Here is a 72,089-nt window from a genome sequence, read left to right on the forward strand (position 1 = left end):
AAAAAAGTACCTAAGTGTTACAGCCAAATAATTCACTAGAATATTAGTGATATGACGTCAAAACGATTATAGAGCAAACATATCAGTGGGTTTCTACCTAATAAATTACTTATGTAGGCTCTGTCATTTGAATGATGACGTGTTTATTTTGTAAACTCCTCCGAGTGCCCAGTATCGTTCATCACACTGAAGGTTTCAGACCATCATTGTGTGTGATTATCATCTCGATGACGTTATCTATTCCGAGGAACACATTAAGAAAAAATATAAATCTTTAAAGAATTTTATTTATTTTCCTACGCACATCCTCTCTTTCCTTTAATAATATTATTGGAATTCATTTCCTTTTCCTTCTACCTATTTGTGATTTTTTCCACGGACTTCTGCTTTTTGGATTATTTTGGACCATCTTCCAATTACGCGATACCCTTGCATTTTACTTGTGCGAATGGAAATTTAACCATTTTTCATGTATGCTGCAGTTTTGGATTTTACCGCCATTGGGCACTTTATCTTTTACCAGAATATCCATTCACTTTTTTCTTCACACTGTCCTCTCTACTTACCTTTTTGTTATCAAGTAAGATCGATGAATTACTGTTAGTTTCATTGAATACATTTGCAAGCAAAATCCAATCCCGCATTTGGCTAACTCCTACCCTCTGATGAGAAGGAACGTATTTCTTCGAAACTCGGCAGATTAAGGACTATCCACTTATTTAGTGTTTCCTTTTTCAAATTAAATATGTGTTTAACTCATTTTCAAATTTTTTTAACCGGTTAAATTAACTACTTGTTCACAACTATATATATATATATATATATATATATATATATATATATATATATATATATATATATAGGATTATACGCAAACACACATTATATATATATATATATATATATATATATATATATATATATATATATATATATATAAAATCATCTACATGCAGTAATGTTTCGCTGTTTTGAATCTCATCAGTTCGGATAGAATAGTACTTATCTGAAGCTAGGATTGAACCTCTACTGCCAAGTCGACAATCAACAGTTCTCCCCATTTCGCTACTTGGCTGCTGTTTAGAAGCTTATTCGACATTACAATATTTAAAATTCGTCCAAACATCGAAGTTCTATTTGTTTAAACAAAGAGCATTGCTCTATAGGCAAGAGACAGTGTGTTGTTTTGCTGCCCAATATCACCAACACAATGGAGCATGTAGTATCATCCACATACAGTACCGTTTCTCTGTACTCAGCTTATCAGTACGTCTAGAATCGCTGTTACACTATTTGATTGCTGATAAGATGGATATGCAAAATTACGTGTGCGGGCGGGTGCGTGCCTGTGTGAGTTTGTGTGCCTGGTTAAATAGATAGCAAGTGCCCAGCTGAGTTTCAATTTATTCTCCCTCCCCATTCCACAAACTTTCCCAAAAACCAATCGGCAAATCAAAACCGCTATCAATCATTTGCCAGATTATTTATCCTTGTCTTATCCTAAATGTAGATTTCATGATTTCTTCATTTCTTGGAACTGCACGTCTGTGGAACTCTCTTCCCATTGCTTGCTTTCCAGCTGACCACAATATTGTCTTCAAGTCCAACGTAAACATGTTCTTGACGAAGCGTCCCCCTAAGTAATCCAATTTACAAATTTCCCACAAACTATCTTTACTACGCTATATTCACCTTGACTAATGTATACCCATAACCCTTATCTTCGAGTGGCCCGCGAACCATGATAAGTAAAAAGAGATAGTGAGACATGTATATATACACATATATATATATATATATATTCATATATATGGTAAGCTGTTTGATAATTTATAATTAAAAACTAAAATCAAAAATTAAAAATCCGTTTCATAAGAAGGAGCACAATAAAGACAATAAATTGTACGGTCGTTTCGGAAACGATGTTTTTTATTGTTACAGACATTGACTCAAGGACAATAATTTTAATATATAGTCTTTTATGTAAATTAAGTATGCTCATCATCAAAATCCTGGATGTTTTTTTTAATAAAAGACACCATAAATAAACCTAGCACTTTGGTAGTGCCGATGAAGCTTAAAATGGTTAATCCTTAGAAAACCCTTAAAAACCCGTAATAATCCTTAGATCAATTCATTTAGATGTTGTATATAGCTTATACATCTCTATATTCTAAAATTATTGCCCTTGACCTAATGTCTGTCACAGCAAAAACATCGTTTCCGAAACGACCGTACAATTTATTGTATTTGTTGTGCTCCTTCTTATGAAACGGATTTTTAATTTTAAATTTTAATTTTGAATTATAAATTATCAATCACCTTACCAAATATAAAAGTAGCTCTTGGATATTTGCCTAGTGAACTTTGATACATCAGCTTTAAAACGAGCATTATTCTTTATGTATTTTATTTTTACTATAACATTAACATACAAGCTGCTCTATAGAAAATATCTCTTCCCCCTTTAAATTATATATATATATATATATATATATATATATATATATATATATATATATATATATATATATATATATATATATATATAGTTGCAGACTTTTCCATTTGTTTAGGTAGACTAGGCTTAGATAGCTACAAAGATATGGGAAAGAAGCTTGATCTGAGCCACCTAATCGCCAGTAGCTGTCTACGTCTTTTTTTTTTTTTTTTTGGTCTCTAAAGATCCAATCTACACTCTTCATAACCCTATTGTTCTGTCATTGTTGCTTTGTTTTTCTCCTAAGGGTTTTCGATCGGTCTCTAGATTTATTTATATATGATGTATGCTTTTTTTTTATCATTCTTATCCCCCCTTCCCACATCGGCAAATATTTCATCGGGCGCGTTAGATTTTGGCAATAAAGGTTGGAATTGCTGAGCTCATGTCTTTCTAACCTCTGTTTCCTTGTCTCTTCTTAACTGCACTGTGTTCAATTAGTCCCAACGCCGGTCAGCTGTCATTTGGCGTGACAGTTCTGAACGAATATCGCATGTTAGTCCCCGTCTCTGACAAGGGCCGGATCTTCGCCACAAATATTGAGTGAAAAGTTGTCTGTATGATGCCTTTACAAATAATAACAATGCACGAAGAAAGAAGTGAATACAACAATAAAAAATAATAAAATACTCCAAAATGATGCTGAAAATGACCCACAAATAAGTATCCCTGAGGTGGGATGCCATCTCCTTAAATAAGACGCATGGAAGAAGGAACAGTAACCCACTGATGTTTGTCGATGCTACTGAAAAGAAATTTAGAAACGATGTTTTTATCCGTCTATTTTTTACTAACTTTTGGGTAAGAAATGGATAGTTCATGTATGTGATATGTTTTGTTAAGCTTTTTATTTTGCTAATCCTCTTGTGTATATCTATTCAGAGAATAGCATTCCATGTACAGGATAGACATGCTTCTAAAATTATTCAGTGAACTCTATATATTCACCCACACGTATTTTTGACAACAATGTTTGAGAGTCTCCCGTATGAAAACAGTTTCGTATAACGAGTTTTCATTATAATTAAAACTTCAAGTCATCCATTATGTATGATTCAAAGCAGCTACGTGTATATTTTGCAAATGATTGTTAAAAATAGATAGATAAATAGATATTAAGATGGATATTAAGATAGATAGATATAAATAATAATATTGATAATAAGACAAACTTATAAGGATATGCCAACTCTCCCTGTATACGGCCTCATTTTTTTTTCATTTCTAAATGTGTGTAAGTCAGCCTCGTCTTTTAATGTTATGTTTGTATAATGACATTTTCCCCGTTTCTGGGGTGAATCATTTACCTTATGAATGATTGTAGCTTAAAAGATGTTTTTCTTTAATGTTTATCGACGATAATATAAACTTATCATGTAATTTCAATTCTTATATTTGTATTTCAATCCATCTCTCTCTTTCAATCTCTCTATATGCGCACCCCCATCTCTCTCTCTGTTGTATATATATATATATATATATATATATATATATATATATATATATATATATATATATATATATATATATATACACATATATAAAATATATTTAGTCATCGACAGACAGTCCTGTTTCGTTGTATCACACCTTATCAGTGCCGCTAGACTAGCACCTATCCCAAGCCGAGGATCGAACCTAGAACCGTCGTGATGACAGTCGGCAGTTCTACCCCTTGACCACGGAAGCGGTGCCCGTAACTAATCTGTCCGAATGTCTATTTAAATAAACATCCGTCCGCCACTCGCAAAGTGTTCAAACGTTTGTTTGTAAACAAACCGCGAGCTTCGCAATTTTCAGCCAAATTAAGTAGCGAGAGAGATTATTTACGATAGTGCTCAACCCACGGAGGGGGGGCTTTAAATATATATATAAAGATACACTCCTATGTATTCGTTTTAGTTTTGCGTGTATTGATATTAATATTAAAAGCACTCTTTTCTATTTATTAGTATTTATTTGATTTATGTGAGACGAGGTCGTTTTTAAAGTAAGGTTTAACCAGCCCCCTGAAAAAAGGGAAAAGGGGCACTCTGGTTGGGTCTAAAATTAGTAATTGCCCCAGTATTGGCTGGGACGAAGGCCAAGAACAACAGTTTATTAAGTGTTTGGCACCGGCCCTGGCATTATCTACTGCCAGAGCCTCATTTGGGGTCCAAAGCACTTAGGCATGGAGCCGGTAGGGGGAAATGGGGTTCGAGGATCATTCCAACTAAGAGCTAGGTCTTTGAAAAGACTCTATTGAGTTCCCTAAACTAAGACATTGTCACCATAATACCTCATTCTTACCATGGATGTTATCTACTTAAAATCTCCCCAGTGCATGGGTCGGCTTCATATGCAATCTGAAAAAAAATTAATATTTACATGTTAACAAAACAAAAATTATATATACAAACAGAAAGGAACTGCTGAATTAGTGTTGTCAGCTGTTCCCGAAAGTCGTTCACCTCCAGTAAGCAGGCGTTCGACTTCCAGTAGCAAGCCAACCTAGGCCTATACCTACTCTCAAATGGATCATTATTAATTTTGGTCCGAATGACCTAGCCAGTAGAACGTGGGACAAGATAAGAAATCTATGTCGTCTCTTCTAACTAACATCCTCTCCAAGTAGGTACTTGAAGAGGAAGAGACACTTTTTGCCACGTCCACATTTCCCTCCCCGGGTGATCCAGACGGAATCAGTCAATAAGACCGCACGAGTCCATCAGATTAGGCAAGCTGCTTTCACATCTCTTCGACCGTCAATGCCCGCTCCGAGCTTATCCATCTTGGGGTCCTCGATGGCATTCTAGTCCCCCATTAACACTTCCCGCTCCGGACGTGCCGCTGAAAAAAAGAAAAATATCTCTCCTGCGATATTGGGCGCGTAAACAACCTAAATCTGGAACTTACATCTTTAAACGGCAACATCAACAACGACCAGCCTTCCATGATCGTCCGCGTGGACTATAGTAACCGTTGCAGTTAGGGTGCGACACACTAGCACAAAAAACCCTCGACTACGGGAATTGCCATATGCTGAGTAAAATTCAAAGTCGTTGAACAGCACATCGCAATCCTTGGGCCCAACAAAGTGAGTCTTTTGTATCGCAGCTATATCTATCTCAAGGGCCACGATATCCCTCAGCACACGAGCATCCTCGCTTCCAGATCTCATGCCCCTCGTATTTAAACTAGCTAGGTTTAAATTTGCCATTATTCTCTAACTAGTAATATGCGTTTAGTACGGTTGCAAAGTATTCAGATATGAGTATGCCAAAGGCTTGCCCGATACTTACGGTCAACAATTATGTTGTGTACTGAAAGTTCCGGACAAGACCCCCAACGTCCAGGGGAAAGTTAATTTCATTGCTCTATATAGGAAGGGTTGTACGTAAAGAGTCATCCTCTCTTCACATTTGGTTGTGATTTGCTGCAATGAAGTATGATCCTCTTCTACTAGCTTAATCTCAGGAATTGCTTCTTTCGTTTCTCGGATCATCCTCCACAATGCTTTCACCCGCGCTCCTTTTTCCTTCCGCGCAAATGTAATGACTATAGGCTCATCGGGAAGTTGGTCAGATCTAGCACTTCTTTTTTGTCTAATTGTTTCAGACTAGACAATTGCTTCAAGTACCGCTTCTGCCTGGCGTTCAAATCTGCTTTCATCTCGCTACAGTCCGCCTCACAGATCCGCATCCCCGACAAAAATGGGGTTTCCCTCGCCGTTTCCGTTCTTTCTTTGTGTGGAGCAGGTGTGGCTTCAGCCTCTACTTCTTTCTCGGCTTCTTCCTCCTCTTTTCTCTCTTAACAATGCGGTACCCCCTCTACTAGAATCGACATGGTCCACTCTTCACACTTCAGCTGTGCTGGAATGGACCGGATGCCTGGTTTGTCCACTCTCATTTTTAATAGTAGTCTCCGGTGAGGATGTTCCCGGGACCACGAGCTGGAATCACTTTTTCAATGTCGCCATACGGCGAGAGTATTTCGGTGATGTTGTCTGCGCTCACACAATATGGGACGCTGGGCACCGTCACCCTTGTTCGTCTTTTAGCCATATACTCGGGCTTGAGCCTCTACCAAAGTATGTCTTATTTAGAGAGTTTGATTGCCTCCTCGGCGGTCAGGATATGAATGTCCCACATGGCGAAAATCCTTACTATATACCTGGCTGGTATATTCGAATCTACTATCATGGCTAGTATCTTTTCTGTGTGGACCCCGAATAAACCTTTTTTCTTTTCTTCGAAGGTTATTTGTGAGATGGTCCTCCTTTGCAGCCTCTCTTAGATGTAGGTTACTTGGACATGTTTCAAATATTTAATTCAATGGGAGCTCAAAACAATAAATGTAAAGGGGTCAAATTAAAAAAAAATTGACGTCGGCGGTCTCTACCAATGGTAGTTTAGGAAGACTAATTGATAGAAAAACATTACCGTACATATTTACACTTTTTTATATAGACATATGCAGATAAAGCTATGAACTATATATGGGATCGAGCAAAGACGGGCGGAACTGCTTGTCATAAATAATTTTCGCGGGTGCATAGGCCCTTAATCTATGATAGTGTAATAAAAAGGATCTAAATAATATATTGAAAGACACAGTTAGTTCTTTCAACTTTTGTGTATTCAGGTTCTTTGTCCTTGGGCGTTGCATATGGTTTCGTCTTCGGACGTACATGACGTACATATTAAGCTTTGTTATATTTAAGTGATGGTCAGTCCGATAAGCATGTGCTCCTGGCATGAAGCGTATCAGTAGAATATCTTTGCGGTCTCTCTGGCGGAAGATTCAGTAGTACAATTTGTGCCAGAGCTTATAGCGGGGGCGCTTCCAGGTGGTATTTTGTATCGTAGGCAGTTGGAAGATGGTAATTGTAATGAGAAGTCAATGCTCTGCACATAGAAGCTGGAGTAGAAAAATATATGAAGCAGTGAAATCTTCGAAAACAACAGAAGATAAAAGAAAGAAACAAAAATATCCCGAGGAAAAGCTGGAAGCCACCAACCCGTGAAACTTCCTACTATCCTCTGTGGTGGCTGCACAAAAATGACAGAAAAATGACTTGTTTCACATCATAGGAAATGTCCATAAGCAAAATGTATACGCGTACCAAGTTCTCGCAAAGAATAATATATATATATATATATTTATATATATATATATATATATATATATATTTGTCTTTGAATCAGCAGTAGTTTGTTGCTACACACTCATGAGCTAGGTTAGGTCTACTAGTATTTACTAACAAAATATTAGTAGAACGAAACATGTTCATGATTGTGTAGCAACAAACTACTGTTCATGTAAAGACAAATGTAACCTGCTCTACTTCTGTATTGAGCACACTTGTATGAACCTCGTTATAGTCCACTGGTTACGCTACCTTTAGAAAATAGCAGCCTCAATATATATATATATATATATATATATATATATATATATATATATATATATATATATATATATATATATATATGGGGAAATTTTGGGAAAATGAGTTTAAACTAAAAAACTATACAAAATACTGTTAGGAACTCACTCAATATTGGTTACCATGACGTAGGCTGGCATATAATCGGTGGTTTTAAACTTTTGCTGGATACAGGTGACGACTTTTAAAATCCCCTTTTAGTGATTACCTGGTTTGAGGATATTTGTACAACTAAATGGCAAATCTGCTCCAAAAAATCCGGTAATAATACTTTAAGGCCCGTTTCACGTTCATATATAACGAAATATTTTATTGTAGAGTTCGGTGTGCTAAGAACGAATCTGCAAACGGTTTCCGTAGCAAAAAAAAAAAAAAAAAAAGTTGTCATGATATTCATGAAATTACTTTTTCGAAAAGTATGTGATCACTTTTCAATGTAAATTTAACTTAGAATGAGCACCCACATTCTGGTCACATGAGAGAGGGACATTTTTCTGTGTTTCTTGGCTAAAAAGTGTTTTGTTTGATTTATTTTGCATGGTAATAACCCCTGAACTCTGGGTCTATTTTTCATTTCATAACCGTAGCCTTCGTTTACGCTATGCGTGAGCATAAACGAAAGCTGTTTAGCCAATAAACATGGGAAAATATCCCCCCTCTCTCAGGTGGCTAGAAAGTGGGTGCTCATTTTAAGTTGAATATACATGGAAAAGTGATCTCCATTTTTTCGAAAAAGTAATTTCTTCATATCATAAAATCTATTTTTTTGCGACGGAAACGGTTTGCAGATTCGTTTTTAGCACACCAAAATCTACAAAAATTTGTTTTGTTATTTACGAACGTGAGACGCACGGCCTTTGATGGAAAATTATATAAAAAATCCGGGGGAAAATAGTTTTCAATCAAAACAGCAAATGAATTCGATAGGACAAAATGGATGCTATTTTTTTTTTTTGTTATTTCTGTGTGTTACTTGGCTAAAAAGTTTTTTGTTTGATTTCTTTTGCATGGTATTAACCCCTGAACTCTGGGACTATTTTCCATTTCACAGACGTACCCTTTGTTTATGCTATGCGTGAGCATAAGCGAAAACTGTCAAATATGCATTCGCGTACCAAACTGCCTTGTCAAAAAACCTTTAAGCCAATAAACACGAAAATAAATGCCCCTCCTCAGGTGGCCAAAAAGTGAGTGTTCATTTTAAGTAAAATTTACATAGAAAAGTGATCACCCACTTTTCGAAAAAAAAATCTCTTCAGATCATGAAAACTATTTTGGTACTCTTTGGGCATTGAGTTCCATGGCAACCCACAGAATTAGTTAATAGTCGTTCCCTTAGTGCCCCCTAGTCAAGGCTAACGCATGCGCACGTAACATTTTTTCATTTATTTACTTACGTGGTGGAGTTTCTATACTGATAGGTTTTTTGAAATTTTTTCACTGGATTATTATTGATTGAACACTAACGAGATTATGAAAAAAAAATTGAAGAAAGAAATCATATCAACATTTGAAAGGGGTACTCACTTTTTAGTTATCACGTTCTGGTAAATCGGTCACTCATTTTGTCTTCGGGAGATATAAAATGGTCGCATGTTGACGAAGCAATGTATCGCGAGGCGTACGGGATTAAAAATTATTGGTAATTTTTTAGATTAGGTCCACCTCTTCAATTTTCTTTTAAATGACAACTTGAAATGGTTTTCGACTATGCTGAATACGAAAATCGCATTGAAATTTTGCAGGAATAAGTAATTATCAATATATAAAAAGTTGTATTATACATTGTAATCTTTGGCGGCCATCTTTTTTACGTGCGTGCAGTTGTTTATGGTTAGTGTGCACGTAAAAAGATGGCCGCCGAAGAATACAATGCACAATACAACTATTTATTTCCGCAAAATTTCAATGCAATTTGCGTGTTCAGCATACTCTGAAAAATAAATGTCGTCATTGAAAAGAATATTGTGGAGGTGGCCCAATCTAAAAAAATACCAAATTATTAAACATTTCTCCAGCATGTTAGTGAAATTTATAATACTTAAAAAAAAAATTAAAAAACAAACAAAAGTTTTGAAAAAAAAAAAAAATACTCACCTTTCATAAAAATAATTTAGATAAAAAAGCACCCCCAAACTGACTTTTAATTAAATGAGTTAAAAAAAAAATGAAACTCGAAACTTTCATAAAAACAATAAAAAAGTCATGTTCAATCTATTTATTTTCTTTGAGAAACAAATATATTTCTTACTTACAAATGCGGTAGAGGATCATATTATTTTTACTTTATATGGTTTTGATATTATACCGCGTTTTTATTGCTTACAAAATGGGTGACTGATTTATCAGAACGTTGTAACTAAAAAGTAAGCATCACTTTCAAATGTCGAAATAATGATTATAGAAATTAAGCATGGGAGCGATGGCTATACAACGTCGCCTTTCGCAATTTTACAAACATTATTTACGTTAACTCTTTTCATAAATAATTAAAACCAAAAGTAACTAAACCATTTATTGATAATTTGTCACGTGTACAAACATTTATTTATTTACGTAGGTTTAACTCTTTTCATGAATAAGTAAAGTTTTACTATTTAAGGATAATAAAAGGAAAAGTTACTGGACATTTATAAAAGGACTTACTTCTTTTCATGGAGGCCAGAGGAATGGTTGGCCGAAAAGTCGTGAAACAACTAATAAAGATGAGAATGATAGTCCACAATAAATAAAAATGGTGCTAATGCAGAGAGCGATCCACGCTGTTTTTTAAATCATATTTCCACGTTTAATTAACGTTTTACGATATGTTTTTTTTTATTCAATTGTAAGGTTAAAGTACAGAATAGGTAAAAAAAACATGCTCCCCTCCCCATGTTAAGAATGACTTTTTAAATAATAACATTATTTTAGCACGGATCACTCTCTGCATGAGTATCATAAAAATTAATATAAATAATACTTATCTCAATAAGTGAAAGGCTAATTTCTACCGGAAATAAAATGGCGATAACCTCGCAGTTACGAGAAATATTTTTTATTTAATTTAATATTTTTATAATTCGCAATATTAAATTAGTTTAATAACATAAACACATTCATTGACTTTAAAAATAACATTTCTGATAATTACAATTGAATTGGTAACGTAGGAATATGATTTTATTCGCTTTCCACGAAACAAAATTACACACACACACATATATATATATATATATATATATATATATATATACACACATATATATAAAGGAGATTAGAACAATAGTCTAAAGAGCTGAGTGTATTTTAATGTAACAGTGAAATTACTAGTTTAATTAAAATACAGGAAATAGAAAGTTCTCGTTGTAATTTAGATATATAATAAGCTCGATAGTTAAATGTCCTAGAGCTAATTCAATATTAAGTAATGTGATTTATAATTTAAATATATATTTATATATATGTGTATATATATATATATATATATACTATATATTTATATGTATGTATATAAATGCTATAATTCTGCATGTCTGCCTTTCTTCATATATTTAAACTCTTATCTCCTCCGCAATTAAAACACTGTGTTAGGGGAATCAAATGGTTGGATTTTTTTATGTACCACTTTTATGTGTCTTTAATTGGTTAAAACAGTTTTTATGTTGTCCAAGATGTTTAAAACTTGACAAAATCGTTATACACTTTGTGCATTCATTAATATGTATTTTTAATATTACTCGGTTCGTATGTGTGTTACGTTCGTACAATGGTGGCGTCATCAGTTTTGAATGCTACAGTTTTGCTTTCGATTTCAATGGTCGATAAAGCCACTAAAATACTTCTTTTTTTTTACAGTTTCAATCATATCTTTACAATATTATGCACGAAATCTGCGTAAAGTTTAAATATATTAAGCTTAATTAACGAACTAGCAAAGCAAGGAACCTCCGTTAACACACACACACACACACACACACACACACATATATATATATTTATATATATATATATACATATATATATATATAATACAAAGCTGAATGTGTGTTTGTGTGTGTGCGTGCACGCGCGTGTGTGTGTGTGTGTGTGTGTGTGATCACGAATAGGCTCCTATATGGTTGACTATTTAAAAAAAAACCCGATTACATATAATGATAGAAGATATATCGAGACACGGGAATGGGTATGTTTGATCCGGCAGAACGGTGGCCCATTAAAATTGCGGTGTCTACGTTCGAGCCTGGTACGGATATTTATTTTTTAAAATTTATTTTTATAAAGATATTTATTAGAAAATAAAAGTTCACAAGTGTTTTTGATATAAATGTACAAAAGAATACTTTGATAAGTATGATTTAACTTAGATAGGGAAATATAATAAAATTGTGGGATATGCGTTCGCGTCTGGCCTCAATAGAATGGGAATAGGCACAAACATTAATAAAGACTTTTCATATCTATCTGCGTAAGTATACTTAGATAATTATGTTTCAGTTTAAAGAAATATGGTACAATAAAATTATGGGGTATTCGTTCGCGCCTTACCTTCATAGAATGGAAATATGTTACACTGTTTTACAAGTTTTTTTTAATATAGATCCAGAAAATATTTTGATAAGTGTTTCAAAGTAAACAGGTATGGCATAATAATTTATGGGGTTTGTCTATTTTATTTTTACTTTCATCATATTTTGCTTTGGTTTTGATACCCCGAAATTCGAAGCTGTCTCTTTACAACCCTTCCTTTTCATAACCTATCATACTTTCATAAATCAGAGTCCATTTTCCCTAGGCTGTTGTGGAACCCAGTCAACGACGGGTACTTTTGCTAATATATATATATATATATATATATATATATATATATATATATATATATATATATATATATATATATATATATATATATGGGTGTGTGTGGGGGGCGTGCGTGTGTGTGTATGTGTATGTGTCTGTGTGTGTGAGTTTATATACATATATATATATGTGTATATATATACACTTCCGTTAATACGAGAGCTATATAGATACACTTATACACATACATATCAAGATACATATAGACATAGATATATTTATAGGTATATATGTATACATATATACATATACATATACATATAATCGTACTTATATATATATATATATATATATATATACTTGTATATAGGAATATATATATACAGATAGAAAGGAAAAGAAAGAAAGAGATAGTCATAATTTTCTTTAGTGTATTTACCAGCTACTCAGTTTACATTTTTTTTAAATAACGCATAAGGGCTACAATACAATACAACGTAGAACAAATACAAGTCCTTATGAAACGGAGTGAAAGACACATAAAGGAAATAAATTTAAATGTAGGACAATTAAAGACGTAAAAAACTACTCTACAACAATATAAGGAAAAAATAAGTGTGTTTTGGCAGGAAATGGAATTTGGTTTTATGCCGTAGCTCTTAGCACTAGGGTTGAAATATGACGCTTAATTAATTAAAACAATCTCAAAATAACTTGTTAGTCTATTTTGCACAAGATGGGCAATAAGTTATTTCGTGTCTCATAATTCTCTTTTCTATATCTAGTTTAAAGAATTTGAATGTCGTTTCGTGTGTAACATACATATAGATAAAAACATGTTCACTTATTCTTGTGCGTTTACTTATGCTTTGAATGAATTCAAACTTCTCCTCATATTCGCATGTATATCTCATATATAACAGAGAAATTACAATAAATACTTTACCCATATGTATACAATTTTAGATATATAGGAGTTTTATATATATGCCAATACATATGCGAATAGATTCATATAAAATATGTATATACATATTACTTTTTCCTCTGTATATTTTTATTCACTATCATCAGATTTTGTATCGATCTGATTTACAACAACAACTGCAGAAAAGCATATGTGTTTTTTTTTTTCTGTTGGAGTAATGGCGGCTATGATGAGCAGAAACCTATATTAAAATAACCCCTAAACATATTTGTTTAATTGTTGTTTAATTCATGAAGTTTGGATACGATGTTCTTCCTTTTGTTCTAATGAGTCACACTCACAGATAAAATAGCATATAGAAGTGTCAATGTGCATCATATAACTGTTAACATAACGGCCTATATATATTAATCTATTAAAATGAGAAACTACATCATGACTGAAATGTAATTTTTAATAAGAACAATATATTTTATACGAACACACACACACCCCACACACACACACACATATATATACATACACACATACATACATATATATATATATATATATATATATATATATATATATATATATATATATATATATATATGACGGTGAATATCACTAAAATTCCTCAAACTATACTCATATTGCATACATCTTTTTTTCAGCTCATATATTGAGGGGAGATATGTGTATATAAATCTGGATAAATTTCGGATCCGTTCATTGAATATATTTAGTTAAAATATGTGTTTATGAAATAATTTTAGATCTTTTATTTAGAAATCCACTGATATAAACTAAACCAAGAGGTATATATAAAACTAGGTATTACATTATGCAAACATCGGAAAGTGTATATTATTATTTATTTTATTATTACAATTACATAAAACCGATGAACTAACGGTTAATGTCAGGAAATTACTCAAGAGTTATCCTTAAATATTTTACATCATATCATGTCATGCGACCTGCTTGATTAATTTTTTGACAAATATATAACAGCGAAATATAAAATACTGTATAATGAATTGATTTACTTGTATTGCTGTGTCTCTCAGATTTATTAATGTATCTAAACTAATCAGTGGATTTTGGCAAGACGAAATCAATGACAAACTCTGTCTTATAAGATTTTGGTTTATTTTCTTTACTGTATCAAATCCCACTTCAAAAGTGTGTAAAACATCAGTTTAAAACGGCGCATCTATTCGTAATTAATACGCTTTCTATTTTTCATTTGTTAGTGTATTACTGTTTTCAAGAATTCAATAGCATTTCTTTCCGTTGTTTAGTTCTATATTCATTAATAGAATTAAGTTGCATTCAAATAATGCTTAAGCATAAATTGCGAATTTACGCAAATATGCATAGCCATATATTATTTACATGCTTATTGATCAGTCAAAGGAGTAATAAATGTGTATTAGTTTAGTATATTACTTTAACAATGATGGTTACGATCATGATAAATAGCATTCTTCTGCGCAGAGAGATTCCGACTCTGACAAAACACTTGTCTGACATAGTTTTGTTACATGGTGTTACTTGATTAGCGCATATATTACCAGAATTAATATATCCTTGGAGGTGGATGCTTATTTCTTTTGTTATGTAGAATCATGTTTTAAATTCAATTTTCGTCACTTATTTGAATATTATGTATATATATATATATATATATATATATATATATATATATATATATATATATATGTGTATATATATATATATACATATATACATATATATGCATATGTATATATATATATATATATATATATATATATGTATATATACTTGTGTGCATGTATATCCTTATTTAATGCCAGACAAGGTCAGATCTATATATCTATTCATCTATATCTATATGTATGTATGTATATATATATATATACTAGCAAACGTACCCGTCGTTGACTGGGTTCAAAAACGGCCTACAGAAAATGGACTCTGATTTATGAAAATATTAAAGGTTATGAAGCACTTATCACAATATTCTGACTAACGCAGACTTCACAATTTTATTATACCACCCTATTTAAGTTAAAACATACTTATCTAATTATCATTATGCACATGTATATAAAAAACACTTGTAAACGTTTATTTTTAATTTTTTTTATTTCCATACTTTGTGGACCAGGCGCGTACACACACACCATAAGTTTAATGAATAATCTTTATTCCAGATCAAACATACCCATTCGTGTGTCTCGATACATCTTTTATCATTATATGTAATCCGTTTTCTATAATAGTCAATCATATAGGAGCCTATTCGTGACCAGTCACACGCACGACAGACGTTCAGCTTTATATATATATATATATATATATATATATATATATATATATATATATATATATATATATTAGCAAACAGGTTTTACATTTCCCAACATTATGTGACGATGAACAAATATTCCACCTTCCCGTGTTTTCATTGTTATTAAAATCCGTGAAAGTGCTCACTTTTTAATCAAACCATTTATTGCTTCCGTGCTTGTTAAGAGCATATTTCAAAGTTTATTTATCCAAGCCAGAAGAATTTCCACTGTCACGGAAGCTGTTATTCTGTCTAGTCCGGATTATATGCGGGATTTTCTTTAAATAAAATTTGTTTAGCCAGATATATTGTGTATTACTTTTACGCTTCTGTGTATTGGTACAGTCGGTGAACTAGGCAGCAAGTTGATATTTCTAATAAATTATGAGATGAAACTGTTTTTACTTTAGCCGGTTACATATCCAGTGTAAGAGTAATTCTGTCTCCGCTAGTCCAATTTTTCGTGATTATTACTTTTCAGGTGTACAAGTGCATAATGTATTTCTAACTAACGCGGGAATACTTATGAATGAAGTGCATGGATTATATATCCATCGGGTTATATATGAACGGCTTAATTTTGAAATAGTTGTAACAATAATTTTTATAGCATCTTTGGTAAAGTTATGCATGTCTATAAAAGGTTATGTCTGCCTGTCGGATCATTAATTTTTATACCACGCTTTAGTTTGAAATAAGAACTGCAGTACTAAAAGCGTAGACTGGGTGACTATATCTGAAAATGTTTTTTTCTGGTATTTATCTTTTTCATCAGCCAGAAAACATCTCCCAGTTTTCTCCTGATAACACACGCTGTACGTGTTATTTATTCAAAACCAAGTTTTTTCACTTGATTTTTCTTTCCGCTTTTTCTATATTTATTTATTTTGACTATAACTATCCCCTTTGTTAACGCATATTTTGTTTAATCCCTTTGCTTTTTTTCTAATTTACTTCTCGTGTTGAATTCGCTATTGTTTATTTTCTTTTTTCTTTTTGATTTTTTTCTCTCTGTCGTAATTTTGTTATTTTCAAACCTCTCCATTTCTCAAGTTGTTTGTGCGAATGTTTTCATCTGTACAACGCGTACATTTGAGACCAAGGTGAATTGAATACAAAATGATACACAAGAAAGGAAAGAAAATTGGACGTAATTAAAATGGTTGAAGTTTACTATAAACAAATATACGTTCTTGCAGGAACATACTTTTAATCAAAGAAAATACACACAACCCGGTCCAAAAGTTTAGTGTACGAGTATATGCATCAGAATAAATGCTAACAAAATTTTCCCACACATTTTTGGATTTTTATGTTAAAAATAAAAAGAGAAACTTAGATGTCCTTGAGAAATGGGAAGATGTAAACAGTAGAAAGCGTTAAACCACATTCCGTGGGTTGTTTTTTTATTTTGTACATCATTAATAACAATTTCCCCCTTATTGGAATAAACATTCTACACCTATTGTAAATGCTAAACGGGATAATATTATTCGTTTCTCCTTCAATTCTAGCATAGTTATTCAGCGAATTAACACCTTTCTCATACGTTTGGCATTTGAATGAACAACACTTATTTGGATGGCAGAGCACTAATATTTCTTCATATTTCATTCCACCCAGTTCACATTCATTACACGAGTTTGTAGTGCAATTCAAATCTTGTCGGTAGCTGAATACTTGATATTTCGCCAGGGCTATCAAGAGTATTTTTATTGTAACGCCATCACTGTATGGGGTCCCTACCACGGCTTAACAGATTCCAATCTAATCTCGCGAGAAGGATAGACTGCGATAGGATTAAAACTCAGCATTGTAAGGATCATACATTATCAATTGAATCTAAATGTATATGATAAAATAAAGATGAGTGGTTTATGTAGTCTTTCATTGCCTTATACCACGCCATAAACAGGTTATTAGTCCGGCCCTCGTTAGACCAACGAAGTTAAGAAACATTGATTTTGGTTAGTGCTCTATAAAGTTTAGAGATACCAGGTGCTGTATTTGGTCTCTTATTAGTTTAACATTGTTTGTAGTCGAAATATTTATGAGAAGAATTCCATCTTACAAAGTAGAGAGTAGAATATAGGCACCCTAACAAAACAATGAAATAGAAACCAAATTAAATAGCTAATCTAATAGGCCCTGAAATGGCATCTAAGCTTCAGCGTCTGTGACATCGACGAAACATTGCATCCCTCTGCCTGTTCTACAAATATTTTAATGGTGAATTCTCTGAGGGACTTCAGACTTTTGTGCCCCCACGACTTAGACACCCTCGACAAACCCGACAGGCAGCTAAATCCGACCCCCACACAGTAGATATCCCTAGATGTAAAAGATCTTTATACTCCAGTAGTTTCTTCCCCAGAACCGCTAGACTCTGGGATTCAATTCCAGGTTCCTGCTTCTCTAACTGTACTGACATGCAGAAGTTCAAGTGCAACGTTAACCGACATCTTACTGACCAAATCCCAACATAGTACCGCAGTAGTTGCTGCCACTGATAGTAGCCCCCTACACCAAAGTGGCAATGGGCCTTGTTTGGGGTGAAAATGTAATTTTAAAAAAATGGAAGAAAAAGCAAATAGAATTGTCTAATATAAAACCATAATGGGTATATTTCCATATAGTGTAACAGTATATTTCGTAGAGTAAATACATTAAATAATATGATATGAAGTGTAATTAGACAGCGCAAACCGACGACTGTCTAATGTTGAATATTAACCAAATGTTATGAGGTCCGCTGTGTTATACATATAAGAATGATTGTCGAGAAACGACCGTAGTGGGGGTGTTTAAATGCGATGAGAAACAAATCAATCCGCTGTATATATGCAATTGCATCTCTGTTTATGTATGTAATGAAGACATTCTAAAGTGTTACAATATGGCAGAGATTCAGGGTAACATTCGGGAATGACGGAGTTCAATATGTGCTGAAAAAACGACGGTAATGTTGTGAAAATTCCACTTCCTTGCGACTGGAAATGAGGCTGATGTCCAGAGGGTAAACAACAACAGCCATACTTATATAAAGCCGGCTTATGTAGGAACAGAGCCTCTGAGTGTCTCAAGTTGAGACAAACATCCTTAATTTTCGAACACGTCCTATATTTCTATTAACGATTGTAAAAAGGCAGATGTTGATAAAAAAATATCTATTTAACCCGCAGTCATAGGATTGCAGGATAATACATTATAGTATTCCAAATTGGTAAGTGGACACAGTATTTTAAAAAAAATATTTAAAGTTAAAAGTTTAAGTGAGATTATTATAGATTATCCAAATAATGTGTGCAACGGGTCTTACACCATACAGTATTAAATATGCATAAAAATATGCAATGGTTTTTCAATCCATAAGATTTAATGTAAGGTTTTCGTCCGCAACCCTCATATAGATACACTTAGTTTATGCTAGATTAAACGTAGTAATATTTTTCGGTATTATTTGATTTCTAATGTTAAAGATTATAACGTATGGCTTTTCAGGAATAATGTAGTTATACAAAATATACTACATATGTTGTTGATTTGTCAGTAATTATCATCTTATACTTGATTTTGAACCATATACACGAGTCAGTAATTTACCAAACAATTACCTGACATAGGTACAATATTAATATTTCGGCATGTTAAGTTCTGGAACCACAAACTTTCCGTCGGGTATAGGTCGGCGAATCTGATGCAGCAAGTTGCATATCAGGATGATAATTTGAATGTTGAAAAATGTCTCTTTTGTTCCCCTTTTCTCCTCATACTACTATACCCTTAAGTAATTAAATTCTGTTTTAAAATTGAAGAATTTTGCGAAATCAGCTTCTGCAAGTGCTAAGTCTATTTCTATTTAACAATTTTAGTTAAAGCCTTTTTTTCTTTTTTTTTCCATCCTCATATAAATGAATTCTCTTTTGTCATTATAAAATTTTTAGAAGTCGGATTATGTAGGTGCTAAGTCTGTGATAGGTTCAAGTTAATATTTTTTTCCATCGGGGAATTCAAATTGTATTCTTTATTTTTATATTTGCAATTTTTTTTATTCAAAGCTTCTTTAGATTATATATTGGGTTTAATGATATGTATGGCAAGTTTTCTTTCCTCTTATCTATTTGCCTTTCTGGTATCTAAGGTATTTTTTATTCTCATAGCATTTAACATGTCGCAGAATGGATCTTGTTATCCTAAACTTATTAATAGTTTAACTTTTGGTTTTATTCATCTATTTGTTTCATATATTAGTAAACATAGTAACCGTATTATTTTACATTTTTTATTGGGGAAGTGGTATTATCCACTGGAGAGCCATGTAATTAATATGTGATTCTCCTGTTTTTTAAATCTCCGAAACAGCTACAGGGTAAGCAGCTGATGATCTCCTGTGTTCTATTTAGAACATTTTAGTTAAGGTTTTCTCTTTTCATCCTTAAGTAGTTAAATTCTGTTTTAAAATTGAAGACTTTTGCGAAATCGGCTTATGTAAGTGCTAAGTCTATTTATATTTAACAATTTTAGTAAAGGCTTTTTTCTATTGTTTCCATCCTCATATAAATGAATTCTGTTTTGTCATTATAAATTTTTTAGAAGTAAGTTTATGTAAGTCTGCGATAGGTTAAAGTAAATATTTTTTTTATTTCTTCGGCGAATTTAATCTGCATTCTTTATTTTTATTTTTGCATTTTTGTATTCAAATCTTCTTTAGACTATATATATATATATATATATATATATATATATATATATATATATATATTAACAGAATGTATGCTTGATTATTTTAATGAATGCACATTGTCATTTATATTAATAATAAATAATCTATGTTAAAAAAGAATATGCCATCTTATTAAATGATCTACAACTACTTCACTTATTTGTTTAATTCAAACTGTTTTGTCTTGAACGTAACATATTTAGTAATTATCATTTTCTTTATTTCTTTTATGCTTTCTAATTTGTGCAATGTGTTTTTCGGTTTACGTTTATTTTATTACCAATTTTAATTTGGTGTCAGTAATGCTTTAGAATAATTACTTTAAAATATTACATACTATTATATGTTCTGTCGGTATGTAATATAACCATGATCTTTTTTTAAATAAATAGAAAATAATTAATAACACGATTCATAAATTCCTTTAATAGTGTGACAATGTTTTTTATCATTCTAATGTTTAAAACACGATTTTTGCCTATTACTTTATTAGGCGTACTTTTTATACATGTTAGGGTGGGAGTTTGCGTCCAGGTTGTGGGAATTACATGGCTAATAAATTATGATGTCGTTAGGTTCGTCTTCTAAAAGTAAGAAGAAAATATTATACGCCGGTTCTCCAAAAATATTGCACAGTGTACTAAATGATTTTGTACCTTAAACTCTACTACATTATTGCAAAGAATTTAAACATTCAAGCCCGGTCATCCAAAAATTACGAAATTGTAATCAAAATATAAAAAATATCTGATCTAGTATATGTTAAATTTACGCTGCAAACACACTAATCTTACATCACAAGGTTTAAATCAATATCGATGGTAATACTAGATCAGATGTTCTCGACTTTTTTGGTCCATGCACCCATTATACTCTTGATAAGCATGCAACCCCGTCGATCTCCTGTCTTTTCCACGATTGCATGTCTAAAAAGTGCACTGTAAATAATATGCAAATATTACAAAAAATGTTTGATTTTTTTCCGATATAGATTTCATATTTACAGTTTTACAGGGATTATTTTCATTGTGGAATTTAATAAATTATATACAAATTCAAAATATTGATTGATATATAAACATTGAATAAAAGTAAGTAAGTGTGATCTTATTTATCGAACAACTGTTTCACAAACGAAAAAAAAATAATGCTAAAAACTTCAATAGGACACCAAAATATTATAAATCTGTAATTATATTATTCAGACGATAATAGTTCATCGATTGATAAAACGTGATTATTTTTACTTAAACTGCGTAGATGCATGGCTGGCTCGTTTTAGGTTGCAAGAGAGCTGAAAAACCTGGCTATCAAAGATATGGCGAAACAAATTGAATGATGCGATGATAACCATTCATAGCACTTTTGGGAAGAAATCGCATCTTTGATACCTAAGTCATTATATTGTTTTCTCAATCAATAAATCTCTTATTATTGAATCAATTTTAGATCAAAAAGGAAGTTAGTCCACTAAAAATTTGAATGGATTAACAATCCAGCTCATCATTACAGTGTTCAGAGAAATATAGATATACTCCATGTTTTATCTACAGTCAAATGGTAAAAATTAATAAAACGCAATTTCTTCAGAACAAACAACAAGAACTGATGACAGTTTCTCAAACATTGCGAATTTTTCTGAATTTCCTCTACTCTTTCTATTTTTAAACTTGCTCATCAAAGCTCTCAAGGCATCTATGTTTGTGTTTGAAGATTCAGTTTATTCAGTTGCTCGAATATATCAATCGAATGAGCAAGACGCAGGACCCATTCCTCATCACTCAGCCACAAAGAAAATATTGTCTTTACTTTTTCTTCCAAAAAGAATTTGAGCTCACTTCTTGATCAAATACTCGCTGTTATATTCTCTCTTGACAGCCGGCGAACATTAGTGACAAATAAAAGCGAATGATGGGTTTCATCAATATCCGTACATAACTGACAAAAAAGTCGTGAAGTGAGTGCTTCTCGTTTGATAAAAATGACAATCTGTTCTGTCTGACCTATAAAACATTATCTAGCGGAGCTGGAACTTTTTCTAAAGATAATATCAAACGATGGATCATGCAATGAATATTTTTCTCTTTTAAAGATCACTTTTTTACAAATATTTTAAATCCTGATTTTGCCCTTACTGTAACTGCTTTATCTCTATATATTATCAACTAACATTATCCCACAATTGCAGGTCTTTTTTTTTCTGATTTGCTATTTCAAGTGTTACGGCATACGAAGAATCAGTAACATCTTTGCTTATTTTTCTGAAATCATCAGGTAGAAAACGGTCCATTTTTTAGAGCTTCCCAATGCTGACAAGAAAATGTTCTTGTCTTTTTGATAAGGATGAATATTTTGCAAATGTTGCTTCGTTTTGATGGTTTTATAGAATTATTTGTCCAACTCTACAACCAATTACACGCTGGCGCCTTTCTTATCAATTCATTAAAAAAAATATGAATCCATATTCAATATATGTACGGCAGAATGACGTCGACATACCGGCTCTCGCAATATCACAGACGCTAAGCAACGCTGAGCCTGGCCAGTACGAGATGGGTGCCCATTTGGCAAGTCTAGGCGCTGTATGCACTTTCTGGGAAGGTTGGGCGTGGGGCCAGCACGCTTACCCTGTAAAAAGAACTCATCGCTATAAAAACATCTACAAAAGTTGTAGATGGCATATGCCTCTCCAGGGGCTCAAGAGCTATGGATGGATATTCAATATATAACATGCTTCTTTTGATATTCAAGATGGGGGCAGAATTATGTAAATTAAAACAAGAAAAAAAAGCTAAAAATATACATGGGTAAAAATTTCACCAGGTAAGACCCCACAAATAAACACTGAGACTCTATATACTAGATGAGTAGAGCATGCTAAATAATAAAGAAAACATACGCAATACGTGTGAGGCGTCCGATATTTGTACCTTTTAATATTTCTATTAATGAATCATTATAATATTAATAATAAAATATTCGAACGAATTTTCAATAGAAAAATAAATTATTGCATAGAATTTTAACGATGTCATAGATGAGTAAATATTTGCAAGACATACATATATCCACTCGATTTATATTTAAACAATTAATTATAACCTGGTTTCATTATAACCTGCTTTATTTCATAAGTTTATATTATAAAACATTAAAATACAAAAATACATTACAATGAATTTCTCACTACATTTATTTTATAAATATTTTTAAAAAATGAAGGAATTCCATCATCCATCGCCCGCATTTAATAATGCCATAGAAAACATCGTAGTTTGAATAATTATTCTCAAGCAAGAATCTATTCAGATTAATAACATTGATCAACAAGCGGGAATTAAAAATTTTATTTTAAAATGTATAATATTACAATTTGCCAATGCTATTATAATAGATTGAAACTCAGTATATAAATATTTCTGATTTAATTTTAAATAGGTAAAATGACCTCAATCGCCAATATATTGTTTACCCAGCACGTACTTGATATATACGTAAAATAGTTGTAGTAAATGAGAATAGTTAAGAAATGAATAAAGAACTTGCAGGTCTCTGACAATTTCATGCAATTTCTAGAATTAAAGGAGAAGAACGACGACATTTTTGTTAACTAGCAGAACCTGTGCATCAGCATTTTCCGGTGGAAGCATCCCCCTCGTATAAAATTAAAGTACCGTTTTTAGTTTTAAACAACCCCAACCTCCTCATGTACAGAACGGAAAGGACACCTCAAACCTCATTATATTTAGAACGGCTTTCGGAATAGACATCTCCAAAATCCACATTTTAATATCGACTATCCGAATACACACTCTAGAGGGAATGGACAGTCAAACATTTGCTCCAAATTTAATCTAAGTAATCCTTGTCAGGATACCAACCCGTAAATAATATAAACAAAAAAAAAACATTGGCGGGGGGGCTATTTTCGGTCGGATAGAATTAGAATTGTTTCTCGCGCGGACGTACAAATCTGGCGGCCTCTGATTTAAACTGCATAATAAAAGTAATTATATATTGAGAACTACTTGTATCTGACAAACATAAATGAGATTTTCTTAATCAGCATAGTCGAAAATGATAAAATTCGTCATATTAATGAAGAGTGTGGAGGTGGAGCTGACGTAAAAATTAAAAAAAAACCTTGACAAAGGTAATGTATGTGTAATGTCGATAAAGCGTCTCGAAAAGCGAAGTAATCTAAATACTCTGCAGCTTAGTATTAATCAAACGTAACTGCTATCGGAATAGACAAAGAATTGTCAATTGGGGAGGTTTGTCAAAGTACTTTCCCCAAAGTTAACCATGATAATCATTGTTAGAATACTAACACCAAAACTATCAATCAAGAAGAAAGAACCAAAAACTAGCATTGTCTAAGGTTCGCTAAGCAGCTACGAAATAAAAAGAAAGATACCGTACATAATTTTTTTTCAAGGTTTCTTTTTGTTTGGAGGGATAAATAGGGGCGTGTTGTTAATGTGTGCATAGTTCAGTGTAAGATTATCAATATTTAAATTTCTGTTCATGAGCGGTTATTATGTTCGTATTTAGTTTATTGTTTTAAAACAATGGTCTCTTTTAAAGCATGTCGCCATATTTGAAAACCTCTGGGTAGTACGTGTGTGAATGGAGAAGGGGATTCCGGAATAATAAAATTGTCAACTCTCAGCCAAATTTATGATACGAGATTGTATTATTTTTATATAGAGAAATGGAAAGATTATGTTATGCCTTTCAGTTTACCAAAGGTGCAAACACATTATCTGAAGAATATTGGTGTTTCCCCCCGGTTTTGACTAAGGGCAGTAAGCCACCTTAACATTTAGAGGGGAAATAGAAACTACATCCTCTAAAGATATTTCGATTGTTATGGTGTAGTTACTGGAATGACATTTATGATGATGTTATAACTAAAATACCGTTCGAAAGTTACATAAAAAAGTGTCTAATAATCTAGGCCTAATAGATTTTTCTTTGGTATCTGTTAGTGCAATCCTACGGTACTTTTGTAAAAAATAGTATATATATATATATATATATATATATATATATATATATATATATATATATATATATATATATATATAATGCTCCTCATCCTCAGTTGAGGGTATTGAGACGGGATACACGAATTACCATTAGCGTATAAGCGATGCTCTTTGTGTATACACATCGAGCATAGGTATTTCGGACGATGTCAAAACATCGTTACACTCAAGACCCACACAGCAGCTGCCGATAAAATAGTGGTTAGGAGCCTTGTCTGTCGTACAGACGGTTGGGTTTCAATCCTGGCTTTAGGTATTGTCCTGTCTAGTCGCACTGATGAGCTGCGAAACAATAGAGTAATGTGGATGACTATATATATATATATATATATATATATATATATATATATATATATATATATATATATATATATATAAATATACATATATATATATATATATATATATATATATATATATATATATATATATATATATATATATATATATTGCTCGGGCCTTATGTACGGTTTATAATTGTCCCTACGTGTGAATGCCTTTTATGGAAGATTTCAAATCTTTAGATCCAAATTCGACTGTGTAATTTCGTAGAGACCGCAGAGGTAATATTTTTGAAACTTTGACGTCAATTTTGAGTAGTTTGAGAAATTTGCTAGACGCCGCACAATATCAAATAATTTTACCTGTGACCCCTTTGCTGCGCAAATATTCGGCCTAAACCGATTAAAAAGCTTGCCCTATATTTGGCTATCTTTTATGTTGCATGTCATATGTTAAGACCAGAGCTTGGCTGAGTCATTTTGTAGAGACCGTAGACGTCAATTTTTTAAAACTTTTACAACAATTTTGACCCCTAACTTTTATCCCTTTTGCTCAAATACAAATTATAAAGTTCGACCCCTGTCCAAGTAACCTACATTAAAAATTTCAAGTTTAAAGACGGAGGAGGTTGTATAGAGTTTTCAACGGTCGAATCGTTGAACGCTAACCCGTTGAACCCCCACTTTCTGGCTGAAAAATTGAATCAAATGATTTTCCCAAATCTCAATATTTCTAATATCAAATCTCGAGTGGCTGGACTGAAAATGCTTATAAAGGAAATTGTACGCACGCACACACACACACACACACACACACACACATAGACATTTTCACTTAGTATATATACTAGCATTTCGGTCCGGCGTTTCCCAGGTGTTAGGGCTTATATACCGAACAAAAAATAATCAACCGCAAACAAACAAACAAAAAAACAAACGAAAAAACAAAGAAAACGGTCATCTTTTTTAGCCTTGCCCTATATTTGCCTTACATCCAAAATAGCAATATTGTATATCAATTTAAATGCCAGTGCGATGCTGGTCATGTTGGGCGAACATTCTTACATCTTTTGACTCGTATAAACCAGCATGTTCCATCGAAGATCAGACAAGGTAGGATTGGGTCTGGTAGCCTCCCTCCTTCTGCAGCATTTGGACTCTGCTATTGGCCAGCATTTCGTTGACAACTCGTGCTGTTCCGATAGATATAAAATTGAATGGTTTTAGGTGATACATAGAGCGGACACCAGAAACCATTTAAAGATGTTGGTGTATGTCTCTATTGCGGTGCGGAAACCTTCTTTGTGCCGGCAGAAAGAAAAATCTAAGACATTGTTTCTCTTCGGGGAACTGTGAATCTTTTCTCCCGTTTTCTTTTTTTCATATATATATATATATATATATATATATATATATATATATATATATATAAATATATATATATATATGTATATATATATATATATATATATATATATATATATATATATATATATATATATATATATATATATATATATAAACTAGCAGTAGTTTAGTCCGGCTTGTCTCGGGCCGTATGAACTGTTCATAAGTTACCCTATGCTTTGTCAGTGCACTTTCGTAGAGATCGCAGAGGTCATTTTTTTTAATCTTTGACACCAATTTTAACCTCCGTTAATATTTACTATTTTGGTCTCAAATCCAAATAAAAAATGTTATCCACATCCAAGTTTCGTCCATCTAAAATGTCAAGTCTTTAGACCCAAAATCTGCGGAGGAATTTGATAGAATCTGCAAAGGTCAACTCTTTCAACTTTTCGCCCCAAAACTGATTAAATGCGTGCCGCATGTCTGAATACCCGTTATGGAGATATTTCAAATATTCAGAACCCAAATTGGCTCAGTAGTTTACTAAACACCGCAATGGTTAAATAGTTTGAACTTTGCTTAAAATATGGCCCAAACTGATTACAATGTTTACCCTATCTCTGAATAACCTTTATGTAAAATGTTAAATGTTTAACGGAGAAAGCCGCTTAGTAATTTGGTAGAAAACGAAGAGGTTTATTTTTTGGAACTCAAATCAAATTAAAAAGTTTGATCTATGTAAAAGTAACCTATATTTAAAATGTCTATTGTTTAGACCCGAAATTGGCGAAGAGTTTGGTAGAGTTTTTAAAGGTCAAATCGTTGAACTTTGACTTCTTTACATAACATTTTTAGCTGAAAATTTTTTGCGCGAATCTTAATACTCCTTATGTCAAATCTTGAGTCGCCTGACCGAAATATGACGGTTATTTCTCAGGGAGATGTATACATACACATACAAACATACCTTTTCACTTGTATATATATATATATATATATATATATATATAAATTTAAATCAGATATAGGACTGGTTAGTAAAAACATATTAGATAGAATTATCCCCAAAATTAAATCCATAATAAAATACCCACTATGGCAATCTTCAAACCAAGTAATCGACTGGTTTTCTAATATTCAAAATAAAAATGATATTAAATTTCTTTCTTTTGACATTGAATCATATTACCAATCTATATCACCTATCCTACTTAATAAATCTCTATTAATGGCACGAAAATTAACTAATATAACTCAAGACGAAACTAAACTAATACTTATAGCTAGACAGTCTTTAATAACATTTGATAATAAATATTGGACCAGGAAAAATACCCCTAACCACTTCAACATTTTAATGGGATCGACGGACTCGACTCAGGTCACTGATCTAGTTGGCCTTTTCCTTTTAAATGAAATACATTGTATACTCCATAAACAATTCAAACTTGAAGGAGGGCTATATAGAGATGATGCACTTTTCATAACGAATTCTACTAATAAAAATTATGAAAATGCAATTAAAGCTCTACATAAATTATTAAAAATTATGGACTTAGTATAAAAATCGACCCTAATAAAAAAATTGTTAATTTCTTAGACATAACCTTAAATCTTGAAAATTCTACCTTTGAACCATACCATAAACCTAACCAATCACTTCTATATGTCCACAATCAATCAAACCACCCTAAATCAATATTAAAATCAATAGTTCCCAATATCGCTCTAAGAATTTCTAGACTGTCTTCTACTAAATCAATATTTACCAAAAATGAAAAATACTATAATGAAGCCCTTAAAAACTCTGGATATAATTCACAAATTAAATTCATAAATGAAAATGATAGAAACATAAACTGCATTAAAAATAAACCTATTAAGAGCGTAATAACATATAATATGGCAATGTCTTCCCGTATACGAGTTAAGAAAAATAACCAGGAGACAAAAAAAGATAAAACCAAACTACAAATATTAGATAATAATATAAATAAACAACAGACTAAAACCCGCAAACGTAAGAATAGACACAAGGAGATCCTATGGTTCAACCCCCCGTATTCCAAAAACCTAGAAACAAACATAGCTAGAGAATTTTTTAAAATATTAGATAAGAACTTTAAAGCCCCCCATAGATATAATAAGATTTTCAATAAGAACACAATTAAAGTCTCTTACTCTACTATGCCTAACCTTCATCAGAAAATAATTAGCTCTAATAATAATAAAATTAATAAACTACAAAATGCAACTATACAAAATACATCGGACTGTAACTGTAGAAGAAAAAATAAATGTCCCCTACAAGGCTCATGTAAAATTAAAAATGTTATCTATAGCTGCACAGTATCAAAAACTCCAAATATACAAGAACCTATCAATAGCCATAACTCAACTACCGAATTAAATAATAACACCAACTTAAATCAATCTACCGATCAATTATTAACCAACCCACCACATTATAATCCAACAATAGACCTAACGGAAAATAATCATAATAATCAAGAGGTAATATATATTGGTTCCACATCTGGCCCAATAAAACATAGAATTTCAACGCACAAACATTCTTTTAAAAATAACTCTCTATCAAACCAAACTACTCTATCCAACTATATTTGGCAACTAAAAAATAGCAATATTTCTTTCAACTTAAAATGGCAAATAATTGAGACTTGCAAATCATATAAACCAGGAGATAAATTTTGTACATTATGTACAAAAGAAACCGTAAAAATTTTAAAATATAAAGATATAAAAAGCACAACCAAACTAGTAAATTCAAGACACGAGCTTCTATCGTGTAATCATAAACGTTGGTTTAAATTTAATAAATATAAACCACCTTAAATCATTAAAAATTACTCATTAGTAAAAATAGATTTTTTTTTTTTTTAATAAATTAAGTTAAACCAATTACCGCCCTTAGACTCGTAAATCAAATAATAAATAAAGCCATGACAATTATCTCCCCTTAAAAACTTGCAAAAAAAAAAAGAAAAAAAAAAAAAAAAAAAAAAAACTCTCTCTCTATAGATATTAACTGTAGCGTCTCTAAATCAAAATACGCTAACGGAAACAATTTACTGCACGAGCGTCGCCCTTTTAAAATTCATCATTCAATAAAATAAAAAGCTATAGCAAACATCTAAATGACTACTTTAAATACAGTTCCTGATTTCAAAAAAAAAAAAAAAAAAAAAAAAAGGAAAACCAAAAGGTAATTATATATATATATATATTTTTAAATCAAATTTATTATGTAAATTCAAAAATATATATATTTTTTCTACTCATTTCTATCTCTAACCTATACCAATTTCCTTATTAATTTTCTTATAAATTTTATATCCAAACCTTTTACTTCAATTTTTCAGATTCATCTGCCTTACTTTTAATGCTAGGTTTATTTTTGGTGTCTTTTCAATTCAATAGAAATCCTCCTAAATTTGCTGATGAGGAGACCGTGCTTACCAAAAAAACTATGTATAATTATTCTACGTGACTTCATGTATACCACAAATAAAAAGCACGGATTTCCGAAACGATCGTACAGATAATTGACTTTGTTGTTGTTCCTTCTTATGAAACTGATTTTTAATTTAATTAAATTTTGCTTTTTAAATTTAAAAAAATTTAAAACTTTTAAATTATAAATCACATTACTTAATATATATATATATATATATATATATATATATATATATATATATATATATGCGTGTTTATGTATATATGTATGTGTGTGTATATTTTTTAAACATTTTGTGCTCTATCAGTAATATAATACACACACATGTATAATATATGCTATATGTACACACACACACACACACACACACACATATATATATATATATATATATATTATATTACTGGTAAATACGGTAACAGTAAATACTAAAACAGTATCTTTCAACCATTCAAAAATATTTTTAAATTACCAGAATTATAGGCTTCAAGAGTTGTGAAAACGAAAATAACATAAATAATTCCAGGACACGAGTAGTTTCCAAGACAGAAAAATAGGTTAAAAAGTGGGGGATGACTTTTGCATGTTTATTTTACGTAAAATAAGCACCCAGTTTATAGCAACTATTTTTTGAGGGATGGGCTGTTTTCTAAGGAGCTGTTAAAAAATTGTTTTCTCTAGGTGTTCAGGTGTGCTGAAAAATAATAACGCATTTAAATTTTCCGCAAATAATCATTTTTTCGAGTATTAAGCAAAATATGCGCGCTTGCTCGCACAACAATGTTCACAAATAATAACACAAGGAATTACATTGTGGAGTACCTGGAAAATACTTACATGCAGAAAATTGAGATGCGATATTCGTTTTCAGCATATCCAAAAACCTATAGAACATATTTTTTTAGGAAGTTTTGTGTTTGTCTATCTGGTCAAAATTACCAAATATACACCACCCTAATAAAACAAGATACGCCCTACTTCCCAAAAAACATAGCTAAAAAGCGGGCGTTCATTTTACGTAGAATTGTAACAGAGAAGTGTTCCCCCACTTCTGGAAACTCATTTCTTCATATCTTTGAAACTATTCGTTTCCAGAAATTTGAAACCGTTATTTTCGTTTTACGCATTATCGAAAACCTATAATAATAATAATTTTAAAATATATGGATGTTGTCAATTAATGGCGTTGATTCACAAAATATTTGATATTTCCTCAAAACATCTGGGCTTAAGGGAGGGAAGACTAAAACTTGCTGCTATAGTTTCTAATGATCTGAAATAACAGAAAAAGGGAGACTTGTTTCCAAATATTTATTATATGTTATGTCTCTTCTCATTAGTTTTAAATACATGAAGTAAATTTCAAACTGCATAAATCTTCGATACTGGAGATATACATAATCGTACACCATTTCCAAAAGAGAGGATATACAACACATGAGAAACATTTGGAATCAAGTCCCACCTTGCTCTTATTTCAGATCATTTGAAACCGTAACATCAATATATAGTATCCCCTCCATCAAGTCGAAAGACTTGGGGGATATTATATATATATATATATATATATATATATATATATATATATATATATATATATATATATATATATATATATATATAAGTGAACGGGCCTGTGTCTGTTTCTGTCTGTCCGTGTGCCTGTGTACATTTTCCTTTGCAATAACTTTGTTAATTTTTAATCTACAGACTCGAAATTTGATATACAGGGTACCGTGATTGGAAAAATCTACGTGATGGGGGTTCGGCCAGAAATTAGGCTGTTAAGGGGTCAAAGTTCAACGCATTGACGTTTGACAACTCTACCAAACTCCCCCAACAATTTTCGATATATACACTTCAAATTTTAGTATAGGTTCCTTGGACATGGATCAAATTTAATAACTCAATTTAAACCCAAAAGAGTACATTTTAAGGGGGTAAAATAGGGTTCAAATTTAAAAAGATTGACTATTTTTGTTTTTTTCTTGTTATTTTTTCTTAGCATACATATCCAAACACCCGGGCAACTAGAAATGCTAGTGTATATATATATATATATATATATATATATATATATATATATATATATATATATATATATATATATATTTATATATATATATATATATGTAAGTGAACGTGTTTATGTGTTTGTGTGTACATTGCCCTACGCAATAACTCTGTCAATTTTAAGTCTGCAGACTCGATATTTGATATACAGTGTACTGAGATGTAGAAAAATCTATGTGATCGGTTTTTGGCCAGAATTTGGCTGTTAAGAGAACTCTACCAAACTCCTCCGATAATTCTGAGTTTAAACACTTGGAATTTTAGATATAGATTTCTTGGACACTTACTAACTTTATTTGAGCCCAAAACAATAAACGTTAAGGGGGCATAATAGGGTTCAAAATTTAAAAAAAATGGCCACTTTTTTTAATTTTCTTCTGCTGAACATAGAGTTCTGAACACACTGGCAACGCCGTGCTGAAATGCTAGTATACAATATTTATATACAATATATATATATATATATATATATATATATATATATATATATATATATATATATATAATATGAGAGTATGTGGGCGTGTGTGTGGTGCTGGTCCATATGTATGGAATAGTGAGTGTATATGAGTATATACAAAACACTTTTTTAAGTTAGTGTTTCTATTTCTGAATACATACGTCTTTTACCCCGCCTTCTATAATTTGAACCCGTAATATATCGTAGCATTCGTGTAAATGTCATTTGTTCTGATGTCAGTTGTGACTATCTATTCTAAATTCTGACTCATTTTCCGTACTTGACGATGTCTGGATCCAAGACGCATGTTACGGGTGGAGCATAGGCCCCCAAACACTGCATATATACCAAACTTTTAATATTATTCTACGTGCTGTCTAATGAAAAATATACATTCCTAATAATAGAGCAATGGTTCTAGGTTCAATCCTCGGCTTGGGAGAGGTGCTAGTATACGCCACTGATGAAACCGGATTGTATGCCGATGATTACAAATATATATATATATATATATATATATATATATATATATATATATATATATATATATATATATGTGTGTGTGTGTGTATGGGTGTGTGTGTGTGTGTTTGTGTGCGTGTGTGTAAAAATAGTTTTAACATTTATATATCTAATTTTAAACAAAATGGATTAATCCGTAATCTTATAATTACAAGACTGATAAATTAAAAAATATATCCATTTTAAATGTGGAAATTGATGGATCACACGGGTAAGAAATTCATTTTTATAGCATGAAAAGGTTAGTAACTGCAATTAAGAATAGGAAATTGGATCAAATGTTTGTATCGTGTCTTCTTCCTAAGATGAAGGGTGGTGGTGTTTGATCAACACTACTGGGGAGCCATAAGGTAATATACTGTTTTGTTTTAAATCCCCGAAACAGTGTTTCATGGTAGATAAGTGATGATCCCTTGAAAAAAAATTATTGGTAATATAATAACTTCGAGAGCGAGTTGATGCAGTGACTGCAGGTGATAAAATAACTTACTGACTAGATGGTTTTCTAACGAATGATAAAAAATATTTTTTTTATAGTTTTAAAGATTAAAAACTTCAAAGAATATATATATATATATATATATATATATGTGTGTGTGTGTGTGTGTGTGTGTGTGTGTCTGTGTGCGGGTATGTTAAAGTATTATTTTATAAACCTCATAGTGAACATGCTTATATGTCTTTGGTTTTAAAAAATAAAAAAGGCCAAATACGAAATAGACCTTAGCGCTTCCGGTTATAGAACAATATGTAGAATTTATACGAATATATTTCACCGAATCTCATAAAAATTATCTTTAAAATACAATTTTACTCTAGTAAGCATTACTAAATCCCAACTACACACACACACACACACACACACGCATATATATATATATATATATATATATATATATATATATATATATATATATATACACAGGGTGGTCATAAAGTCACGCACCAATGTTAATTAAAAGAGTTAAAAAATTAAGAAAATTATAGTAGTAACATTTATTCAAATTTAAAGTTCTTTACAAGGATTACAATTCCTCAATATGTTCGCCGTTTGCAGCTATGCACGAGCCAATACGAAATTCAAAGTTCCTGTAGACACGATTCAGTAATTCAGCATCACCATCAATTTGAAGACAAGCATCAATAATACGACTCTTCAGATGATCTATATCACGAATTCTTGTTGAATAAACAATTTGCTTAATGTGGCCCCAGAAATAAAAGTCCATGGGGTTTAGGTCAGGCGAACTGGGCGACCACTCTACCGTACCTCTTCGATCCAATTTTCGAGATTCTCGTGGAGCCAGTCACGTTGCGTAATGCGGCGGGGCACCGTCTTGCATAAACCAAGTAGATCTGCCGTCTCCAAGTAAATCGAACTGCGGTATCAAATCATTTTGCAACATGTTGAGGTATCTTTCGCCAGGAATGGTCGGATTGCAGAAGAAAAGGTCCAACACATGGTCTCGCCACAAACCACACCAAACCATTATCTTGGGACCGCTGTGTTCTTTGCTGTCCAACATAAAATGAGGATTGGCTTGCGAATAATATCGGCAGTTCTGCCGATTGACCTCTCCACTAACATAGAAATTTGCCTCGTCGCTAAATAACATGTTTCGACTAACAAAGTCAGGATCTTCCTCGAGTTGAACCTGAAACCATAAATCCATTTCTAAACGTCTGTCACTATCATCCTCGTACAAATTGTATATAATGTGAAGTTTGTAAGGATGAAACTTTTCTGCTTTGAGGACCTTCTGCATCGTTGAATGAGGAACACCAATTTCACCTCCTGCCCTTCGCACTGTCTCCCTTGGACTGCTTGCAATTTTTTCCAAGACGTGTGCACGTGTCTCTGCAGATAAACCTGGACGCCCACTTCGCTTTTTGTTAACGACGCTACCAGTTTCTCTGAATTTGTTGATTAAGCGACCGACAGAAGTGGGTGACACATTTTCATGAGGATGGTTTCTGTTGAGTTGCTCAGCAACACTTCTGTTGGTTGAACCATCACGACCAGATGAGAAAGCTATTTCTACGCGCTGCTCTGTAGGCAATGGCATGTCTGATCTGAAATAAAATATTATAAAATTAAAAAATTATATTAATAAAAAATAAATATTAACATTGGTGCGTGACTTTGTGGCCACACTGTGTATATATATATATATATATATATATATATATATATATATATATATATATATATATATATATATATATTACTTCTAGGACCTTAAATAAAATAGAGACTATTTCACACTTACTGATACTGATATCGTGTAAGAAAACATTTCACCACTGTTGTATTTACATCTGACGTTAATTCCGTAACGATTCCGCTTTTGGCGGATTTTTGACAGAAAAAAACTACGAAAGGAATCTAAAACTGAATAACCGTTTTGCAATTAAATGAAACAATGTGATATTAGTTATCATATAAGTCATTATTAATACACCATTTGTTCGTTACATTTGCTTTTCATTGTAAATAGAATGTCTTCCACGTTCATATTCTTCAGCCTATGCATATCGTTGAAGCCTATTATTTTATCAAACGTAAATAAATATTTTGAAGTAAAGTCCGATTAATATATTTATAGTTCAAATTTGAGCATATTTCATTTAATCTAAGATTTGATTGCAATTTCTTAATTGTTCCCTTTATACTGCATAGTTTTTTTAAATATTTTATCACTTTATATAACTCTGATTTATTATTAGAAAAACTTTATATGGTTAAATATGTAATGCCGCCATTTAGATAAACATACATCATATATATATATATATATATATATATATATATATATATATATATATATATATATATACATACGAGCATGGGTGCCCGGCGTTGCCCGGGTGTTTGGAGGTGTAAGGAAAAACTTTCAATTTTTTTTTTTAACTATGACCCATTAACATTTATTCTTTTGGGCTCAAATCAAGTTATTAGGTTAGATCCGTGTACAAGGAACCTTTATCTAACATTTCAAGCGTTTGAACTCACAATTGTCGGAGGAGATTTATAGATTTCTCAAAGATAATATCGTTGAACTTTGACCCCTTAAAGCCAAATTTCTAGCCAAAATCCGATTACAGAGACTTTCTCAAATCTCAGTACTCTGTATATCAAATTTCGTGTCTGCAGACTGAAAGTTGACAAAGTTATTGCGTAGGAAAATGTACACGCATACAGACAGACACACAGAAACACAGACACGTTCACTTACATATATATATATATATATATATATATATATATATATATATATATCCCTTTATGAATTATTCATGAACTTTTTATACTTTTTTTGAAGAGCTCCATTTTCCTTTAATTTCTTTCTAATCTATCCCATTTTTCATTTTTTTTTTTTTTTAGCGTCGAGAGGTTTCAGGTCGCCTGATAAAGTCTCTTTTACTGGAATAGATGGCTAATTGTAGAGACCATATGTAACTGTTTACCCCAAATAATAATGATAAAATTTATATATATATATATATATATATATATATATATATATATATATATATGTGTGTGTGTGTGTGTGTGTGTGTGTATGTGTGTGTCTGTGTGTGTGTCTCTGGGTGTGTATGTGTGTATGTGTGTGTCTGTGTGTATGTGTTATTTGTACATCGAAAACTTTTGGATTCAGTTTTGTCGCCTGTAAAAATATCTTCTAACGGTCCAAATAAAAGAAAAAGTGCTGATATTTATATAAGTGGTCTGAATTTGTGTGGACATGGGTACATGCACGTTTTTCTTCATGTGGCGATACTTAAGACGGTAACGATGAGGTTTGAAGCGCTAAATATCAACGATGGCTGGAGTGATGATTGTGTCGGTTTCGATTCTTACCGATAATTTTTTTTTTACTTTTCAAATTATTACTACATAAATTGGGATCAATATAATAATCAATAGAAAATTTAACTCATAATAATCAAAACGAAATCAGTGTTGATCAAAGTATAATATTTAAGCTGTATGTACTATCTGGCAACACCGATTGACCTGTTAGCATACATGGAATAAATGTTTCTGATTAGTGTTCTTGTGTAATTTGAACCAAATAAATTTTCAATATTGTTTCATGAAATGCAGTTATTACATATTCTTATGCAATTTCATTTTTTTCTTTTTCCAACTAATTACTTTTTAATCTTTCTAGGATATTATATTTTAATAATTTAATGCAGTTTAATGATTTGTATTATATGCATTATTTAAACTATCATTTTGATCTAAAATGTTACTTCCACTATTTTCCGTAGATGTTATCTCCATCGTTCTTCAGCCTTATTTTTCCGAACTTTGAAACATTTCTGCTGAACTCGGGAATCTGCACGATACATTGGACTATACATACTTTAAAGTAACAATCATGTGCGGGTTCGGTCTAGTATATCCGTAAAATAATAAACATTTTTGTTTTCTTTTTAATTCAGTATCGCCTTCACCAATGCATAACATTTAAACATACAGAATAGTGACACTTATAACTAAATGTTACTTATTAGTACTTTATTCATTACACGGCGTGTTTGGCAAGATACACCTGAGGAAGGTTGAGAGTAAACTCGACTGCAACTTTGTGACAAGAACACTCGATCTGAGAAAAGTCGTCCGAAAAATCTAGATAATAAAATTCGAATTAGTTGACACACGTATTTAAAGATTTTTCATCAAATAGAATTAATTATAACAGTAAAATTTTATTGGTTTTTATTATGTCCATGCATAATTATTAGGACTATGCCTACAGCATATTCTTTTCACTGTTTTCACTATCGAGTGTGATATGTTTGAGATCTCTCATGCTTTTCTATAGAGTGATGTGGTTCTCAGTTGATTAACCGTGTCTCACTGTGACGGATATATACGCGAAAGTCAAAACAATTAAAAGAATATTCTGTTGTCGTAGCCGTAGTTATTATATACTTTTCAGATACACATTCGATATTTATGGTTTATATCTTATATTCCAATATATCCAGTAAAAAATTAGGTAAACATTGTAGTGAAAAACAAGAAACTTGTGATCAGGTAATCAATTATGTATAGTATTGTGATGTTAGGTGTAGAACTTTAAAAATGATTTTCGTTCAATAATGATATTAAAACTAATAATATTATCGGGAAATTCACGTATATCTGTTTAAAAACAAATAAAGCGCCCTATTTATTTACCGGCAATTAAACTGGAAACTAAAACCCAGACAAAAGAATACGCGTGTATTATATTATGAAGATAGTGGTTGAGGTAATATGTTTACTGCTCAGAATTAATACAAAAGGATGTACCTTACTTCCGGGTGTGTATTTCTCTATACTTTCATATTTCCAGACGACATATCGGGATTGGAAAATTTGTCCAGGGGATACCCTGTAGTAGTTGTACTTTTGGAACGGTATAGCCGGTGAAACGAAACCATCTATTTATGTGTGTATGTCTTCAATCTCTCACTATATATGTTTCTCCTAGCCCATACAAAAATACCTCACCCGTTCCATATTTAATTTTATTATTTCGACTTTGAAAGAAAAGAGCTAGAAACGAAATTAGAAGGCCCCGTTCTAAATCAATCGTTGGGTTTAATCAATATCATTAAACTTTGTACTCCGATAATTATTTAGCTAGGTAAAATCATACACCACTTTCCGTATGTTTAATTCTTACAATAGCCATATTTTCTTATTTTTAATTAATAACATTAGTCACGGTTAAGGCACGTATGTGTTTGAAAGTGGACGGACTTGGTGTGTGTGGTCGAGCTAGTACGAATAGAAGTTTGCAATTTTTCAAATTTATTTTCACCATAAAACCAATTGTTGTGGAAGAACACTTTTTTTTTGCATTTGACAACGTAATTTCGTTTCATTGACTTTATTATTTTTTTTCAACAACGTGAAAATGAAATCGGATTTACAAAAGACAGCCCAAATTATGAACGATTTTGTAAAGAACTCTCATCAAATAAAAAAATAATACTCCCGTTGAAAAAGCGTCATCCGTTTGTCAGATAGGAACTTGGCAGACTACATGTAACGCGATATTTCTTCATCTATTTTTTTTTATTTTCCCCGTTTTCATTTGTTTGCTTGCTTACCCGAGAGGCCAAATCAATTCTTATCTAGCGGAAAAAGAGACAATAGATTTATGACAATGCAAATTATATTTTTCTTATACAGCTGCGAAAAGTAAACTAACAACTAGAAAAAAGTGAATAGTATTCCCGTGCCAACACGCAGAATATTCGGGATAGACAGGAAGAAAAGGCGATATAAAACACAGTCGACGAGAGCCGAGATTAATGAGAAAAGGATATTCAACTATAACAAGAATATATAAGAAATAAATAAAGATAGCAATGCCAACTATGACATTAATTATATATTGTTTTATACTGCTAGAATATACTGCTTTAAAATATATTCACATATAAACTAGTTAAAGTATAGGTCTACAGCAACAGTATAATCCTAGAAGACTTTATTAAATGTACAGAAATCGAACCAGAATATAATCAGATTAATAAAACATATTAGTTGTAACTGTCAAAATAAGGTATTATTTTCGATCGGTTTACAAATTTATTTACATCACAACACAGAGAAAATATTGTTCTGTGATGAAATTGATTAGGAAAATCTTTGGCATTTGATAATTTAAATAAACTTGCTCCGGTGGCTAAAATGATTCAACTTGAACTAGTTTCGATACGTACAAAACAGATTACCAAGAAACAGTCACATCCTAAATCTATTATCGCTCTTGACAAACTTTAGCGACATGCGGTCGTCTTGCTACAAATACTATAAACTATTTCCTCTACATTGTATCTGTGACTAAATCTAAGCGCCAGTTCCATGATGAAAGCTTATTTCTTGCAAGTGCGCGACTGAAGAATTATGTATCCAGCTGAATGTAGCTCGATTGTTTTCAAATTTAATGCAACACATCGTATGAATAGTAAAAATGCTCTGTACACTTAAATAGTCAAATTCAACTTAACTTCTAACGGCACCCACTCATTAAACCTTATCCATTAATGCCCTTATGTGTAAAACTGTCTGAACTATAACTAAAGTGTATTACGGAACGTATCGGAGATTATTACTAATTTTCGTTCATTCAACCTCTAACGCAATTAAATTGTTAGAGTGTGTATTTTAAGAATGTTTATGTCTTAATACATTAATAATAATAATAATAATAATACTAATAATAATAATAATATTTTTCAACAATTAAATTTAAAAAATGTTTAATTCTATTGTTAATATGTACCGTATGATGAATAAACATAGGCAGTATATTAAACCACATAATATTAGGAATATCAACAGATTAAACTAACAACAAATATGAAATGCAACTGTCAAACCAAAAGTGAATGCCCAACAACAACAACAACAAATTTATTATATGTAGACTATTAAGAACTATATTATGCAATTTTAGACCGACATTTTCGAAACATTTAATCGTTATGAGAAAATCCTAGATGGTATCGTAAGAGTAACATCATAAAAATCGCCAATAACTTTAGATAAAGTGGTTCTTATTTTTCCCTAAAATATCAAGTGCTCATAACGCTCTATTCAACACCGGGAGAACATACAAACATTATACATATAGTGTACTTCAGCCTTCGTAACTAGATCATAAACTTATCGACATAAAAGTTTTCCCTTTTCCGTTCAAAAATAATAAAATATCTTCAAACTAGTTCCGCTCAACTAATTGGCTAGTATCTGAACATTCGTATATTTCCGGTTAACGGTATTCGCATGCGAAACGAACGCTAATGTAGCATTCGATACGGCGTCACAATAATACCTACTTTAACTTTCTGAGTAAACTGCTACGTTATTTTTTTAAATTTTACAGCAACCACAATATATTTACCATTTATCACTTCTTTCTCTCTTTCTTCCTCTTTCTCTGTATATATACTTCACAACCCTCTCTCTCGCGTTCTCTTTCTCTCTCTCTCTCTCCCACCCTTGTCATTCTTTTAAGCCAAAAGGAAAAAATATGGCTATGCCGAAGAAAAAACAATTACATTTAATGGCGTCAAGATTATCAACATTTTTTTTTATTTCCTATCTTTTTCTCTCGCTCGCTTTGTACATATTTTCATGCCGAAAAAAAAACAAGCATTTAATAGCAACAGTTTTTATTTGCTATATCTTTCTTTCTCTTTCTCTGTGTGTGTCTGTCTCTCGATTTTTACATTTCCGTTTCTGCAGGAAAATAAACAAACATATTTCGACGTCAACCGTTTTTATTGTCTCTCTCACTTTTCCCTCTCCCCCTCTGTATATATTCTTCTCTACTCTCATCTCTCACTTTCTCTCACTCTCTCGCTTGTTTGTTCGCTCTTGTCGCACTCCAATTATTATAGGAGATAAAGATAACAGTCTACAAATTAATAAAGATATACCTATTTTTTATTGATTTCTATAAAGGACAAACAGTTTGTCACAGTAATTCTTTTTTTAATATTTTTTTTCTTTTCCTTTTGGAGAGAGTTCCATTGACACAAACTGACTGGCTAGTTGAAAATTTAAAGTTGTTTGCAATATTATGCGGTATTATACTTTTCAGTGTAAACACATGGAACATAGATTCTGATTGATGAACGTTAAAATAATAGTATAATGATATTAAAACGGCGCAATTTTTTAATATATATATATATATATATATATATATTCTTCAATATTACAACTTCATAAATGTACAGACCCTCTATATGTTAATATATAAAATATTGTTATTTCAGTGATAATAACCTGTGAATAGTTTTTATTTAATCCAATGTTGTTATGCATGTCTATAGCTTTATAAATCATACCTTTGCACATCTGTGCAATCTCATCAGCTCATATTTGTGAAATCAGAAGACATATTTGCGAACAGATCTCTCGAATTTACATGCATTTATTCAATCGTATATTTAATTTCCCCACAATATATGACGTTCCTAACAGTTAAGAATTCACAGCTCTAGTACCGCACTATGTAGCTAGGTCAGTTTTAAGCTTGTGGTATGTGCTTATATGCAATTATGAGAAGTACAATTACATATAGAATTAGTACAATTACTATTAAAAATTATTATATATACACACATTTATACAACATATATATATATATATATATATATATACGTGTGTAAACTAATATATTCTTATTAATATTGTAACGCAAATATAAAACAAATATACAAGTAGGTGTCGTCCAATTATATATTTAAAGACATAAACTACTATCCCAAACACACACACACACGCCCCATATATATATATATATATATATATATATATATATATGTATATATATATATATATATATATATATATATATATATATATATATATATATATATATATATACGTTCATTATCATACGGCGTATCACGTTGACACACCGGTTCTCGTCAGATAACCGAAGTTAAGCTACTTTGAGCTTGGTTATTACTAAAATTGTGACCAATTTGGAGATTCCGGACGCTATATGTAGGAGGACGTTTACACCTTTCTACAAGATTTCAAAAACCTAACGTCGTCATCTCCCCTAACGGGGTTATACACGTTACTGGGGACCGCTTGTGAATTTCATACTCCCATGTATATTTTTTTCTTTGGAGGAAGCTAGTAAAGCACAAATAAGGTTAGAGCTTACCGACACATATACGTGCATGAAATATTGCATATAATGTGTAACATATATTGTCTTGTAAAATGATATGCCTTATTATTTGACAAATATGTGATTTATGGAGCATATGAAAACAAGATATGACGAAAGTAAGCAACACTCAAGAGTGTAAACGGTAAGTTTAAACATCTAACACACATGATTTTTTTCGTGTTAAAAAAATAAATGTTTTAAAATAGATTTAAATAGATAATTTATAAAGATCGCACTAAATATAAGAAATTTTATCATATTTTTCTATGAACTGACATCGTTTTTCTTTTTCATAATGTTCAAACTTTGTATTGTCGACACTGAGTTGACATTATATTTTATCGTTTTTGTTTTAATTAAAACGACCAAAAATAATTTTGGAATTTGGAATTAAAAACTAGACAATTTCCTCGGCTCTAAAATTCAACCAGAAATATAATCCGCAGAAAAGAACTAAAAATTGCTTCTCGCCTGAAGGCAGCTACTTGAATTGAGCAAGTTGTGTGATGGGTCAAAATAAATGCAAAACTATAAATAAAAAAGTGTATGAATTAAAATAAACGATGTGAAGGACAGTGGATCTTCGAAACGTCTTGAAAGCGAATATCTTAAAGATAGAAAACGAATGAAGTGAGAATCAACGAGGAAGTAGAAAAAAACACAAAAATCAATGATGTTAGGCGGTTAAGAAACGCAGGTGCATAGGAGAGGCGCGAAGAAATATTTCTACTGTGTTATAATCGTTGCCGTCTGCGTATTGTAAAACCACGGCTTTTATGGAAAATGCAGTATTATAATAGGAACTGTGTGTCTGTTTTCATCCAACATTTTCTATCTTTTGTAATAATTAAATATTTAACATTGGAATTTATACTAGTTATTATTGCAACAATATACAAACACATTTAGCCTTATTTCATGTTGCTTACATTTATATTTTATATTATAACTCGTTATCTATATACTCATTATCCATAGTGATACCTATTTGTAAGAAAAGGAGATTTATGTTTCTAGAACATCAATGATAAACTGTAAGGTTTTAAGCAAAACGAGTCAAAAAGTGTGAATAAGCTCTTCTGCTACGATCTTTTAATCGGCAGGTGTATATAATCGTGACTATCGTCATAGATGGCCTGTCAGCTGAAAAATGACGTCATCGCCATAGGTTCTAGCAAGCAAGATAAGTGGAACACATACTGTCGATAATGAGCAGGCAATTTTTACAGAAAGCGTTAGCCAACTTCAAAATTGGATTAAAAAAGATGAACATGATACTTTGTACTGAAACTTATTCAATATTAATAATAAAAATATTAATAATGAAAAACGAATTGAAAGTTGTTAAAATGTTTTAAAAAAAGGAATACGATTTGATTTGTATGTAACTGAAGTTTATTCAATAGCAATAAATAAAAATGAATAATAAATATTATTCAATAATAAAAACAATATTTTAAAAATCCAAACTGAAAAACGAACGATGAATTTGTTTAACTGTAATACGAACCATAAATTAGTTTAACTGAAAAACGACCAATAAATTAGTTTAACTGAAAAACGACCACTAAATTAGTTTAACTGAAAAACGAACAATAAATTAGTTTAACCGAATAACGAACAATTAGTTTAACTGAATAACACACGATAAGTTAAAAATTAAATGTAAACAAATGTTAGTATAAACAAAGTTACTAAGGCAGACATATTTCAAACATTGAATATTAAAACTTTTCGAAAATCTGTAGTAGAATTTAATTAAATATTTGAATTTTTTCTTTTGCTGATATATATTTTTCTAATATTGTCCCTCTCAAAAATTGTTTATAAGGAAATCTGATGAACACCCATATCATCATTTTTTTCAATTTGCTGAATAGTGTGACCCTAATCACAAGGGTCAACATTAAATAATCGATTTTGATCAGCCAAAATATTTAAAGTTATGTACATGGCTAATTTTTTCTAATAACTCGAATCTAAAAAAGAATCGCATTTTGTGAGTTTGTTTATAACTATATAATTATATCAGATAAAAGTATTACTTATATCATTTGGCTATAGTAGAGAACCTCTATTAATACCCTGAAAGTAGCTGTTTAATTCAGCTATTTCTTCAACAGCCTCTCTCCCGGGTATTACATTTTTGCAGCTATTGCATTTCAGTTTTTTGAAAACTGCATGACACCAATAACCTACTGAGTATAATATGACAGGAAGTATTTCCTTGCATTGATTGACATCATCTTCTGTTACATCTATGTTAATTTTGTAAACATGTAACTCTTGCTCCCTTGCTATTTCATCCCAGTTTGTTTCTTTTAAATTTTTCAATTCAAAAGTTCGATTATAAATTGGTAAGCTCAATTTTAAAACTGACAACATTCTTAATGTTTTTCACATTCATACACCTGACGTATCGATATATTATACTGATCGCCACTAAGTTGTCGATACTGGCCAATCCTTGCCCAAGGTTATCTGTCTGGAACTTTCCTGGTAATTTATACACCATGTTCAGTACATTTTTTTGATTATATATATTTTTTATTTATATAATTTAATTTAATTTAATTTGTATTTTTTTACTATTGACTCCGTTTTTATTATTTATTGGATTAAATATACTTCAATTAATATTTATATTTTTATATTTAATAATTTGTGTATAGTTGTTGCTATGGAGCTCTTGTTATTAGGGATACAAGGATAAAGAGAAAGCTCAGTTCCACCCTGTTATTCAATGAAAGTTTGTGTTTCGAAATAAGAGTGCTTCGGCAATTCTAAAATTTCCGAAGTTTCTGACTGAGGCAAGGGTACAAACGCGAATGTTACGTTGTGTGCTGTTGCATGACATAATATGCCTGTGGAGTGAGGATATTCTAGTGTTTATATTTTCTTTTATGCGTTGGTGTTGTGGTCTAGTGGACTCCCCATGTAGAATTTGTTGCATTAAGTGCATTGCAGGTCATAGACCACGTGGGTACGCAAACATAGGCCTGTATCTATGATGGGGCAGTTAGATAGGGAGCAAGCGTCGGGTATATGTGGTTGGTTTTTCCGTGTTAAATGATGTATTAAGTTGGTTCCGGTGTGGATAAGTTGTATGTCTATCTTCACAGGATGTATGGTTCTATGGACAGCTGAGGAGATTCTGTCGTTAAAGAAGGGGAGCTTGAGGTAAGAGGTATTTGAGAGAGTTTGGCGTTGGCGTTTTTTTTCTTTTTCTGAGTGAGGATAAGGTGGGATTAGGATAGCCATTTATTGAGAGAGTGTGTAGGAAGTTATAAATGTGCAGCATTTTGTCGGGCGTGTTAATGCACTTGTTGTGTATGCGTGAAATATGTGTGTGTGCATAGCTCATTTTGTCTTTGAGGGGAAAGGCGCATCTAAAGTGTAAAATAAACGTCTGCAGATGGGTTTCCTGTAGAATTCTGTGTATATAGAACCGTTTTCCTTGGTGTTAAGTTTAAAATCGAGGAATGAGAGAGAGCCATATTAATCTGGGTGTTCTATGGTGAACTGTAGGTGGGGGTCAGCATTGTTAAATGTGTTAAAGATCTTGAGACCTTCTTCACGGGAGCATGTGAGTATGAGGATGCCATCTATATATCTCGTGAAGAGAAGATCGGAGTTGCAAGTGCTAAGTGCTTGTCATTCGAGTCTATCCATATAACCATTAGCGAGGAGACCGAAGAGGCTAGAGCCCATGCGTAGGCCAGACATTTGTTTATAGGTGTGGTTTAAAAATGTGAAGTATGTGTTGCCAACAATCACTCAGAGAAGTTGGTGCATGTCGTCAGCGGTTATTCCGAAACAGGGTAAGTTATTGAAGGATATGATGTCGGCCATGAGGTTGACGGCAGGGTGTGCCGGGATGGAAGTGTACAGGGAGACAACGCCCAGGCTGAAGGAATATCTGTTAAGCCTCAATTGTTGGGGTGATAACCTGTTAAGCCTGTCGATGACTTGGTCAGAGCTGTTGACATGGACTGGAAAGGTAGGGAGTAAGGGTTTAAGTAGTCTAGAGAGGAGCCACGGGATCTTATAGAGGAGTTTGTTGAAACTACAAACTATGTGTTAGATTTGTGTGTGTGGGTTATTTTTGTGAGTTTTGATCAGTTGGTAAAAAATGGGGAGTTTGCCGTTTTTATTAGTAAAGTTTAGTATATATTGTTTTGGGATATTTCTATGGACACAAATATGTGACGAGGTTCTATCTCTATTTGGGTGACAGTAATAATGTTAGCTGGGGTTTGTTAATTTTCTCTCATGATTCTGGTCTTTTTCGCATTGTTTTTGGCATTTAAAAATCCATATATATATATATATATATATATATATATATATATATATAGAGAGAGAGAGAGAGAGAGAGAGATAGATAGATAGATAGATAGATAGATAGATATGAGGGCGCGTGTTTGTGTTAGATGCAGTGATTAAAGGTTTTATTTGACTCGCGAAACGTTATCGGTTGTCCAAAATAAAAAAAACACTTCATTATTAAACATCAATCCTTATTTATTTGAACAATTCATTTACTAGCAATGCAGATAATATAAACCTCAGATCAGTTAAAATAACTTTACGCATAAAAAATATCGTCGATAGGTTAGCTCTAAAGCAGTGTGTAATCTCCGATGATGGAAGTGCATTAGCTAGATAATACCCGGAATAAAAACAGTCCACTAATTTACAAATAGAATAACTACAATAAGGAAATTTAAAAAAAAACGATTTTTTTATTATTCTTAATATCCAAGACAAACTAGGAGTTGGCGATATATACTCCACGATCGAAAATAGCCGTTTACATAAAACCTACTAAACAGACGAATAATCCATTATTTTTTCTTCCTGTATGGTCAATTTTTAAGAATTTATATATACATATAAATATACATACACATATACATATACATGCATATATATATGTATATATGTATATACATACATATATAACTATTTCATTTATTCACATAAATTTACTATACGAAAGTATAGATTTATGCGTAAACTTTAAATATTTACTTCAAAAGTGCTCAATAAGTAGTAGAGCTAGTTAGTAATTTATAAAATATATATGGCGATTAAGCTACACTGAATATTCTGCGTTTCATCCAACTATAGGATTCGTCAGGCTTATGCGCCTATATATATATAATGGAGAACAACATTTAAAATTAGTAACAAAATACATAACAGTATATAATACAAATGTGTATACTCAAATAACATTTCAAACCACACCGTAAGGCGGGCAAATGCCGTAACTAGGGACAGACAAAACTTCATATCCTACATTGTAAACTGAAAAAAAAACTGTGCTGTAGGGTCACCGTATCGGTTATACTACAAATCAACACACACATAAACACACACAGACACACATATATATATGTGTGTGTGTGAGTGTGTTGATTTGTGTATATATATATATTTCTATATATAGTATATATATATATATATATGTATATATATACATATATAGTATATATATGTATATATATATATATATATATATATATATATATATACATATATATATATATATATTCCAGGCACAAAAATCTCGAAAATGAAAGAAATAATTAATTCTAATGAGATTGTTGATAGTGCTTAATTAAACTAACAGTATATTATTTTCAAAAAAATTAAACAAAAATGAATTATATATATGTGATTGTGTATATATGTTTTTGTTTTTCATTAATACACGATAATAGCATTATTGAATATACTCTAGTGTATTCAGTCCTTGCGTATATTGATTGCAATGTAATGTATTACATGCTTATAGGGACTAAGAGAAATTATATTCCAAACTACGGGCACATCGAAACTTTTTAAACAGATGTATTATCTGTTGCGTCCAATTAAAGCATGATACACCGAATTACTTATGAATGTGTATAATCACAAACGTATAGGTTGACGAATAAAAAAAATGCAAGATAAAAAGTAGTATTACTTGTCCTAGTGTGTAAACCACAATACCACGATTTTTAGATATGTAATTCTTATTGTTGAAATGGTGCATGGAGAAGCTAAGAAAAAATGTAAACAACGAAAATATTGAGCCCACAGTCCAAACGGATAACATTTTGACAGTTTAAGAAAAATCTAAATATTCATCTCCATCAGGAATTTACGTATATCTGATTTCGTGACAATACTTTTTATGATTCCATCTTTTAGCGCGTGGCCTCGAAATGAGCACATGTCTTGCCTCCCCGCTGTTCCAGCATCCATTGTATCTAGGATGACAGCTCCGCTCTTAGGGAACTGACGCCCGGCAAAGTAAAAATACCTTGGATAGTTCGCTTTTTGCATATGGAAGCACTCGAAGCAATCCTGCCAGATGAAAACCTGAGGAACATTTTCTTACCGGAAATGAAACGAGTAGAAAAGGGGATGAAGAAGACCCGTCGGGCGTCTCTCTTATAATGGCCGAGCGAGACGCATTACACTATCTAAAATTGGTGGCAACCATCCCCCTTGTTTCAAACCTCGAAAGAGGACAGCTATTTTGCGGGCTAAAAAGAATGTCGTGGTTTCTACGAGAGAGCTTGGAAGGAGATTACTTCCGGTAAAACGGATAATTGAAGGTTTTCAATTTTAGATTGGTGTGGGTAAGGTGGGGTTAGACTTTATTATAAAAATGGAAGTTTTAGGTGAAATAAGGAAATCGGCTTATATTAGCAGTTTTCCCGTCTAAATACGAGGCAATGGCAGCCAATTTACAAATGTATCCTTAGATTTTGAAAAATAATAATGACAACATTATTATTATTATTATTATTATTATTATTATTATTATTATTATTATTATTATTATACATAATAATAATAATACTAATAATTATAATAATAATAATAATAATAATAATAATAATATAAGGATGACCCTTTTTTATAGAAAGAAAACAACAAACAGGTTCATAACAGTGGTAACAGAAAATGTGCTTTAGTGTTGCGGTGACTGAGTTCCACTATCATTATCTCTATAATGCAACTGTCATTGAACGACCCAATTACATTTTTACAATAGCATCAACAACAACACTAATAATAACAATGCAACAAAATAATAGTACTTTTATTTATTTAGAGAACGAATTGTTGACACAAACGTTCGTTATTATTCCAATCCATAGTTGCGAAAGAGTAAACATGAATTTACCATGCAGTGAGAAAACACTTCATTACTCGATTGGAAAAGTTATTATTGTACTAGAAGCTTTGCTTGAGCTTATTATACTAAAATTCAAGTAGAATAAACATAGTCAAGCTTTTCTTAATAATAAGGAATTAATGGTAAACGACTATAATGATAACCTATGATAATTCGCAAGATTCCTTAAAGATGAAGGGTTTAATTATGGGGAAAACGCGTTTTATTCATGCTCGAAAAAAATAGCGATATCTGTAACAGATAGCGACTTAAATTGATTAATGAATAATGAAATTGTACATTAAGAGTAAACCATCTACTGTAATACAACTGTTGTAGATGTAATAACATGACACTTATCCCAACAATTGTTTGCATGAGAGACGATGAACTTTCTGGTGTACAGAGATGGAAGTATTGACTAGTGATAACACCCTGCATGTTACGATTAAATTAGAGTTAGAGTTTACTGAAATAATGACAAAACATGATGTCGCAAGCGAGCCTTATTCATAATAAATAAAACGGATGCGCCGATAATACCAAGTGAACTATAAAACTAATCGATGAAAACAGTGTATATTTAAATGTCATAAGATAGATATTGACATTAATTTGGCGTTTGCATTAATACGTATTCAGCAGACAGGATGCATAATGTAAATAGGTAAATCTATATATCAATAAAAGTAAACGTCTTTGTGTCTGTGTGTCTGCCTGTCTGTCTGTGTGTCTGTGCACATTGCCTTACGCAATAACGCTGCTAATTTTTATTCTGCACACTCGAAATTTGATATACAGGGTACTAAGGTTTGGGAAAATCGAGGTGATCGGTTTTCGGAAGGAAATTTGGCGATTAAAGGGTCAAAGTTCGACGATTTGACCGTTGAAAACTCTACCAAACTCCTCCGACAATTTTAGGTCTAAAAACTTGAAATTTTAGATATAGGTTATTTGGACATGGCTCTAACTTAATGACTTGATTTGTAGCCCAAAACAATAAATGATAAGGGTCATAATAGGGGTAAAATATTTACCATTTTATTCTTTTATTTTTATTTTTTTGCTCAGCATACACCTCCAAACCCCCGGGCAACGCCGGACATCCATGCCATACATTATATAAGTGAACGAGGATAATGTTCAGTGTAAACAGAAACATGAAAAAGAAGGGAATCGCGCCCTTGTAGGTAAAATGTATTTCGAGCTCCAAATATACAAGATTCTATACCCGTAAAATTGTTCCTACATTTCAGTCAGGATCACTAGTGTTGAGACAACAAAAAATTATTTTCTTAGATTTGACTCTCGAGTATATATTCAACATAATTAGACACAGTTAATCAACCGAGAATAACATCACTCTATATAAAAGCACATAAGATATGAATGAATATACACTCGAAAGTCTAAACAATAGAAAATAAGATGCTGTTGTCGTAGCCCCTAATGATCTCACATATTGATAAGAATTGACGTTATTTGTGTTAAAATTTCACGGAGAAACAAAAAAATATATCGAAAAAAAAGTATGCATTAGAATTCAACGTAATAGACAGCATATATAGTAATTATGAGGAATGTACTCGAGGTAATTTTAGAATTATATTTCGAGAAGACAGCATAGTGCTTAGGTAGACCATGCAGATTTTTTAAAAGCAAATGTTTAATAAACTATATGACTGATTAAAATTGAAATTCACCGAATATTTAAGAGATTGACAATGCATTTACATTCATTTTACAGGGAAAACGCATGAAAAGATCGAGCAAATAATCGTTTGTGATCTTACAATGATAAGTCAGGGAAAATGATAGTAGTTCATCGCGGAATGCAATCTCAGCTCGGTAATTATTGGAATATCTCGCTGATAAGCGACGTAAATTGTTAAACTAATCCACTGGTCCAAATTTAGTTAACAGGAGTGCCAGTCAGATACGTACTCGTTTATATCAAATATTTACTGAACATGATATTATCCAGAGATTGGTGTTCAAACTACAGAGCTGATTATATAATTTTTATTCGTACATTTACTACTCCTGACAGACTTTTAATTAATAGAGAAAACCAGCTGGAAATGATAATCGTTGAATTCGATAGTTATCAATATATAAGAGGTACATGCAAAGGAAGAGTTTTTATTGCTCTACTTTATGACTATCTACAAAGGCAAGACACTCTTTTAACTAGAATCGATAGTATTGCATTACAGACAATTATAATACGTTTGATACTAATAACTAAATCGGTAAAGCAAAATATCAAGTCAAACTTATTGTATACGAAAATATTGAATTCAAAATGAGGAAAATGTACGGACCTTAAATGGTACCCATCGTGGATTGGACAAATCTAACTATTTTAGTGAGGAAACAATTTTTGCTATAAGAAACTCGATTTTGATATCATCATTGAAAGTGTACAATTATTAGGAACACGCCGTAGATCATGCACTCGGCTTATCTTATATTTAAGAGACTACGCAGTGAACGTAAGACAGAATAAAAATAGACAATAAATACGAGCATCTAGCACATATCATAGTGTAAACATTCACCTATATGTATACACCTAGTTACAGACAAAGAACACAAAGATATAGATAAGCCGGAATTAGTTAACTCTTCAGCAAAGGAGACGAAATAGGGAAGTTTATCATACGTGGAAACAACAAGTTCTTAAAAATAAATATATCACTAGTTTAACAACATAGTTTATTTAAAACTGGGCAAACAGATATACTTTGACGACAAAGACAAATGATAAAATATGGAAAACATCGGAAATTTTCAAACTAGATACGATAAATCTTTGGGAGCAGAAAAGTAAACTAGATACGATAAATCTTTGGGAGCAGAAAAGTAAATCTTTAATAGCCAGAAAAGTAAACATGCGAACAAGAATAGTGTGCGTGATAACTGTTTAGAAACTCATTTATTTGCGAAACAACTAAAAAGTAATAATATAACCAACAAATAAGAATTGATTTGTAAATATTATACAAATCGAAATAATTTTAACCTGCGAAAAATGTAATCGTTTACATTAAAATGACTTAGGCAATACTCAGAGATGACCACAGAAAATGGCAGATTAATAATTGTCTATTCAACCACGGCATTTCATGTTGGCAATCAAGTAATATGTATCGTTACATATTAACTAGAAATCAACACACAGTGTCACTGCAAGTTAACAGCCATTGATAATATAATACGTTTGAACTTGTTTCGGAACAATTCATAATTTACACTTTCAATCTCTACTCCAATTTTTGAAAGTAATTGAAACTATTGTGGAATGCACTAAGGCATTCCCCACTGTGGAGAAAATTGAATGAAATAAAAATGTCAATAACTGCATTGCATAAGATCTCAAGTTCTATTGTCGAACAAAGAATAGTGAAAAATGTTATTAAAGTCATCGTCATACTGCTGTTGACACACCAATCTTATGCGATGTCACTAAATTAACTGATAGTGAAATTAATGGTGGCTGTCTAAATAGTGTGACAATACATGTGTCCTGATATGCATAATAATTATTGCTGATAATAATATATCTTTCCAAATATTCAAGAACATTTTAAACGACAAGGAATTTGATTAAAGAATGCATTAGATTTTGAACAAAAAGTTGGGGCAATCGCAATGATAGACACTTGAATTGGCTTTAAAATTGAATTGACTAATACAATATTATAAACGTACAAAAATGCCCTCTTTTTGTAAATGATACTTAGTTTGCTAACTTTATGGGTGGTTTATATAAATGTATCGATCGTTTCGTCTAACTGATTGTCTGAAACTGTTTGCCAAAACAAAAACAAATCTAGAAACACTAATAAACACGACAAGTACATTTAGCAAGGATATCCCAATGGAATTCGGAATAAAAAACTGCGAAATTCTTACCATGAAGAGGGAGAACTAGAGACAATAGAATGTATAGTGCTGGCCAATATAACAGAGATGAGGGGAGTAGGTGAGCAAGATCGTTACAAATACTAAAGAGTACTGGAAGTAGAAGTCATAAAAGCACTGCAAATCAAAGAAGCAATATAAAAAATACCCTAGAAGGGCAGGCAAACTCCTCGAAATCAAACAAAATATTCGAAACCTTATTGAAGGAATACACACGAAGACAGTGTCACTAATAAGAAACTTTGGACCGTTCATAAGATGTACTAACAAAAAACTAAATAATCTCAACCAGAAGACCAGAAAATGTATTATGATGCACAAGGTACTACAGCTGGAGGATCATACTGATCGACTACATGTTAAAAAGAAAGGGTGAGGAAAAGGATTAGTTTGTAGAGAAGAATAAGAACATTACATAATTCAGAACAACGAAAAAAATAATTACTGCAACATGAGGCACGGAACAAGCAAACAAGATAGACAAACAGAACGAGGAATAAGACAAACAGCTACATTGACGATACAAAAACAAGAGATCAAAGAAAACATTTTCAAATGACTACAAAAAGTAACTTTAACAGCAAAACTGAATTAAAAAAAAAACAGCTGAATAAGATAATGCCATTAGAACCAACCACATCCAAGCAAAATCTAAGAAGACAAGAAAAAAGTAAATGCAAACTCTACGACAAAGTGATAAAACAATAAACCACATAATAAGTAAATGTAGCAAACTAGATCAGAACTAATATAAAAATAGCCACGATCAAGTGAGGAAGGTAGTAGATTGGCGCTTATGAAACCAATTGCATCTTGAACACACAGACTAATTGTACAAACAAAAGTTAACTCCGTACTGGAAAATGAATGCCACAAGCTCCTATGGAACATGGATATACAAATCGATAACCACACCTAAGCAAAAAGACCGGATGAAATAATAATAAAAAGAAGGATATATCCTGCGAGATTGTAGATTTTGCCGTCCAGCAAACCAAAGAGTAAAGATCCATGAGATTGAAAAGTGAATCAAATACACAGAACTGGACAAAGAGCACACAGGTATTAATAAATGAAGAAAGTAAAGATAACATCACTAATAATAGAATTCCTAGGGACGACAACAAAAAAAGATGGGAAAGATTGAAACCAGAGGGATGCTCAAAAATGTACAACAGTTTAATGATGAAAACTACAAAAATATTAAGGAAACCCACTTATTGGGGAGGGTTACCATAAAGGAACACCATACATAATAATGAGTTTTAAGAAGGAAAAAAGGCCGAGAAGGGAAAGCACTAGCAAACCCTCTGCTGGCTCAGTGTAAAGAGGCTTATTGCAATCCAAATTCCAGTAAAGACCAATAGTCGCCGCCAACGAGTAATTAATGGTAATCGGCTGTTGCAATAACGCAAATTTGTTTACACAGGCTATCGAAAGCGGTGGAGTTACTGGAATTCAGGGGATACTTCTTGTAACTCAGATTCCAGGGAACACCACAACATTGTGGTTGTGTGAGTAATCCTAATGAATAAATAATAATTATTATTTTAATAACCAGAATAATATTCAGAAAAATAATAATCAGAATAGTCAGAAGTTTCATCAAGTATAAATCATGTAAATTGAGATGGGCTGTTCGAGTCTCTCTCTCACTTTCTCTCCCCCTCTCTCTCTCTCTCTCTATCGCTCTCTCTCTCTCTCTCTATATATATATATATATGTATATATATATATAATTGTATGTATATAGGCATACACATGCATATATATATATATATATATATATATATATATATATATATATATATATATATATATATATATATATATATATATATATATATATACAGGGATACCCCCCAAAAAAAGCTAAATGGAGGTCATCCAGAACATATGTTGCGTTGTTATCTCTAATAAGGGATAAGAAGAGATAACGTGCATTATATATTTGTTGTATCATATCATGTGTGATCGTCTAGTCGGAGTTAATGTTGTGTTTGATCGTCTAGTTGTTCTGTCTATTTGTTCATATGCCGTTGCGTGTGTGTGTGGTATATACATATATTTTCAGACATACCTTCTGCTTCTTAGATGTTGGTCCATCTGGAATCATATCGTTTTGGAGGGAAGTCCTGGTACCTGCTTTGAATGAAGATTCACTCACTCCAAGATAAGGAATTGGTTTTATAGATTATTTCACTTTCCAGATGTCTCGCAGAAGATGGAAAGGGGATTTCTGACCTATGTTGTTCTGTTCTACACATGTCAGCTCCCCCCTCTCGGTGATTGAGAGGCATAACGGTGAAGCCGTCTGTTTTCTTCTAAATCCAAACCAAATCTCCACGATTAAGCTAACCTGATCACGTGACTCACACGCAATCCGATCAGATTATCTTGCCTTCCGATTAACGTGTCTACAATATAATTTACACACCTCCCCCTCTCTCTCTCTCTCTCTTTCTCTCTCTCTCTCTTGATCAATTCTCTAACACATATGTTGTAGAACGGAGAAAAAACCCCAAAGACCCTAGTATTTTGATCTGATGTTTTGAATATAATAAACTAGTTATAACCAAAGTTTCATTTCATTCGGACAAAACACTCAGAAACTGGGCCTAATTAGGGTGGAGTTCCGTTTTATTTGGGTCACCCAAAAATTTCTATCAGTGTCTTTTTTCAAGGAATGTAAATATGCTTCTGATGAGTTTTTTTTGTTTTTTTATTAATTTCCGCATTCAACCAAACAATAACGAATTATATTATTATTATTATTATTATTATTATTATTATTATTATTATTATTATTATTATGAAATGTGGCTGGTGTAAATACATGTTTGATTTGCCATGTTTACTTCCGATAAAAATGCTCTGAAAATGTAAATTATTTTTTCATTGAATGAACATTTTTGGCAATTTGTAAAAAAAATATATTGAATACATTAAATGCATACATTGCTTCATTATTAAACGTGTATATCTATAATATAAAGCTGAATGTATGTGTGTGTGTGTGTGTGTGTGTGTGTGTGTGTGTCTGGTCATGAATAGGCTCCTATATGCTTGACTATTTAAAAAAAACTAATTACATATAATGATAGAAGATGAATCGAAACACCGATCAAAATAAAAAAAATAGAAATTAAAAAAATAAAACAAGTATTTTTGGATATAGATTTACATCAGAATACTTTGATAAGTATGGGTAAACTTAAATAGGGATGGTATAATAACATTTTGGGGTCTGTGTTCGAGCCTGGCCTCCATAGAAGGGAAATAGGCACACACTTTTATAAATATTTTGCATATCTATCTGCGTAAGTATACTTTGATAATTATGTTTCAGTTTTAAGAAATATGGTATAATAAAATTATGGGTGTTCGTTCGTGCCTGCCCTCCATAGAATGGAAATATGTCACAAAGTTTAACAAGGTTCTTTTTAATATAGATCCACAGAATATTGTGATAAGTGTTTCAGTGTGAACCGGCATGGTATAATAAATTATGGGGTGTATCTATTTTATTTTTACTTTCATGATATTTTGCTTTGGTTTTGTACCTCAAATTCGAAGCTATCTCTTTACGACCCTTCATTTCCATAACCTATCATACTTTCATAAATCAGACCCCATCTTCTGTGGGCTCTTTTTGAACCCAGTCAACGACCGGTACTTTTGTTAGTATACATATATATATATATATATATATATATATATATATATATATATATATATATATATATATATATTGTTCGTATATATATACATGTATTGTTAGTATATATATATATATATACATATATATATATATATATATACATATAAACGTTTTATCTGATTAGTTACCCATGTTTCGATTACCGAATCGAATCAACGATCCGATAATTTTATGAGACTTTACAGAAAACCTATTATGATTAGGTAAAAAAAAAATATTACGAAAAACACAAAAACACAGATCAAAAAAGGGAAGAGAACTTTAATCAGATATTAAGTTTTAGCTGACACTGCAAAGTGATAAGAGGTGAACGTGGGGTTTAGAATTAAGGGGCGAGGGAAGTTTAAAATAGAAAACTAGCCACGGATAAGAATAGACGGAGGAGAGAGAGAGAACAAGGGTGGAAAAGAAGGGCTGAGGTGGGGGAGATAGAGAGGGATAAGGAATAAGAGAGAAGGAGAGAGACAAGTAGTTAATATTATAGGGCTAACTTGTTGCATGGAGCTAGACATAAGGTTTGGTCGTTGTATGAAGATTGGCACGTTAAATATCCATGGTTTTGGGAGAGGGCATTGTGTGTAAATAACTGAGATACGACCTCAAAAAGAAGGTTCATATACATCCGACTTAATTGCATTTATTTATTTAAAAGAACAATTACGTGTGCCTATATTCTATATTACATTCTACATACAGGGGGAGGAAGAACAGCCCCGGGAAATCAAAAAGGTGCAATCTATATTTATTCGAAGCCTTCTACATAGTGAATTCTAAAGAGAAAATTTTGAATAAAAGACTAGATGCCATTCAGGGATGTCTTCACAGGAATAGATTTCTGCTATCACGCCTTAAATGTAACTGAAGTATAGCTTTTTACAACAGCTAGGGATGTTATCATCTAAATGAAGGATCCCAATCTAACATGCAATATAGTTGCTATTATTCTACACATTGTAAGAAATATAAATAAAATATAACGCTCATCTAAGAATGGTATTTTTTTCCATTACGGTGAGCATTTTTTGTATTCGGTTGTGGCAGTATTGATGGTGAAATAAGTGATACTCTCTTCGAATAAATAAAACAACTTAATAAACTAGTTATTATTATATATTAAATTAGTAATTTGGGGACTAGAAATTAATTTAATCGATTTGGTCTTCTGACATCTTAAGTTTGTAGAATCAATGCTGGTTTATTTATTTATTTGCTTTACTCCTTGATCTAAATGTTTTTACTCATAAATGTAGGAATATACATCTTCTCGTCGGTGTGAAGCACATTTGTAGCTATTCGGTTGTTTTGCTGTCAGAATAATTATTAGAGGTTACATACTATTTTATTTAGCTACCCAAGAATACAATACCCGGATTATAGCTCTGGCTTTGAAGACATGAGCAACTTTAGTGATTTATAACAGATCTGGGTTAAACCCATTGCTAAAAACCAATTTTCAAGATTAAAAGCATAATTTATGTATTTAATATGTTAAATAAGCTATCGTAGCACGTTCTTTATCAGTTTGATTAAATTAATTATTAAATTATAGACGCCTTCTAGTAATCAATATACCAAAAATATCAAACGACCTGAATTATCTCCCTTTCGCTGTTATAGGAAATAAAATCGACCTCTTTCCCAACAGAATTAACTATTAGCAATTAACAACATAATTGGATTATCTCCCTTCATAATTGTTTTTGTTAGGATATGAAAATATATTTAATTAGAATGACAATGGATTTTAAACCATTAAATAATAATAAATAGATTAGAATCCCTTACTCGAAATGTTGTCCAAGGATTTATATATATATATATATATATATATATATATATAATACAGTATTTTTCTTTATTTTCATATTGCAATTAAACATTAAACCTCAAATGGTATCTAATATAGGTAGTAAACTAACGATAATCTGTAAACATTACTTGCCACTAATACGAAACTAAAATTAACCGTAACGTTAATGCAAGTTTGTTACAGCCATATTATAAATATAGAAATAAAAATAAAAACATTATTTTTATAAAGATTTAATTATGGAAAATAAAGAAACAGCGACATCTAATTTAGGAAATCAACGAATGGGATATATAAAAACATTTTCTTAAATGGTGGAAACTTCTCATAACTCTGTTCTTAAATAAGGATACGAAAATTAGGTGAATATATTATTTAAATGTGTTTTTTCTGTAGTTACCGCAAAGGTAATTTACTCACATGCTTTTTCCGTTAAGGGAATTTTTCCTTTTTTCTTTCTTTTTCTTTCCCTTCAAGATCATCTATTCTCAAAAGTGTTTTTATTCATAAAGTCTGGAGAAATGCTCCTTTTTTTTTTTTAAATTATAATGATATAACGTTTGAAATTGTCAATCGGACATAGAAACAATAATGCACCGTAAAATGAAATACACTTTTTTGTTGCCATCAATACCTTTTTGAAGTCTTGATTTTGCGTACACAGTATATATATATATATATATATATATATATATATATATATATATATATATACGGACGGTCCAATCATTAGACAATTTATCGCCTCCCACACGCACAGAAAAAGACGAATCTCTAACATAATTATAAAAATTCAAGCTGTGGTCTGTAATTAGCTATGTCGATTCCGTCAGTTCATCATGCCAGATACTGATCGAAAGTGTTAAAGACGAATACATAGGAGAACAGACAATGCAGAACATTACAATTACTGAATTCGTCTTTTCATAGTGGTTGATTTTATGTATTATTGCTTTTATCATTATTTATACTCACTAAGAATTCTCGCACAAGTACTTATTTTTCACTTATCATAAACAAGACTATTTCCTTGCACAATTAATAAGTTGTGTTTCTCTTATTAACATAATGTTAATTTCATATTATTTATATTTTTAATTATAGAACTGCTAGGGTAATACGCTTGAGTAATTAGGAGTTTTATTTGTAAAATAGCATTTGGTGGAAATATGTTAGATGCATTCTTTATTTTTTCACACCTCTCGATGTTAAGCATCATGTTCCTTAGATTATACCTACTTTAACTATTCCTATAGGCGAACGTGGGTCAAGATAGAGCCACTTGTACTGTTATCTGTCCGTGATATATAAATGTAACGATATGGTGTTTAACTGCACGGTGGAGTTTCAGAAGTGCTTATTGTTGCGGAAAGACGATAAATGTATAACTTTTTTCATTCATCTGCTTAAGACACTTATTTTGTTCCTAGCTAAATGAAGATATCCTAAGTGTGTGGTAGCTCCGATTTATGATTGATAAAAAGTGGCCCGTATTCTTCAATAACAGACAAAGCGTCGCCCTAAATTAAACAAAGGAGATTACACACAAAGAGCCTTAGTGAGGATTTTACTTTGATGTCGATTAACTAAACAAAAAAAAGATAAATTGAGAGCGCAGATTCCTCTGTATGAACACTTTTTCTGTAATAAACGAATAAAGCGTAAAACATATCATATCATATATATATATATATAGTTATATATATATGTATATATATGCATATATATGTATATATACATATATATATATATGTATATATATATATGTATTATGTATGTATGTATGTATGTCTGTATGTATGTACGTATATGTATATACCGTGCTTTGGGGTACCTAATAACACTCTAGTCAACTACTTTTAAAATTAGATAAACCCAGTTTCAATATTAGAAGTACATCGTCCCTCACCTTGACTACGGACTTGTGCAATAAGTCATGAAACTATTGTACCTAAAATTCCTCTCCAAACTACAAAATACTGCTGCTTGTATACTAAGCAAGTACCTCCTATAGATACTTTACCTCCAAGATGACTGCCTTGTCTGTTTTGCATGACAAACCTTATTATTTTTTACTTAAATTCTCTTTCTCCTGATCACTAACAAATCAAATCTGCTCTACTTCCTAAGTTGACACTAAACAAATCCGTCTCACGTAACTTAGATGGGTCCTTGCTCTCCGCCCTTGACCTTAACAAACTCGTAAATCGATACCCATTAACACCTAAAATTTCCTAGCCATGCTCCCGATTATAACTCCCAACCCATAACCAAGCTTCTAAGTAAATACTTACTAGCCTTAGTCCAATACATTGACTTAAAGTAATCTATAATGAACAGTAACCATTAATATCTCTTTATTAAGAGATAGTATTGCAATAATTATTACACAAACTAAACCGGTACTCATTGAAATAAAAACTTCCGGATATTAAGAGAAAGGCGAAGTCATTCTCCTTAGTTGTAGTCTAAAGGCAACTTACTCAAATTGTCTAAAATTCCATGCATTCGTATACAATACTACTTATCCATCCATCTATACTTTAACTATACTTACAGAATATGCAATAACCTATATCTATCAGGTATAACTGTACTCCATATCAAATGTTCTCTTGTCTCTATACTGAGCATTTCTAATCTTTCAGTCTTACTAAATGCCCGGTTTGGGCACCAAATCAGAATTTCTAATAGAAAGTAGATCATACTCTAACACTTTATCCTAATCCTAAACCTACTAAACCATATCTAACCATACATTCCTAAACCTACTAAACTATATCTAACATACATTGCTAAACTTACAAAACTATATCTAACCATACATTAACTCGACTCTCTCGATCCAATACTGTAGCAAATTTAACTGCTTCCACTGCATGAATTTTTACGTATACCCTCTCTAAGTATAAATGAAAATGGACAGCATAATAATGCCCTTTTTAAACCACACTTGAGGAGTGAAAATCTTCTGTAGAAGCTAACCTAAATGCCCGATTTTTTCCAGGAGATATTAACCTAAATAACCAATAAATATTAACTACCCATGCGGGGTCGCAGAAATACCTGGATTAGGACCCAGGCGCGGGGCGAACCCCCTCGGAGCTGATGGACCCGTAGGTCTTCCCAGGCCATCCGTCTAGGAGAAGGAAAACTCTGAAACTAAACCTAGGGGAGGGAGGTCTCTTCAGTCCTGGACGACAACCTTCCTAGAGCTGGTGACTCAAACAAATCACCGGTTGGCAAACCTAAACTGCTTAAGGAGGAGATAGACTCTGTCTATCACTCGGCTTTCATACTCCTTCTTTGCCTATTGGCCAGGCGTAGAGGTACTATCACAGGGACTCGCTTGAATCACCCAGTGGTTGACCTTGTTTCCTGACTAGGGTAATGAACGCCGCTTTTCCCCACTCCTGCCACATCCCATCCCCCTAAACTGGACACAGTGGGGTGCTTCAGTGCCATATATGTCAGTGCAGTTGGACTGGGCTGGCTTTGCCTAACGGGTTGAGGGTACCGGATTGACAGTTCCTGGCTGCTGTTTCCGACTGATAGTACAGGAGCCCTAACTCTTTGGTAGCGCTTAGAGCGGCTGCTCCATCAACAGTTGTAAAATATCGGGATGTTTGTAGTGCCATGTCGCGCATGGAAAGGGACCCTGCACTCATCCCCGGTGGGCTTTCCTGAGGCCACAATCCTGTGGGTGAGGACAGCTGATGGTCTACTTGTATTGCATGTCTGGTATTCTGCACAACTACTTGTCCAGCACCCCCTCACTCATCCACCCTAACTGAAACTTTTAAATAAAATAAAATGAAATGACAGCTCAAGCAAAAGTTACGTTTAAACCAGGACCAAACTCAAAGAAAACCAACCTGCCTCCTCCCTTGAGGCTTGCATTTACTAATATCCGCGGGCTTAGAACTAACTTAGATGATGTTGAGTCATTTCTCCTTGTAAACACCCCGGATATCTTAGCATTAAGTGAAACTAACCTTCACTCCTCCATACCCTCTAACCGCTTTAACATGCCTGGTTATCTCCCACTCTACCGTAAGGACTCGGACAGACATATGCATGGACTTGGAGTCTATATTCGAAACACCCTCCCCCTAACTAGAGAAATAAAACTAGAATCAGAGGGCCAGGCCTTTATGTGCTTCAGACTAAATATGCAACACAATATTAGCTACTTATATTTTCTCTACCGCTCTCCCTCAAACCAAGACTGTACCCTAATAAACAAAGTCTCAGACAGCATAGATATAGCACTCTCCCTCGATACTAGCGCACAAATACATGTATTTGGTGACTTCAATATCCACCACAGTAACTGGCTAGGATTCTCAAATCACACAGACGTAGCTGGTAGCGCCGCATATAGCTTCTCTATATCTTATTCCCTATCTCAGATGATTACATTTCCGACACGTTTCCCAGACCAGCACGATCAACATGCCTCACTTCTAGATCTCTTTCTGACAACAGTTCCCAATGACTGTACAACAAATGCCCATAGCCCACTCGGGAATGCTGATCACGCTGTGATAATGGTAGAAATCAGCCAAAATTCTCGCCCTAAAACTGAAGACCCACTACTCAAAACAACGAGGTATTACAAAAAGGCTGATTGGGAAGCCATCAGGGAGCTCATCAGAGATGCCCCATGGCAAAATATCTTTACTCTTCCAGCGGAACAGTGTGCAAATGAGACAACTGAATGGTTCAAAACTGCTATTGAAGCACATGTTCCCGCACGGAAATACTATAGCAAGCCCCACTCCCCCCAATGGTTTACTTCTGCTTGTGCAGCTGCCATTTGTCAAAGGCAGCATGCGTTCCGCAGATTCAACCGACATAAGTTCAGCTCAAATAAACAGAAGTTTATAGAAGCTAGAAATAATTGTAAGAGAGTGATAGACACAGCTAAGTCAGATTACTCTGAAACCACCAGAAAGCGCATCGAAGCACAGAAATTAGGAACCCGGGATTTTTGGAAAATCTACAACAGCGTAGTTAATAATGGATAGTCAATTATTCCCCCACTAACAAACAATCATGAGGTTGCTTGCACGGCAACTGACAAGGCTAATCTGCTTGCCAGTCGGTTTGCCTCAAACTCCACACTGAACTCGGTACACCACTCACTCCCTGATTTTCCTCTGCGAACAGACGCCACACTTGACGACTTGAAAATCACCCCTTCTCAGGTACATGCTATTATAAAAAACCTAGACACCTCTAAAGCATGTGGACCAGATCTCATCCCGGCTGTGCTATTAAAAAAATGCTCTGCCGAGGTTGCTCCAGTTCTGCCCAAACTTTACAATAAATGCCTTAACGAATCTTGTTTTCCCGACTGCTGGAAAACCGCCTCTGTGGTACCAGTCTTCAAGAATTCTGGTGAAAGAACTGACCCACTAAATTATCGCCCCATTAGCCTCCTCCCGCTTTTCGCCAAAATATGTGAGTCCTTAGTTAATAAAGCCCTAGTCCAGCACCTAACAGCTGCTAAACTCTTGACTGACAAACAATATGGATTCAGGCAAGCCCGTTCAACAGCAGATATCTTAACTGTAGTTTCTGAACGTATATACCGTTCATTTGATAAAACAGGGGAGGGTAGAGCGGTGGCCCTTGATATATCTAAGGCTTTTGACAGGGTATGGCACGATGGTCTTCTAAGGAAAATTAGATCATATGGAATCACTGGAAGAATTAATAACGTAATTAAATCCTTCTTAAGTAATAGAAAAATCAAAGTTGTCCTCGACGGACGTACATCCAAACAATATGACATAAATGCGGGAGTGCCTCAGGGGTCTATCCTTGGACCTCTATTGTTCCTGATATTCATAAACGACCTCCCTGATAATATTGTTTCGGAGATGGGTATATTTGCCGATGACACCACTCTCTATAACAGATATGAGGGGAAAACAAATGAACACATATCCAAGAAAATGGCAGAAACACTAGAGGATGACCTCCAATCCGTAGTGGAATGGGGACAAAAATGGTTGGTCTCATTCAATGCTGCTATGACTAAGCTTGTTTCCTTCAATAACTACAAGAAACCTTCTCTGTTACCAATAGCAATGGCCAAGAACACATTGCCTGAAAGTACTTCTTTTAAACTCCTCGGCCTAACGTTTACAGGGAATATGAACTGGAATAGATACATTGAAAGCATTGCCAAGGCTGCTGCAAGGAAGGTTGGCTCCCTCTACCGTGCTAGAAAACTACTTACGCCTGCCAGTATCCTATACCTCTATAAGGCAACCATTCGCCCATGTATGGAGTACTGTTGTCACATCTGGGCTGGTGCATCTGCTGCTTGTCTCTCGCTCCTGGACAGGGTTCAAAAAAGAGTCGCAAACCTGATAGGTCCTGAACTGTCATCTGGGCTTCAACCTCTGTCCCATCGACGAGATGTTGCATCCCTCTGCCTGTTCTACAAATACTTTAATGGTGAATGCTCTGACGAACTGCAAACACTTGTACCTCCCCGACGTAACTACCCCCGACAAACCCGACAAGCTACTAAGTCTCATCCCTTTACAGTGGAGATCCCTAGGTGCAAGAAAGCCTTTTACTCCAATAGTTTCTTCCCCAGAACTGCGGGTCTTTGGAACTCCGTTCCGGGATTCTGCTTTCCCAACTGCAATGATATGCAGAAGTTAAAGTGTAATGTTAACAAACATCTTTCTACTCTTCTCCCTTCATAAATGACCCCGCTAACTAATTCCATAATAGTAGCCCCCTGCTTCAAAGTGGCACTGTGCCTTGTTTGGGGTGAAAATTGAATAAAAAAAAGTAATGTTCCCTATCTTAGGTTGGACATTTCGGAAGTTATATGCAATTTACAATGCCTTTGTGTAAAAAAAAAATGAGCGTAGGTATTTGGACAATATAAACACATTATTAATTCACTGCACGCATAGCAGCAGCCGTAGAGCGCAATGATTTGAAGATCTTACTGTCGTTTGGACGATCGGGTTTTTTTTTATCCTGGCTTGAGGTAGTTACGTGTATATACGATCTTACTCCTTCATTTCCTTCATTCGTGATGTTTTGTTTTAATGCTTGCAGGGTGTGGGATTAAACATCTCCAAGTCTGCTCGCCCGTGGAACGAAATAAGCGAGTTCAATTGCAATCTCAAGCTGCTGAAACTTTTCATGAATAATGTGTTTGGAAGTGCACAAATATTCGAAATTTAAAATGAGCAACATTTGATAGGCATTTTTCATTAATAGTTTGTTGTAATTTCGCAACGTCTTAAAATATTTCACAATTTCTTAGTCAGATTGAATTAATAGTACAGAACAATATACAAAAAATACAGGATATATTTCAGTTTAATATTCTATAGTTACTTCTTGGACAGGATGTATATGGAATTAAAATTTTGTGAATATATATATATATATATATATATATATATACATATATATATATATATGTATATATATATATAAATTAAAAGCAGCGGTTATGTCGGAGAATGAGAAACCTTTCTCTCACAATTGCCATTTACCAATGTGTCGATTGGAAGAAGGGGAAAGGGTTAGAGCGATAGAAAGGAACAATTAAACGAAAGATTGACAGACTTTCTTCTGTAAATGATCCTTGTTAGAACACACTAATATTTTCCGAAGATGTTCGTTTATAAGATCTGAACCAGTTTACGTATCCGTTATCTGTAATGATATTTAATTTTGTTTTCATTCTGTATTTTTATGCATATATTTATATGTATGTGCACATATATATATATATATATATATATATATATATATATATATATATATATATGCGCATGTGCTTGTTTATAAACATATATGTGTATATAAAATTGAAGAAAAAGAAACAAACAAAATCAAAGTTTCATCAGGAGAAGAATAACTTTACATGTTTCGGGGAATGCGAGAATGGTGCTGGATGTCCTATATAGCAAAAAAACCCTGAGCGTAGTACAGTTATTGTTGCAAGATAGCTCTCTAAGTACAACATAGACACTGTGACATTGCCTGAAACACGCGTGACTGATGAAGATCTATTGATTGGTGTGGGTTAGGGATATACTGCTTTCTGGAAAGAATAACCATCAACGCTGAGGAGAGACTGTGGGTTTTGCTTTTTAGTGCCGTCTGATTTGGTGAAAAGGATTGAACAGTCAATCTTTGTAAGTGACAATATTATGATAATGCGCCTCCTTCTTTCACACAGTATGTATATCGATTTTATTAGTGTATGTCCTACTATGCGCCGTGATGAAACACCATAACAGTATTTTACCAAGATCTCAGCCAGACCATTTCTTCCATTCCTTTATATGAAAAGATCTTACTGATGGGTGAGTTAAATGTGAGGGTGCGCAAGATCATCGCACCTGGAACTATCCATGTCAGTTTACTGTGTGCAAGGTCAATGGTAATGACCGGCATCTTCTCTGTCTATGAACTTAGTTTGATCTTACTATCTGTAACACTTTCCTCAACCCCACGAGAATCCATATGTTTACTTGGACCCATCTTTTTTCAAAATATATCACTTGATTTATTACATCATTTTCAGGATGGCAGATTTGCAAGATGTTAATAGTGTGTGGAATATGCGTGGAGCTAAATGCGGCACAGAACACTTTATGGTACGCGGGAAGTTGTATGAGAAGGAAGTGTAGGTCAGGAGGTGTTAAGATTCCCAGGCGAGTTGATATATCCAAGCTGGATGATCTAAGTATACGTGAAAAACTTCGACCAGTAGGTAATTCTATGGACCGTGGCCGCATTTTAAAAATACTCTCTATGATAAAAGTGTGAATATTCTTAGCTTCCGCAAATAGAAACATGAGGTGAGGTTTGATGAAAATGATTCCCAAATGACTCAACTCTTGAGTGCTAAAATTGAGTTGCATCATAAAATGTTCCCTGACTCTTATGAGAATCGGGAAGCTCTAAAACAGTTACTTAAAGCAAACAAAGGTATTCTCCAAAGGCCACCGCGCCAAATTAAAAATCAGTGGTGGGCTAACCCTGTCAAGCTTCAATGGTTGTCTATCAGAATACATCTTAATTGACGATGTGCTGAAGCACGGTAATACCCCAACGCAATACAGTTGTTCTATTTATTTTGCAACTATGCTTTCCTATGCCTTTAAAGATTGTTTTCCGGGGGTTTATTGGCGTTTCACAACCACAAATAAAATCTTTGATCTTCGTTGCTTGCATGTTTCTACGGGGGGGGGGGTCAGTACCTTGTTCCTGAAGTGCTCTATGCAGATAAAGTTGAGCTTGTTGTCAATAGTAAAAGAGATGTGCAGCGTATCATGGATCCATTTTCAGTGCTCAGTGCGTCTTTTCAACTTACTTTTAGCCTTGAAAAGACTACTGCAATGTTCACACCTCAATATAGATTTTATGTGGAACGAATTATTTTTGCCAACAAGCAGAGGTGTGCCGTGGTTGATAAATTCGTGTAGCAGTATTATCAGAAATGGAACCCTGGAGGCTGTGATGAACTATAGGATACAGATTTCCACTAATGTTGTTAGCCGAGCGAAGTGAATATGGTCTGACAAAAGTATAATGCATCTTATAAAAAAGCAGTGCCTATCACTCTTGTATTTTATCTCTGTTGATGCTTTTTAGCCTGGAAACTATTAGTAGACACACACACTTCTAAGACACATTCTGGGCATCAAGATGAACATTTTTACATCTGATACTGATTTCCTCAGGCGTGCAGACGTACCATGTATCGAAAAGTTAATCATACGCAACCAGATGAAATGGGTTGAACATTTGACAACGACGGATGACGAAAGATTTCCAAAGCGGATGTTTTATGGGTAAATTACACAAAAAAGCGCCCACAACATACACCAAGGAAATGCTTTAAGGGCAGCATGAAGGATACACTGAAGGCTCTGGTTATTGTCGTGACTAGCTGGAAGAATGTGTCTAATGATCGTACAAGTGGCTCTCCGTGGTTTACCATAGTTGTGATAAGTTTGGCAAAATAAATAAACATGCACAAATGAAGTGTAATATCCAGAGAGAAAATCTGGCAGATATTTCAGGTCTCTCAGAAGCCTTTGTGATGAACCACGTCTGTGAATTATGCAAGGAAATGCATTTTATTCGAGACTGGTCTCGCGTAACAAAAGCGATCAAATGGAAATCAGTTTTTCTTTGGCGGAGAAACACTGTGTAGCACATATGTTCAATTTGCTGTATCACCTGCATATAGAGTGGTGGTCTGATGCGTCATGTGACTGTCAACATTAAGGCAGTATTGGTTAGCGTCCTCAACCCTAGCTAAAGTGTGACCTCTGCAATAGACTGTGTAAGAGCAAGGCTGATCACAGGAGCTACCTTCGTTCCCACAGTAGATGGAAAATACAACTTATACACATCTCTACATGTATGTGTACATAAATATATATATATATATATATATGTATATATATATATATATTTATATATATATTAAACAATTATAAAGATTATAAAATAAAATAACAAAAGCAATACAATATTTAGAAAAGTACATTGACATGGCTAAATAATTAACAATAATTCAAAAGACAAAAACAATCTTCTTCTGTCAAAGCGGTAACCATTTATATATATATATATATATATATATATATATGATGCAGATTTATAAATGCGAAATAACGCATATATAGTATTTATCGAGACTAAAATATGAGTGACATTTATGGTATTAAAGACTTGCATACATTACACTTAATTTTGCACCGTTTCTAACTAAATAGTACAATCATATATATCATAGTTGTCCAAGTTATATCAAAATCCTCACATGGCATTGCCTTACTAATAAATAGACTTTTCTTTTATTATGATTTATCTACAAGGAAAGATTTGCAAGTTAAGCAATATGATCTGTACGATGCATTACGTATGAGCGCCCCACTTCTAAAACTGCGATCTACTGTCGATTACTTAACAAAAGTACACAACGAAGACTGCGCAATCGACATAGACCTGGTCGATTTAGAATAAAAGTAGTACAGGAAATAGAAATAGGCAAATTAACGTGTGGCGATGATGATTATATTGAAGATTTAATTCTGTATACTCAGCTCAATTCCAAAGTACCTGGAGGACGAGTGCAAATAGAAAAAAAAAATACGACAAATTGGTTAATATGAAAAAATTGATAGGAAGCCCACAAACACACAATCATATATATATATATATATATATATATATATATATATATATATATATATATATATATATATATATATACATATATATATATATATATATATATATATAAGAGGTGGGTGTAGTTTGCTTCAAGCATTGTATAGTATGTAGTTAAATAGAATTGTAGAAGGCGGTACAATGCAGACGTAACGGGAGGGCACAAGCTGATGCAGGTGAGAAATGTATTAATACAACTTATAAATACATGTGTACATATTCATATGTCATATACGCAGTATATTTATATTTGCACAGTGGTCACCTGGGAAAGTCGGTCTGGTGGTATGCCCGTGTAATATAATATTTCGAGAAAGATCTCTTCGTCATATATTTACTTCACTTTACAAACGTGCTGTTGTAAGCAATAACTATACAGCAGCAAATCATCGCTCGGATCTTGTGGGTAGTATATGGTTAGTTTTTTTTTAATCTCAATTCTTATTTTATATTTCTAAATTATTATTTGATATTATATTTTATTTTATTCATTTGTTTTTTTTATAATAGTTTATTTTTGGTTCAAACGTGTTGTTGTAAACAGTAAACAGTAACAGTGTCGGGCTAAATAATTTTCCGGACCTTGTTGTTGACTTTTTGGTTTAATATGATT

At 32.6% G+C, this 72,089-nt stretch overlaps 1 protein-coding gene across 1 annotated transcript; it reads right to left on the bottom strand.

Annotated features, from left to right (window-relative positions):
- Nucleotides 1–35,200: 35,200 nt before the first annotated feature.
- LOC145292812 (uncharacterized) lies at nt 35,201–35,959 on the bottom strand. The gene has a single exon (XM_080138853.1). The coding sequence runs from the start codon at nt 35,957–35,959 to the stop codon at nt 35,201–35,203; it is 759 nt and encodes a 252-aa protein (XP_079994979.1).
- Nucleotides 35,960–72,089: the final 36,130 nt, after the last annotated feature.

Source organism: Euprymna scolopes, chromosome 14 (genome assembly GCF_053919585.1).
Source record: "Euprymna scolopes isolate OS-2025 chromosome 14, ASM5391958v1, whole genome shotgun sequence".
Classification (NCBI taxonomy): Eukaryota; Metazoa; Mollusca; class Cephalopoda; order Sepiida; family Sepiolidae; genus Euprymna; species Euprymna scolopes.

Coding starts and splice junctions, on each gene's coding strand:
- LOC145292812 (XM_080138853.1), bottom strand. CDS start 35,959: ATGCCATTGCCTACAGAGCAGCGCGTAGAAATAGCTTTCTCATCTGGT.